Source organism: Puma concolor, chromosome B2, assembly GCF_028749965.1.
Source record: "Puma concolor isolate L17-30 chromosome B2, mPumCon1.1.hap2, whole genome shotgun sequence".
Lineage (NCBI taxonomy): Eukaryota > Metazoa > Chordata > Mammalia > Carnivora > Felidae > Puma > Puma concolor.
In genome coordinates, this window is record NC_141671.1 from 2,808,973 (window position 1) to 2,881,061 (window position 72,089).

The following is a 72,089-nucleotide window of genomic DNA, read 5'->3' on the forward strand; positions in this document are numbered from 1 at the left end:
ATGCTCTTTTACCTTAATCTCCCTCTTTTCTTCTGCTTCATTATTTTCTATAGTTTGTCCTCTATATGGCTGACTCTCTGTTCTGCCTCATCCATCCTTGCTGCCGCTGCATCCATCTGTAATTGCAGCTCACTCATAGCATTTTTAATTTCATTCTGGCTATATTTTACTCCTTTTTATCTCTGCAGAAAGGGATTCTATTTTTTTTCAATATATGAAGTTTATTGTCAAATTGGTTTCCATACAGCACCTAGTGCTCATTCCAAAAGGTGCCCTCCTCAATACCCATCACCCACCCTCCCCTCCCTCCAACCCCCGATCAACCCCCAGTTTGTGCAGAAAGGGATTCTAATCTATTTTTTACTCCAGCTAGTTTTCTTGTTATTGTGATTCTAAATTCTGGTTCAGACAACTTGCTTGTATCTGTGTTGGTTAAATCCCTGGCTGTCGTTACTTCGTGCTGTTTCTTTTGGGGTGTGTACCTTTATTTTGTCATTTTGAAGGGAGAACAGGAATTAATGAAGTAGAAAAATTAAAATTAAAAAACTAAAATTTAAAAACTATTAAAATTAAAAAATTAAAAACACACACAAATTGAATAAATGATGCTAGATCCTAGGTGTGTTTTGGTCTGGGTGTTGAAAGTGGTTTGACAGATTAGAGAGAAAAAAGGGGGGGGGAAGGAAATCGTTTGAGAATTTGTAAAAATGAATACACTGAAGTAGACTTAAATGAGATGATGGGCATAAAATAGAATTTGAAAAAATATACCCAAAGTAAATAATATAGTAGAAAAAAATAAAGAAAAATATTTTTATAAAAATTATAAATAAAAATGAATGTTTCTTTTTCTATATTCAAGAAAAAGAAACGAAATGAAAGAGAGAAAAAAGAAACAAGAAAAAAAGACATTGTTTGAAAATTTGAAGCAGTGAATACACTGTATTAGACTAAATAAAATGATGGAAGTAAAATAGAATTTGAAAAATTTACATAAAAGCACACATATGGTATAAAAATTAAAGAAAAATATTTTTAATAGAAATTGAAAGTAAAAATGAAGTTTTTCTCTTTCTGCATTCAAGAAAAAGAAACAAAAAAGGGAAAAAAGTGAAAAAAAAGGAGATCATTTGAAAATTGGAAAAGTTGAATACACTGAAGTAGACTAAAATAAAATGATGGATGTAAAGTAGAATTTGAAAAACTTTAGACAAAAGTAAAAAATATAGTAATAAAAATTCATGAAAAATATTTTTAATAATTGAAAATAAAAATGAATGTTTTCTCTTTCTGTAGTCAAGAAAAAGAAGTGTAAAAGAGGATAAAAAGAAAGAAAGAAAATTGAATAGATGGACCTGCTAAGAGATTGAAGTAGGACTGAAACTACTTCGTTTTCCCTTAGAGGTCAGTCCCTGTAGCTCTTTATAGTCCTTAAATTAATCTGGTGGTGAGGTTTTGTTCTTGAAGAGCAAAGTTCGCCCAGTTGTGCAGGGCTTTGTGTAACAGCTCTGCTCTCCACTAGATGGCGCTGCTAGACTACTGGGGTGGATTGTTGCTTCGCTCATAGGTGCATATGCGCATGGGCAGGAATGGTGAAAATGGCGCCACCCAGCTACCCAGTCTGTTCTCCCAGAGCAGCAATCACACACCAGTCCTCTGTCTTCAGCTCTGTCCACTCCCTGCTTTCTCACTCTCCGTGACCAGGCCCCAGGCAGCACCTCTCTCCCGAGTTTTGTCTCAGATGCAGCTGTTTTCCCTGGCCCCTTACTTCCGAAGGACTGTGGCCTTGACCCATTCAGCCCCTCTGCGAGAGGGTCTCACTGAGAAATGGCTGAATGAGCAATGGCCGAATGTCAGCTGCACCCGGAACGCCCACTGGACTCTGCTGTCGCTGGTGCCCCGAGACTGTGGCCAGGTGCCAGCCCACCCCTAAGAAAGAGCGCGAGACAGTGTAGCCTCAGTGTTTCAGGGACCATGGAGAATCGCAACACACATCTGGCACCAGGCTTTGCCTTCAACAAGCTTGCCCCAGAATCAGTGAACATGGCTGCCTTCCGGGGTCTGCTGGGACCAGGTGGCTTCAACAGTCTCTACCAAATATCCTTCCAGCAGTGGAACCGCATTTCCCCGTGTGGCCTGGGAATCTCCCAGACCCCACTCTCTTCCTGGGGATTCACCTTTCCCACCAGAGCACTGCCAGGTATGGAGCTGCGGAATTGCAGCCTTTGCGCTTCCTTTGTTTACAGTCTTAGTGGAATTTAAGCCCTCTCCTTTCTCCCTTTTTAGTTTAGTCCCTGCAGCCATTCCCAATTTTCCACTTTCCTCCAGCTGCTTTTGTGGAGGGGTGCTTTTTGTGTATTCTCCACCCCCACCCCCCGCAGTCTCCATCCTCTCTCTGCTCGCAAAAGCACCTCCCTTCCTGCGCCTTCTCGTTCCCCAAGTTCACTTCTCCATGCCACGTACCTGCTGAATTCTGTGCTTCAGGTTGTGCACATTGTTGTGTTAATCCTCCAGTCAGTTTTCTAGGAGTGTAGGATGGTTTAGTGTTAGTCTGGCTGTATTTCATGGATATGAGACACACAAAAAACTTCCATGCTGTTTCGCCATTTTGACTACTCTCCTCATTAGTGATTGACTTTTTATGGTAATGTGGAACGAAAGTGGAACTAATTGATCAATTTAATGAGTACACCATTTATTCAAATAGTTACTTATAAAATGCCATGACCAGTCTTATAACATGATAATTCCACCTCCTGCCAACTTTTGATTTTTTTTGAAGATTTCTCTTAAAAATTGCTAAATGCTTGATCTTGACAGGAATCAGGTGGTACAAAAGGATGGACCCGAAAAATGGAAGTTCTCTCACTGGCTTTATCCTGCTGGGTTTCTCTGACCGGCCTCAGCTGGAGAGAGTCCTCTTTGTGGTTCTTCTCATCTTCTATCTTCTCACCCTGCTGGGAAACACAAGCATCATTGCATTGTCCCGCCTGGACCCACACCTGCAGACTCCCATGTACTTTTTCCTCTCCAACCTAAGCTTTCTGGACCTGTGTTACACGACCAGCACTGTTCCTCAGCTGCTGGTTCATCTCAGGGGAGCAGACAAGTCTATCTCCTTTGCTGCTTGTGTAGCTCAGCTCTTCGTCTCTCTATGGTTGGGATCCACAGAATGCATTCTCTTGGGGGTGATGGCAATTGACCGCTATGCAGCCATATGCAGACCCCTGCACTACACAGTGATCATGCACCCCCGTCTCTGTGCCCTGATGGCTTCTGCATCGTGGTTCATTGGTTTTGCCAACTCCTCATTGCAGACGGTGCTCACCTTCCTTGTACCACTTTGTGGGAGAAATAAAATAGACCACTTCCTTTGTGAGGTTCCCCCACTGCTCAAGCTTGCCTGTGTTGACACCACTGTGAATGAGTCTGAGCTCTTCTTTGTCGGTGTGATCATTCTCCTCATACCTGTGGCATTAATCACGTTCTCCTATGGTCGAATCGTCAGGGCAGTGTTAAGAATAAAGTCAGCCGCAGGACAGAGGAAAGCGTTTGGGACATGTGGGTCCCACCTCACGGTGGTTTCCCTGTTCTACGGCACGGCCATCTATGCTTACCTCCAGCCCAGCAACAACTACTCCCAGGATCAGGGCAAGTTCATTTCTCTCTTCTACACCATCGTCACCCCCATGGTCAACCCCTTCATATATACCCTGCGGAACAAGGATGTGACGGGAGCAATGAGGAAGGTATTCTGTGGGGGCTATGACTCCAGATGACTGGGGGGCAAGACCCTCTGATGGAAGAATTTGAGTTCAGAGTCTTTATGCTTTTGTGTCCTGCATGTGTCATCCAACATTTTTTCTGACAACTCTCAAAGGGATTTTCTTATCTCCTTCTTTTGTACAAGTGAGTGTTCAAACTCTGAGTTCATGGATTCATTGCAGCCTCCAGAGATTCTGATTTAGAGCATCTGCATCATATTATTATTTCAAAAACCTCCACAAGATTTTGTTATTTCACTCCCTTTTGGGAGCACTATTTCTTTCATAATTGCAAACAGACATCTACACACATATGATAAAACCACAGCCAATCAGAATATGTTCCACCGATACAGTGTCAGAAACATTAATATATTAAATTTGTTTTAATGCTTGTATATTTATTTTGAGAGAGAGAGAGACAGAGACAGAGACAGAGAACAGAAGTGAACGAGAGGCAGAGAGAGCCAAAGAGAGGGACAATCCCAAGGTGGATCTGCGTGGCCGGCACAGAGTCCCATTAAGGGTTGGAACTCACAAACTATGAGATCATGACCCCAGCCAAAATCAAGATTTGGATGCCTAACTGACTGAGCCACCCAAGCACACCAGAAATATTAATATTTTAGTTTTTTCTAGCAATTGCTGGAGGCATATCCCTTTTTCTTGTATTTTGATCATGGCCTTGATTGAAGGTCCATAAATTGACTGTATCACAGCTCTTTCACACAAGTAGGTGGGGCAACAGTGCAAAACAACTTTTAGGTCAAAGAAAAACCTACTAACATCAATCCTGATAAAGCCATTCAGATGTCAGGCCCTCGTGTGACCTCACAGGAATGACAATGGTTTTATGTGGCCTTCATGTCTCAGAGGGGGAGGGTGGGATGCATACCTGCCAGTAACACTGAGAACTTGAGATGGTAACATGCCAGGTGGTGCTCACGTGTCATTATGTGCAGAGTCAGAGAAGCACCAATGTACGGTGTGCACGTTGGTGAGATTCAGTTCGTGAGCCAACCTGTTCATTACAAATGACTTTTGGGGACATTATCATGGAGGAACAATACATGACCCAAGTCCTAGTACATATTCTACATATTTTACCTATAGTAACACAGGAAACGTTTTAAAGGGTAAAATATATTTAGATCCTCTTTTCATACCATTTTCAAATTCTTTTATCCAGGCTTCAAGTGATCAAGGCTTTTATATCTCACATCCCACGGGCCCCATATATTTGAATGCAGCGACATACTATGAAAATATGGGAAATGAATACTATTTCCAGGAAATCCCATGTCATGTGCAGATTGCTCAGATTCCCCAGGAGGAAATTTAAACAAAATAAAATTGTATGTTAATTGTTAAAAAATCTCCATATGTCTTATCTTTACAAGTAGCCATCTCATTATGAAATAAGTGTTATCCAATTCTGAGTGATGAGTAAGAAATAGAAACATCCCATAACAAGTGAATGTGACATTGTAGTCTTTCTTTTATTTTTCAATGTATTAATTTTTTTTTATTGCATCCAAGTTACTTAACGTATGGTGCTATAATCATTTCGGGAGTAGATTCCAGTGATTCATCCCACAGATGGGACACCCAATGCTCATGCCGACAAGTGTCCTCCATAAAGACCCTTGCCCAATTAGCATATTCCCCTACCCAAAACCCCTGCAACAACCTCAGTTTGTTCTATGTATTTAACAGTCTCTTATGTTATGTCCTCGTACCCATTTTCATATTATTTTCCTTCCCTACCTTATGGTCACCTGTTTTCTGTCTTAAATTGAACATATGAGTGAAGTCATATGATATTTGTTTTTCTTTGACTAATTTCGCCTAGCATAATGGGCACTTCTGTATCCTTGGGATAAATACCTGGTAGCACTACTGCTGGGTCATAGGGTATTTCTGTTTTTAATTTTTTCAGGAACCTACATACCGTTTTCCAGGTGGCCGCACCAGTTGGCATTCGCACCAGCAGTGCAGGAAGGTTCCTCTTTGTACTCTCACCAATATCAGTTCTCTCATTCTTGGATCATGCTCTTTTGCCTGTTTCCTTCTTTTTTCTTTTTAAAAGGTTTTTTTAATACTTATTTATTAAAGAGGGAGACAAGGCAGAGAGAGAGAGTATGATATACCCTGAAACAGGCTGCAGGAGCTGAGCTGTCAGCAAAGATCCTGACACAGGGCTCGGACTCATGGACCTTGAAATAAAGACCTGAGCCATCTCTGGGGGCAAGGGAAATAGAAGCAAAAATGAACTATTGATTCATAATGAACTCCAGATAAAAAGCTTCTGCACAGTGAAGGAAACAATCAGCAAAACTAAAAGGCAACCAATGGAATGGGAGAATACTTTTGCAAATGACCTATCAGATAATGGGATAGTATCCAAAACCTATAAAGAACTTATCAAACGTAACACCCAAAAAAACAAATAACCAAGTGAAGAAATGGGAAAAACACATGAATAGACACTTTTCCAAAGAAGACATCCAAATGGCCCACAGACACATGAAAAAATGCTCCATATCACCCATCATCAAGGAAACAGAAAGTAAAACCACAATGAGATATCCCCTCATGACTGCGAGAATGGCTAAACTCAACACCTCAGGCAACAACAGATGTTGGCAAGGATTTGGAGAAAGAGGATCTCTTTTGCACTGCTGGTGGGAATGCAAACTGGTGCAGCCTCTCTGGAAAACAGTATGGAGAGTCCACAAAAAGTTAAAAATAGAACTGCCCTAAAATACAGCAATTGCACTACTAGGTATTTATCCAAGGGATACAGGTGTAGTGTGTCGAAGGGGCACATGCACCCCAATGTTTATTGCAGCACCATCAACAATAGCCAAATTATAGAAAGAGCCCAAATATCCATCAACAGATGAACGGATAAAGAAGATATATGCAATGGAGTATTACTCAACAATCAAAAAGAATGAAATCTTGCCATGTGCAGCAACGTGGATGAGGGTATTATGCTAAGTGAAATAAGTCAGAGAAAGACAAAATTCGTATGACTTCACTGATATGAGGAGTTTAAGATACAAAACAGATGAACATAAAGGAAGGGAAGCAAAAGTAATGTAAAAACAGGGAGGAGGGCAAAACATAAGAGACTGGTAAATACAGAGAACAAACTGAGGTTGCTGAAAGGTTGTAGGATGGGCTAAATGGGCAAGGGGCATTAAGGAAGACACTTGTGACGAGCACTGGGAGTCATGGGTAGGGGATCAATCACTGGGTTCAATTCCTGAAATCACTGTTGCACTATAGACTCACAATGTGGATGTAAATTAAAATATATATATTTATTTTAAAAAGATTTGGAATTTGATTGCAGAGACTAGCTGAGTTTCAAAAAACCCATGTACGTTGTATTTAAAAAATAGATACTGTAAAAATTTATTTCAGTTAATTGTTAAAACCCTCGGGTACAAACTGAACAGTGTTTGAGAGGATTTAAGACTTTTTCCCCATAACTATATTGGAAGTTTGGTAGAATTTGGTTGCCCTCCTTTATATTCATGCTAAAGATTAGAATGTGCTTCATTATTAGCTCTGTGATCCAATATAAGGTCATTATGAATGAGATTGAATGAAGAATTTATTCACATATTTAAATTTAAAATTAAGTAAGGGAATGGATTCTTCCTTACATATTTATATGTATATATTTTGGTCAGTTATGAGGAAAAAATCTTTAGTGTTGTATAAAACATGTAGGTCATTCACAGATGGGAGCTACGGTATCTGAGGAGGTCTAGGGAGTTACTTGTCCTCTAAGAGATACGTGAACTAATAGAAGAGACAGATTAGGTCTGTCTGGCATTGTCGTCCACAGTCATTGTCCCTGAGGATTGCCATGTCTGGGCAGCTCAGTGACAAGGGCTCATTAAGAGTGTGGGACATCCTTTCCCAGGAGACATCAGCGGAGGAAGGGACTTGGTTCTGTGTGCCAGCCCAGCCACATCTCAGAGTCACGGCACCCTCTCGCCTGCTCGTAAGGGTCTCAGAGTCACAGAGGCAGGTCATTGTATTCGGGAAACCATACTGAGAGTTTGGGACTGCCTTCACCTTCTACCTCCGAGAGGCAAAGTGCAGATCTCTGGTGTCACATGAGGACCTGTGAAGTCATCCTGAGAAAGTGTCCTTTTGCTTAAGAAAAACGTACGGATGCCCCAGTGCTGGTAGAGTCAACCTTTGCATTTCCTGCAGGCAGTGATTCTACATGTCTGCGTTCCTATCCCCAGAGCTGTATTTAGGCAGTAACTTGCAGTGGAGGTAGGGAAATAGCTTAGATCAAATAGAGAAGGTGAGAGAAGGTGAGTAAAATGGAACGAAGTCTCTGTGTTGCTCTAGAAATTGGCAAATTGGGTTATTTTCAGATGCAAAGGTTCTTGAAACAAAAATACTAAATGATTTGCATGTATGGTCAGTTGTCTAAAGGAACCGACTATGGAAAGTTGTCAAATAATATAACTAAATTTAATTGTTCATTAGAAATGCCACCAAGTCATTCCTAGACTTTTCATTCTATTTCAGTACATTCATTATACCTCCAGATGCACGTGTGGAAAATTATTAAATATTCACGTTTAGTGATAATAAAATGTGCCCTTTCTGCATAAGTGTACAATTATTAGATTACATGCTCCCATGCTTTCTCTTTGGTTCCTTACTACGTGTGAAATGGGATAATATTTGTTCCCTATGCAAAAACTCATTATGAGTATTTATATTTTCTAAATGCTCATTTACTCCCTTATGGGTTACCAAAATATCTAAAATATGCATGGAGATTTTAAATGGTATGTTGAAAATTACAACAGGGAAATTCCATATTGTGAATATTATCTCAATGCATCTTTATGTTGACTTTATTGTTAACAAGGTGTGATGATCACTCATGGGAATGCAAATACCAATATGAAAGAGACAAAGTTATGAAGATAGTTGAATGTTCATTCATTTATCATTGCCACTCGAGACCACATTGTCAAAAGACAACTTGTGTCCATGTGTGTGTGTGTGTGTGTGTGTGTGTGTGTGTGTGTGTGTTCCTGTGTGTGTGTGATTGCACTGAGGTGATGTGTAAAGTCCTTCTATCCTTGCACACGATCATGGGTGGACTCTTGTATGAACACTGTTGGTGACCTGCCCAGACGCTCTTTACCTACAGGGGCTCTAATCCAAACCCTACTTGGTATGAGTTTGGGCTCCAGAGTTCACGGCCATTCCTTTCATGAGAAAACTTCCCTCAGCTGAAAGGGAGCCACATTGCCAGGCGGTCTGGGGAACTGGTGGGGGCAGCTCACGGCCAGTGACAGACTATGGGATGGACAAAAGGTGCCAATGCCAAGACAGGACTGCAATTCATGCTCCAGAGCTGTGCTGTCCAATACTTTAGTAAGTAGCCACATAAGCTGCTTACATTTAAATTCATTAAATTAAATAAAATATAAAATTCAATGTCTCAGCTAGCACATTTAAATGCTCAACTATGACAGGTGGAGAGTGGGCATAGTATTGCACAGTGAAGATAGAGTATTTCTACCATCACAGATGGATTGTTCTACTGGAGAGTTCTGTCCAGCATCTCATGGGATCAGGCTCCTGCTCTGTTCCACTGGAGACCACATCCTTGCTTAGCAACATTCTCTGCTGTTTTCCTTCCCTCACCCCATTTATCCCGAGAGCATTCCCTGAATAAACAACACGCAATGGAAATCCTACTTCATCGTCTTCCATAGAACCTGCCTTACAGCCCTGTCAGTGTTCATCACATGTGTCATTTCCTATGTAGTGATGGCTGTATCCCCTCATTTTCTCATCCCCCATCATCATTGGGGGCCTGTTCTCGTATGTCTGAGGTCAGCTCATACCCATGAAACAGAAGCATCAAGAAATCAACAGTGATTCATTCGTAGCACTGAGGCTACAGAAATCTTGCCCCCACTTTTTCAGGATTCATTCAGGAACCGGATAGGGCAGCATGTGTATGCCAAATATATCAGTGAATGTTATATATTTGAAATGTCTTAAATAGAGACATTATCTTGAGATCTTTTCCTTTAAGACGTGTAGTGTGCATACACTAGTATCTAGTCTTGTGGACATATGTATTCTTCCACTAAAACTTAGAATTGTATGTCAGCATTGAGCTATTATGGTAATTGGAAATTCCTACTCCATCACCGTATGTGTGTCAGTACTAAGCATTTAACCTCTCACATTTGATGCATTTCTCTTAGTTATTACTGTAACATTGTGTTCTTCTGAGATGTCATTTGAATTATATACTTTTCTGATGTGAATTATTACATAGATTGGCAGTGTCTTTGTAGCTTCTGTTAATTTTTATTTTCACTAATAACATTTCTTTCCCTCCATGTATAATTTGTAGTTTTTTTCAAGTATTTATCTCTTATATGCAAAGTAATAATATAGGTGTAATCTATCACTGGGCTTTCCTGTACCGTGTCATATCATGGTAGTTGCTAGGGACATGTACTTTGCTCCTGTGCCCAGGAAGGACATGTTCACTATTTCCAGCCAGTTTTATTTATATAGTTTGTCTCAGATGAATCAATGCATCTTACTGCATTTATTTGTTTCATGCTACCAAACAAAATGATGGTTCTTTGTCTAATTACACCATTCTTCAAATTTTAAAAATGTTTATTTGGTTTTGAGAGATAGAAAGACTCAGTGCGAGCAGGGGAGAGGCAGAGAGAGAAGGAGACACCGAATCTGAAGCAGGCTTCAGGCTCCAAGCTGTCATCATGGAGCCCAAAATGGGGTTTGAACCCACGAACTGAAAGATCATGACTTGAGTTGACGTGGGCGCTTAACCGACTTAGCCACCTGGGTGTCCCCAATTACAACATCTTTTTAAACGTGGTGAGAAGGAAATGAAATGAAATTTCCCATTAACCTCAGTGGACACATGTCCTTTCTCTTGGAAGATTGCCTCTGTGTGTTGTACAAGGTTTAAGAGGTGTGGATGTGAAGAAGGGGACGAGGAAGGAACAGAGTGACCCAGATCAGCAGAACATACTCGTGAGACTCGATGGAAGAACGCATTTTGCAGCCTGATCTTTCCTATGTCTGGTGTCACTAAAGGATAATAATTTTCCTGAATTGTGATGAGAAAAACAATAGCATAATATGGTAGACTATGATGTGAGTGCTGTAGTTCCCTCCCCACGTGCTCTCCAGCAACACACTGGGGGCAATTGTTCCATATAGGGACGATGACATTCTTGTGTCTGCTTCAGTGCACATCTCATTTGTCTGGTATTTTATTTTTCAGCTGAAAATCATAATCATTTTTGTACCTGTCACGTAATCATTACATAATTTTTTATACACACATACACACACACACACACACACACACACACACACACACACACACGATCCTGGAAAGCAGCAAATCATATGTACATGTTCATCTCACCAGGATTTTATCTTTTCTCAACTGTCTTCTTTGTCCTGATTGACATAATATTGTTAACATATATATCGTGATTTTATTCTCAAGGTGCAGTAGCATATCGGTGTTTTCTTGGGATGAATTTACATTTTAGTTTTGCCTTTCTTCACCTTGGTAGTGCTTTCTTAATTAGGCACATTAAAAAGTTTGTGGGCAATTTATTTCAGGTAAATATATCGATATGTGTGCGTTTGTGCGTGAGACCGAAGCAGGATTTGTTTTTATTTGTTCTTCTGAGCAGGTGTTAGAGAACACAATCTGTTGTTGCACACTTAGCCTGTCACAAATAACTGTATAATTATTTCTATGAAAAAAATTTTTCTGCACAGATTTTTTGTGTGGAGACCACTGATCATATGTTTATGTGAAATCAAAGGAGGTATAAAATAGTGTGAAATACCGTGTCGTCTCTTCAAATATTATGAATATTCATGCCCGTTTTGTACCTGTTTCTATTTTTTTTTTAATTTTTTAACGTTTTATTTATTTTTGAGACAGGGAGAGACAGAGCATGAACAGGGGAGGGTCAGAGAGAGGGAGACACAGAATCCGAAACAGGCTCCAGGCTCTGCGCTGTCAGCACAGAGCCTGACGCGGGGCTCGAACTCACAGACCTCGAGATCATGACCTGAGCCGAAGTCGGCCGCTTAACCGACTGAACCACCCAGACGCCCCTGTACCTGTTTCTTTCACACACCAATGGGTCCTCCCCATTGAACCTGATTCAGATTTTAAAGTCTTAGAAGAATTAAAAATGCACGGTATGCCCAACCATTTGAATATGATACAACTGAAGGACTCACTTTCTGGTGCCTCTTTGGTCAGTGTATAACTATTCATCTTCTTCAGTAGTAAGCACGGGTAGAAAATGGTCATCACCCAGCCTCGAACCTGGCAATGTGTTTGGTCCAGTGTCACTAACTCTGCAAGGTAGCTCCCAGAAAGGTGATCATTGACGTAATGTGGACGGATGTCTGAGATTTTGTATAATACCAAAATATTGGTTTCTTTATATCTTTCCTTATACTGCTATAAGTTTTGCATTATAGTTCTATGACCCATCATTGCTTTGAGAATGTATCTGTCTTTATCTCTGTGTGTTTATCTCTTTATTTATTTTATCATGGGAGTGATGTAAAACATTACAGGTTGTACATACTTACATGGTTGGGTAAATTTTTAAAATGTTTATTCTGATTAGGATGTCGATAAGGAATAATCCTACCTCTTTCAGGATTTTTATGAAATTTAATGGGTAACGTGTGAGATGGAAATCTGCAGAAGGAAGAGTAAGTGTTGGTCAATGGATTTTAGAGTTCAGATTCCAGCTGGCTCTGCATGGCCAATGAATTTTCAGAGTTCCTGTTAAATTGGTATAATTTGAAGCACGTTTCAGGCCAAAGTTAAGCAATGTAGTTGAATGGTACTGTTCTTGGGTTCTCTCAGATTGAGTGTTTGTTTTACTAAGTACAAAAAAAAATCCTATGTGAATTTCCCAAATATGATACATTAATTAGAGAGGCAATACTGCCAAAATGGTTATGCAGAAATAGTAGTGACATTTTGAATGTAATTGAATTCTTCATATAAGTACATCTTAGGTCATAAGTTCCTATATCGGCATGTTTTTTCCACAGTAAGTGGTCATATATATGCATGTATTTTTAAATGTGTATTTATGTATTTTGAGAGAGAGACAATGAGGGAGCAGGGGAGGTGCAGAGTGAGAGGGAGAGACACGGAATCCCATGAAGGCTCAGTGCTGTCAGTGAAGAGTCCAACACAGGGCTTGAACCCACGACGCATGAGGCCATGGCCCCAGCTGAAACCAAGAGTCAGGTGCTTACCCACTGAGCCACTCAGGTGTCACCATATTATATTTTAATGCATGTGTGGTGTGTGCGAATCTAGTTGTGTAGAAACATGAGACACATGTTTATAATAACATCTCTCCTTCTCCCTTATACATTTTTACATAACTTAAATCTGCAACATACATATATTTTTATAGTACTTTAAGTTCTAGTAAGTGCAGACTGATACACCTTATATTCCTATGACTGATGCAAACAAAAGGTCCATTATTTCACTTATCTGTAATTAAATATTAATAATTAACTTTTGGCGATAATGTGAAACTATATTGGTATAAGCTATGTCAATTTCAGGGAGTACATCATTTATTCACGTTATTGCTAATAAATTCCATGCCCTTGTCTTTTCATAAGATCATTTCAACCCCCTACCAAGTTGTTTTCTTTTTTAAGATTTCTTTTAAAAATTACTAAATACTTGATCTTGACAGGAAACATGTGGTAAGAAAAGATGGACCAGAAAAATGGAAGTTCTTTCACGGGCTTTATCCTGCTGGGTTTCTCTGACCGGCCTTGGCTGGAGCGAGTCCTCTTTGTGGTTCTTCTGATCTTCTATCTGCTCACCCTGCTGGGAAACACAACCATCATTGCGTTGTCCCGCCTGGACCCACACCTGCAGACTCCCATGTACTTTTTCCTCTCCAACCTAAGCCTTCTGGACCTGTGTTACACGACCAGCACTGTTCCTCAGCTGCTGGTTCATCTCAGGGGAGCAGACAAGTCTATCTCCTTTACTGGCTGTGTAGCTCAGCTGTTCATCTCTCTAGGGTTGGGATGCACAGAATGCATTCTGTTGGGGGTGATGGCATTTGACCGCTATGCAGCCATCTGCAGGCCCCTGCACTACACAGTGATCATGCACCCCCGTCTCTGTGCCCTGATGGCTTCTGCGTCGTGGTTCATTGGTTTTGCCAACTCCTCATTGCAGACGGTGCTCACCTTCCTTGTGCCACTTTGTGGGAGAAATAAAATAGACCATTTCCTTTGTGAGGTCCCCCCACTGCTCAAGCTTGCCTGTGTTGACACCACTGTGAATGAGTCTGAGCTCTTCTTTGTCAGTGTGATCATTCTCCTCATACCTGTGGCATTAATCACGTTCTCCTATGGTCGAATCGTCAGGGCAGTGTTAAGAATAAAGTCAGCCGCAGGACAGAGGAAAGCATTTGGGACATGTGGGTCCCACCTCATGGTGGTCTCCCTGTTCTATGGCACGGCCATCTATGCTTACCTCCAGCCCAGCAACAACTACTCCCAGGATCAGGGCAAGTTCATTTCTCTGTTCTACACCATCGTCACCCCCATGGCCAACCCCTTCATATATACCCTGCGGAACAAGGATGTGACGGGAGCAATGAGGAAGGTATTCTGTGGGGGCAATGACTCCAGATGACTGGGCAAGACCCTCTGATGGAAGAATTTGAGTTCAGAGTCTTTATGCTTTTGTGTCCTGCACGTGTCATACAACATTTCCCCTGACAACTCTCAAGGGGATTTTGTTATCTCCTTCTTTCATGCAAGTGAGTGTTCAAACTCTGAGTTCATGGATTCATTGCAGCCTCCAGAGATTCTGATTTAGAGCATCTGCATCATATTCTCATTTCAAAAACCTCCACAAGATTTTGTTATTTCACTCCCTTTTGGGAGCACTATTTCTTTTGTAATTGCAAATAGACATCTACACGCATATGATAAAACCACAGCCAATAATAATATGTACCACAGATACAGTGTCAGAAACATTAATATATTAAAGTTGTTTTAATGTTTATTTATTTTGAGAGAGAGAGACAGACAGAGAGCAGAGTGAACGAGAGACAGAGAGCCAAAGAGAGAGACAGTCCCAAGGAGGATCTGAGCGGCCAGCACAGAGTCTGATTAGGGGCTGGAACTCACAAACTGTGACAACATGACCCAAGGCAAAATCAAGATTTGGATGCCTAACCTACTGAGCCACCCAAGCACACCAGAAATATTAATATTTTAGTTTTTTCTAGAAATTGCTGGAGGCATATCCCTTTTCTTGAATTTTGATCATGGCTCTGATAGACGGTCCATAAGTTGACTGTATCACAGCTCTTTCACACAAGTACGTGGGGCAACAGTGTAAAAAACTTTTAGGTCAAAGAAAAACCTAGTAACATCAATCCTGATAAAGCCATTCAGATATCAGGCCCTTGTGTGACCTCACAGGTATGACAATGGTTTTATATAAACTTCATGTCACAGAGGGTGAGGGCATGATGCATACCTGCCAGTGACACTGGGACCTTGATCTAGTAACATGCCAGGTGGTGCTCACGTGTCATTATGTGCACAGTCAGAGAAGCACCAATGTACAGTGTGCACATTGGTGAGATTCAGTTCGTGATCCAACCCGTTCATTACAAATGACTTTTGGGGACATTATCATGGAGGAACAATACATGACCCAAGTCCTATTTCATATGCTACATGTTTTACCTATAGTAATGCAGGAAAAGTTTTAAAGGGTAAAGTATATTTAGATCCTCTTTTCATACCATTTTCAAATACTTTTATCCAGACTTCAAGTGATCAAGGCTTTTATATCTCACACCCCCAAGGGCCCCATATATTTCAATGCGGCGACATACTATGAAAATATGGGAAATGAATACTATTTCCCAGGAAATCCCATGTTCTGTGCAGATTGCTCAGATTCCCCAGGAGGAAACTTAAACAAAATAGGATTGTATGTTAATTGTAAAATAATCTCCATATGTCTTATCTTTACAAGTAGCCATCTTATTATGAAATAACTGTTATACAATTCTGAGTGATGAGTAAGAAATAGAAACATCCCATAACAAGTGAATGTGACATTGTAGTCTTCCTTTTAGTTTTTACTTTATTAATTTTTTAAATTGCATCCAAGTTAATTAAGGTATGGTGCAGTAATGATTTCGGGAGTAGATTCCAGTGATTCATCCCACAGATGGGACACCCAATGCTCATGCCGGCACGTGTCCTCCTTAAAGACCCTTGCCCAATTAGCATATTCCCCTACCCAACACCCCTGCAGCAACCTCAGTTTGTTCTGTGTATTTAAGAGTCTCTTATGTTTCATCGCCCTCCCCATTTTCATATTATTTTTGCTTCCCTACCTTATAGTCACCTGTTTTCTGTCTTAAATTGAACATATGAGTGAGGTCATATGATATTTGTATTTCTTTGACTAATTTTGCTTAGCATGACATACTCTAGTTCAATCCACGTTGTTGCAAATGGCAAGATTTCATTTTCTGAATGCCGAGTAATATTCCATCGTATATATATCCCATATCTTCTTTATCCATTCGTCTCTCAGTGGACATCTATACTCGTCACATACTTTGGCTTTGTCGATGGTGCTGCTATCCAAATTGGGGTGCATGTGGCCCTTTGAATCAGCACTTCTGTATCCTTGGGATAAATACCTAGTAGCACTATTGCTGGGTCATAGGGTATTTCTGTTTTTAATTTTTTCAGGAACCTACATACCGTTTTCCAGAGTGGCCGCACCAGTTTGCATTCGCACCAGCAGTGCAAGAAGGTTCCTCTTTCTCTGTACTCTCGCCAATATTATTTCTCTCATTCTTGGATCATGCTCTTTTGCCTTATTTTCCCTCTTTTTTCTTTTCAAAAAGTTTTTTAATACTTATTTATTTATTAAAGACAGAGAAGAGGCAGAGAGAGAGAGAGTGTGACATGACTCTGAAACAGGCTGCAGGAGCTGAGCTGTCACCACAGAGCCTGACATGGGGCTCGGACTCACGGACCTTGAGATCAAGACCCGAGCCATCACAGAGGCAAGGGAAACAGAAGCAAAAATCAACTATTGATTCATAATGAATTCAAGATAAAAAGCTTCTGCACAGTGAAGGAAACAATCAGCAAAACTAAAAGGCAACCAATGGAATGGGAGAATATTTTTGCAAATGACCTATCAGATAATGGGATAGTATCCAAAACCTATAAAGAACTTATCAAACGTAACACCCAAAAAAACAAATAACCAAGTGAAGAAATGGGAAAAACACATGAATAGACACTTTTCCAAAGAAGACATCCAAATGGCCCACAGACACATGAAAAAATGCTCCATATCACCCATCATCAAGGAAACAGAAAGTAAAACCACAATGAGATATCCCCTCATGACTGCGAGAATGGCTAAACTCAACACCTCAGGCAACAACAGATGTTGGCAAGGATTTGGAGAAAGAGGATCTCTTTTGCACTGCTGGTGGGAATGCAAACTGGTGCAGCCTCTCTGGAAAACAGTATGGAGAGTCCACAAAAAGTTAAAAATAGAACTGCCCTAAAATACAGCAATTGCACTACTAGGTATTTATCCAAGGGATACAGGTGTAGTGTGTCGAAGGGGCACATGCACCCCAATGTTTATTGCAGCACCATCAACAATAGCCAAATTATAGAAAGAGCCCAAATATCCATCAACAGATGAACGGATAAAGAAGATATATGCAATGGAGTATTACTCAACAATCAAAAAGAATGAAATCTTGCCATGTGCAGCAACGTGGATGAGGGTATTATGCTAAGTGAAATAAGTCAGAGAAAGACAAAATGACTTCACACATACGAGGAATTTAAGATGCAAAACAGATGAACATAAAGGAAGGGAAGCAAAAGTAATGTAAAAACAGGGAGGAGGGCAAAACATAAGAGACTGGTAAATACAGAGAACAAACTGAGGTTGCTGAAAGGTTGTGGGAGGGGGGATGGGCTAAATGGGCAAGGGGCATTAAGGAAGACACTTGTGACAAGCACTGGGAGTCATGGGTAGGGGATCAATCACTGGCTTCTATTCCTGAAATCACTGTTGCACTATAGACTCACAATGTGGATGTAAATTAAAATATATATATTTATTTTAAAAAGATTTGGAATTTGATTGCAGAGACTAGCTGAGTTTCAAAAAAACCCATGTACATTGTATTTAAAAAATAGATACTGTAAAAATTTATTTCAGTTAATCGTTAGAACCCTCGGGTACAAACTGAACAGTGTTTTAGAGGATTTAAGACTTTTTCCCCATAACTATATTGGAAGTTTGGTAGAATTTGGTTGCCCTCCTTTATATTCATGCTAAAGATTAGAATGTGCTTCATTATTAGCTCTGTGATCCAATATAAGGTCATTATGAATGAGATTGAATGAAGAATTTATTCACATATTTAAATTTAAAATTAAGTAAGGGAATGGATTCTTCCTTACATATTTATATGTATATATTTTGGTCAGTTATGAGGAAAAAATCTTTAGTGTTCTATAAAACATGTAGGTCATTCACAGATGGGAGCTACGGTATCTGAGGAGGTCTAGGGAGTTACTTGTCCTCTAAGAGATACGTGAACTAATAGAAGAGACAGATTAGGTCTGTCTGGCATTGTCGTCCACAGTCATTGTCCCTGAGGATTGCCATGTCTGGGCAGCTCAGTGACAAGGGCTCATTAAGAGCGTGGGGCATCCGTTCCCCCAGAGTCGTCAGCAGGGGAAAGGACTTGGTTCTGTGTGCCAGCCCAGCCACAGCTCAGAGTCATACCTCCCTCTCGCCTGGTTGCAAGGGTCTCACAGACACACAGGGAGGTCACCGTTCTCAGGAAACCATACTTAGAGTCTGTGACTGCCTTCATCTTCTACCTCCGAGAGCCAGAGTGCAGATCTCTGGTGTCACATGAGGACCTGTGAAGTCACCTGAGAAAGTGTCCTTTTGCTTCAGAAAAATGTACAGATGCCCCAGTGCTGGTAGAGTCAACCTTTGCGTTTCCTGCAGGCTCTGATTCTACATGTCTGCGTTCCTATCCTCAGAGCTGTATTTAGGCAGTAACTTGCAGTGGAGGTAGGGAATAGCTTTGAATCCACAGGGAAGGCGAATAAAGGTGAGTGAAATATAACTTGGTCTCTGTGTTGCTGTAGGAATTGGCAAGTTAGTTCATTTCCATTTGGAATAATTCTTGAAAGAAACAAATCTGTATTGATTGCATATATGGTTTATTGTCTACAATTACAGACTGTGGATATTCACCAGATAGAAGAACTAAATTTACTTGTCAGTATAGATGTCAACAGGTCGTTCCTAGACATCCATTCTATTGTAGTACATTCATATTCCTCTGTATGCACAAGTGGAAAATAAATATTCATATTGAGTGGTAATAAAATATGCCCTTCAGTATTAGAACAGTAGACTATGCATATGTGTAAAAATATTAGAATATCTGCTTCAAGTCCCTCCTTTGGTTCCTTATTATCTTTGAAATTAGATTGTATTTGTGCTCTCTGCTTAGAACACAGTGTCTATATTTACACTACTTGCTCATTTTGTCTCATGGGACTTAACAAAAGCTCTAAAATAGGTATGGCGTTTTACAAACACTGTGGTGAAAATTACAAGGGGGAAGACACATGTAATGCATATTGTGTCAGTGCACCTTTATTTGAATTTATTGTTAGTAAGAAATGATGATCCTTCAAGTGGTACAAATAGCAATAAGATGATGAGAAAAGCAGTACGAAAGCTGAGTGTTTACTTAATTGATGGATTAGGGAAATGACATGATGTTTGTATATCTGTATGTGTGTGCATGTGCATGTGTGCATGTGCATGTGCATGTGTGTTGTGTGTGTGATTGCACTGAGGTGTTGTGTAAGGTACACTAGGGCCCGTCCTTCTATCCTTGCACACGATCACGAATGGACTCTTGTATGAACACTGTTCGTGACCTGCCCACGCGCTCTTTACCTGCTGGGGCTCCAATCCAAACCCTAGTTGGTACGAGTTTGGGTTCCAAGGTTCACAGCCATTCCCTTCGTGACAGAATTGCCGTCATCTGAAAGGAAGCCACATTGCCAGGTGGTCTGGGGAACCCAGTGGGGGCAGTTCACAGCCAGTGACAGTCTGTGGGATGTACAAAAGGTGCCAAGGACAAAGCAGGCCTGAGTCGGATGCAATTCATGTTCCAAAGCAGTGGTGTCCAAGAGAGTAGAAAGTGCCCACAGGAAGCTTTGTCAATTTAAACTCATCAAAATTAGATAAACTCTAAACCCAGCTTTCTGCTGCCTGAGCGGAAAGGGGGCATCAGCAGAGGCCGCTGATCCAGGCGGGAGCATCTGTCCGGCTGAGCCATGGCCTGGGCCCAGGAAGGGCGCCTCCCGGCAGCTGCAATCCAAAGGCCCAAAGATTCCCAGGATTCTAGGAGGCGCCAGCACGGTGAGGACTGAGATGTGAGGGTGTATGCACCTGTCCCTGGGGAGCCCAGCCTCCTGTAGGAAGTCCTATGGGCCCAGCCCGGCAGGACCCCAGGCAGAAGCCAAGTGCCCCATGTGCTGGACGAGCGGGGACCCCGGCAGCCCGCGTGTGCGCTCAGCCTGCATGGCGGCTGCAGCCGGCCATCCTGGTCTCACCTACACGACAGTCCCGTCGCCCCTCTGCCGTCACCCCTGTCCAGGGGCACCCGAGAAGGGTAAGGGACACTGCCCAGCTCCTTCCCATCCACCAGGAGCAAGGGGAAGGGGCGGGCAGAGCCCTTTGTGTGAGAAGCACAACCAGGTCCTGACCCTGCTCCATGAGGAGGACCCGGAGGTGACCCACGTGCGTGCTGGCGAGGCCCCGGGGCAGGCTGCCCCTCGCCGCAGGCCAAGGCTCTCGGGTCCCTGAAAAGCAGGTGGCTGATATGTCAGAGTTTAATAAGCATTCAAAGCAAAACACCCTCAGAGCGGAGAAGGAAGGTGCAAAGGAAGGCTGGAATTACCCTCTGAATTTGAGGGCCGGAAGCAACTTCTAGAACGTGGCCAAGAAGCAGTTCTTCCGAGGTTAGCCCAGGAAGAGAAGGACATTCAGTGGAAACGCGGTGCAAACCTACCAGCATTTTCAAAGGACATCTGCACATCCACTGGTCTGCTGAGTAAAGTAGCAGAGGACAGTGTGCTGTCTGAACGGGACCGGCTGTCACCCATTCAACACTAATGACGTCTGTTTTGAATGAAGAGGAGGAGGCTACAGGTTTCCTCCCCCGAATCCTGCTTGGCAGAAAAGTGTCTAAAAATTTCGAGTAGACACTCTCTGAACCCTGAGACCGCACACCCTCTGTTGATTGTCTCTGAGGACAAGAACCAGGTGAGCTTTCTTTCAGAGAGAAAATAAAATGTTTCTTTTTTTCCAAAAATATTTGCAGCCAACACTCTTGTCCTGGGTTTTCCATGGTTCTATCACGGCATCTCTGGGAGGCAGAAGTGGGACACAAGTCTGAACGGGCTCCCAGGGATGGCCCAGACTCTCCTCCCACGAAGGCCAGGAGGTCTCGGTCAGCCTGGTGGGGTGCTGCACCCAGGAGGGTCCCAGTGCCAGCCTGGGACTGTCAGACGTGACACCCAGAGATGTTGGCATTTTCCTGGACTGTGAGCTGGGTGAACTCTCATTTCATAACATGACTCAGAAATCTCACACTTTTACTAGACCTCTTGAGACTTATTTCTGCATAGGACCCAATTCGAAGCCTCTCAGAATGTGTACAGGTCCAGGTTGTGAGTGAAAACTCCCTGAGCCATCTTCATTGTTTGTTTTAAAGAATGGGAAGGTGGGTAGGCTCCTGTATCATGTGCCAGGAAGGCGAACTCCTTCTCTCCCCCGAGTTTTTTTCCTTCATCGCAAAAGAAGGCTTTATTTCATTTCAACAACTATCTAGAAACCAGAGCTTCTCTCCAGGAGTGTCGCAGGGGGTTGCTCGGTGTGAGGGAGATTCCGTTGGCCCCAAAGCGCAGATGGAGTTTGCAGGGGATTCACCAAAACAGAACCGCTCAGCTTCGCCTCTGCTGGTTCAGAGCCGTGCTGTTAACATACGGTGCTGTTCCTGCCTCGTATGGGTTATGTAGCAGACAGCAGCAAGCTGTGACCTTAGTTTTACCGAAGGGCACAAATGAAAGGGATGCGGGGGACATCAGAGAAAGCCGTTAGCGTATCAGGGTTTGAGTATTTTTTCCCTCCCCCGAACGCAGCCCTCACCGCACCTGCCTTCTTAGAAACCCTCCACATAGAGTTCATCTCATCCCAAATTCTTTGTTATTCTGAACTGTATTTTATAGCATGTCACTTGTAGCGTTGTAGACAATTGGAAAGGCTTATTAATAACAGACATTGCAGTTAGACGCCGTGTCAGAAAACACAAGAGGAATCACCAGGTAGTAAAAATAATTAGGGCATGATGGCATATCTATTTGTGGTCAACATTTTCGTACCAGTGTAGCTGACATTTACTGAGTCCAAACTGTGTTCCAGGAGTTCTAGCATTTTCAAAGCAAATACTGGGTGGAAAGCACGAGACTGTTAATGAAAGAGGCTCAAAGAGTGCATGTCTAAACTCTGGGATGCTACGCTGACTTCACCAGAAGGACCCAGGTTCTGTTCATTTTCTATGGTGGACTTCAACTAATTTGCAAAATGTAGTAACACTTATTTTCATGAAGATGAAATTATATACGTGTGTGCCTATGCTCCAAAGTCACCTTTCATATCTTTTCCTATTTTGAATAGAACTTGACACCTTAGCCTCTCATTTCCACTGGTTATTGAGGTCCTTTCCGGTTGTTTTTTTGTCTTCCATCATAAATTTTTATATTTTTGAAGAAAATAGATATAGTCAACGTGGGGATCATTTTTTGGAGCCTGACTTGTTGAACAACTGAAAAAGACATTCCTGGCTCAGTACAGGAAATGTGAGTGCAGTAGGGTGGTAGGTGATATCAGGGACCTATTAATTTTTTTAAGTGCGATAAAATTATGATTCAGGAAATGTCCATATTTTACAGATTGCTAGTGAAACGTATTAGGATGCAAATTTGTTTTTACGATTTCCACTCAAGAACTCCAGCAAACAAAAGCGGGAGGACACGAGGCAATAAATGAAGCCAAGTGTGACAAAATGCTGATAAGTCTGGAATTCAGGTGATGGCGTACGGACATTCACTTTTGGTACTCTTTTCTGTAACTTAGTCTAAACAAAAAGAACAAGCAAAGGTGTTTCCCACTAAAAACATAAAAAAATAAAATAAAATTCACTTGCTTAGTTGGAATGTTTTAAATGCTCAGGTATGACAGATGGAGACTGGGCATAGTATTGGACAGTGAGGACAGAGTATTTCTACCATCACAGATGGATGCTTCTACTGGAGAGTCCTGTCCAGCATCTCATGGGATCAGGCTCCTGCTCTGTTCCACTGGAGACCACAACCTTGCTTAGCAACATCCTCTGCTGTTTTCTACCCTCACCCCGTTTATCCCGAGAGCATTCCCTGAATAAACTACACGCCCTGGAAATCCTACTTCATCGTCTTCTTCCATAGAACCTGCCCTACAGCCCTGTCCGTGTTCATCACATCTGTCATTTTCTATGTAGTGATGGCTATATCCCTCATTTTCTCGTCCTCCCTCATCATCGGGGGCCTGTTTCCATATGTCTGAGGTCAGCTTAGACCCGTGAGACAGAAGCATCAAGCAAGCAACAGCGATTCAGTCGTAGCACTGAGGCTGCAGAAATCTTGCCCACACTTTTTCAGGATTCATTCAGGAACCGGATAGGGCAGCGTGTGTATGTCAAACATATCATGAATGTTATACATTTGAAATGTCTTAAATACAGACAGCATCTTGTGATCTTTTGTCTTTAAAATGTGTAGTTTGCGTACTTAGCATCTCGTTGTGTGGACATATGTATTCTTCCACTAAAACTTTGAGAGTTCTGTGTCAGCATGGGCCTAATCTAGTAATTGGAAACTACTAGTCTATCACCTTAGGTGTGTCAGTACTAAGCATTTACCCTCTCACAGTGGAGGCAGTTCTCTTTATTATTGTAAAATTGTGTTTTGTGAGATGTCATTTCAATTATGTTCTTTTTGATGGTAATTAGTACGTACAATGACAATTTTTTTGTTTTGTATATTTTGTTTATTTTTATTTTACCTAATAACATTTTCTCTCTGTCTCTCTCTGTCTCTGTCTTTTTGTCTCTGTCTGTATCTCTCTGTCTCTTTCTCTCTCTCTCTCTCTCTCTCTCTCTATATATATATATATATATATATATATATAAATACATACTGTTTTCAGGTATGTATCTTTTTGTAATGTTTATGTATTTATTTTTGAGAGAGAGTGTGTGACTGGGGGAAGGGCAGAGAGAGAGGAAGACAGAATCCCAAGCAGGCTCCGCACTGTGTGCAGAACCCAATGAGGGGCTCAAAGTCACAAACTGTGAGATCATGACCTGAGCCCAAATCAAGAGTTGGACGCCTAACTGACTGAGCCACCCAGGCGCCCCTCATTATTTTATTCTTATGGGTGTTCATGAGATGGAAACATGGTTTGTTTCTATTCCCTCTTCTGACCAGGTGTGAGTTAGGGGATATTCAGGTTGTATAGAGAGAGAAAATGTTATTCAGTAAAACAAAAATAAACAGAATATACAAAACAAAAAATGCCATTCTGTATACTAATTACCATCAAAAAAGAACACAATTGAAGTGACATCTCACAAAATGCTATTTGACACTAACAAGTAACAGAACTGGCATCCAATGTGAGAGGTTGTTGCACATTGAGACTGTCTCAAATACCGTTTTAATCCACTGTATTAGGAATGCTTTTGTGCTAGACTTCAAAAGTCTTAGGGGCATTCAAAATGTCCCCATTAAACCGGTACTTTTAAGCATCTGTGGGTCAAAAGGGAAGCACTGTCACTCAACGGTGGTGTTTTCAGCGTGTCTCTGATTGAGTTTTTATTTGTTTTACTACCATAACAGCAACAGCAACAACAACAAGGAAGAAGAAGAAAGACCTGGTGTAGCTTTCACAAATACAGTCCTTTAGTTACAGAGGCAATGTTGCCGAAATGTTTATTTGCAGAACTAGTAGTGAGATTTTGAATGTAACTGAATTCTTCGAATAAGTGTACTCTAGGTCATAAACCCTTATATCTGAATGCATTTTGGAGATTCTGTTGTACTATATTTTAAAACACGTAAGATGTGTGCAAATCCAGTGGTGTGGAATCGTGAGGTACATATTTCTAAGAACGTCTCTCCCTCTCTGCTCCTCTTTCTGATGGCTCTAGCTCTTTTCCCTCATTCCCTGATTTCACGAATAGAATTTCATGATTCATCACCTGCTTATAACGTATAACCCAGTGCTCATCCCAACAAGTCCCCTCCTTTATGCCCATCACCCGTCTAGCCATCCCCTGCCCACCTCCCATTCCGGCAACCCTCAGTTTGCTCTCTGTATTTTAAGTCACGTATGGTTTGCCTCCCTCTCTGTTTTTATCTTAGTTTTCCTTCCCTTCCCCTATGTTCATCCGTTGTGTTCCTTAAATTCCACATATGAATGAAATCATAGTATTTTTCTTTGACCAACTTATTGTGCTTAGCATAACGCCTTCTATTTCTGTCCGTGTTCTTGCATATGGCAAGATTTCATTCTTGTTGATCTCCGAGTAATATTCCATTGTATATATATATTCCACATCTCCTTTATCCATTCATCAGTTGGTGGACATTTGGGCTCTCTCTACACCCTGGCTATTGTCGATAGTGCTGCTATACACATTGGGGTGCATGTGCCCTTTGGAATCAGCACTTTTGGAGAGGATTTGGATAAATGCCCTCATAAGGTAATTCTATTTTTAATTTTTTGAGGAATCTCCAATTGTTTTCCAGAGTGGCTGCAAACAGTTTGCATTTCCTCCAGCGGTGCAAAAGAGTTCCTCTTCCTCCACATCGTCGCCAACATCTGTTGTTGCCTGAGTTGTGTATTTTAACCATTCTCACAGTCGTGAGATGTATCTCGTTGTGGTTTCAATTTGTACTTCCCTGATGATGTGTGATGTTGAGCATCTTTTCATGTGTCTCTGAGCCATATGGATGTCTTCCTTGGAAAAGCGTCTATTCCTGTCTTCTGCCCGTTTCTTCACTGGATCATTTGATTTTGGAGTGTTGAATTTCCTACGTTCTTTATAGATTTTGGATACCAACCCTTTATCTGATCTGTCATTTGCAAATTCTTCTCCCATTCCTTCAGTTGCCTTTTAGTTTTGCTGATTGTTTCCTTTGTTGTGCAGGACCTTTCTGTCTTGATGAGGTCCCAATAGTTCACTTTTGCTTTGGTTTCCCTTGCCTCTGGAGACATGTCCAGAAAGAGGTTGCTGTGGCCAAGATCAGAGAGGTTTTGCCTGCTTTCTCCTCGAGGATTTTGATGGCTTCCTGTCTTCAGTGTAGGTCTTTCATCCATTTAGAGTTCATTTTTGTGTGTGGTGTAAGAAAGTGGTCCAGTTTCATTTTTCTGCATGTCGCTGTGTAGTTTTCCCAACACCATTTGCTGAAGAGACTGTCTTTATTCCATTGCACCTTCTTTCCCACTTTGTCAAAGATTAGGTGGCCATACCTAGTGGTTTGTGGGTCTCTTTCTGGGTTCTCTCTTCTGTTCCGTGGATATATGTGTTTGTATTCATGCCGGTGCCATACTGTCTTGTTGAATACAGTTTGGTAATACAGCTCAAGGTCCAGAATTGTGATGCTTCCGCTTTTGGGTTTTTTTTTTCAACATGACTTTGGCAATTCAGGGTGTTTGTGGTTCTATACAAATTTTGGAATTGTTTGTTCTAGCTCTGTGAGGAATGCTGCTGTTATTTTGGTAGGGTTTGCAAGAAATGCATAGATTGCGTTGGGTAGTATTGACATTTTCACGATATTTGTTCTTCCTATCCAGGAGCCTAGAATATTTTTCCATTTCTTTGTGTCTTCTTCAATTTTGTTCATAAGCTTCCTACAGTTTTCAGCATATAGATCTTTCACCGCTTCGGTTAGGTTTATTCCTAGGTATTGTAAGGGGTTTGGTGCAATTGCAATGGCATCTACTTCTTTATTTCTCTTTCTGCTCCTTCATTATTGGTGTATAGAAATGCGACCAATTTCTGTACATTGATTTTATATCCTGTGACTTTGCTGAACTCATGTATCAGTTGTAGCAGGTTTTTGGTGGAATCTGTTGGGTTTTCCATGTACACTGTCATGTCGTCTGTGCAGAGTAAACGCTTGACTTCTTCCTTGCCTATTTGAATGGCCTTTATTCTTTTTGTTGTCTGATTGCTGAGCCTAGGACTTCCAACACTATGCTGAATAAGAGTGGAGAGAGTGGACATCCCCATCATGTTCCTGACCTTAGGGGGAAAGCCCTCAGTGTTTCCCCATTGGAGATGATATTAACTGTGGGGTTTTTGGATATGGCCTCTATGATCTTGAGGTCTATTCCTTCTATCCTTACTTTCTTGAAGGTTTTTACAAGAAAGGATGCTCTACATTGTCAAATGCTTTTTCTGCATCTATTGAGAGGATCATGGGGTTCTTATCCTTTCTTGTATTAATGTATGTATCACACTGATTGATTTGTGGACATTGAACCAGCCCTGCATCCCAGGTATAAATCCCACGTGATCGTGGTGCAGAATACTTTTAATGTAATGTTGGATCCAGTTTGCTAGTATCTTTTTGAGAATTTTTGCATCCATGTTCATTAGGGAAATTGGTCTGTAATTCCCCTTTTTAGTGGGGCCTTTGTCTGGTTTTGGAATCAAGGTACTGCTGACCTCACAGAATGAGTTTGGAAGTTTTCCTTCCATTTCTATTTTTTGGAGCAGCTTCAAACGAATAGGTGTTAGCTCTTCCTTAAATGTTTGCTACAATTCCCCAGGAAAGCCATCCAGCCCTGGACTCTTGTTTGGGGAGATTTTTGATTACTGATTCAATTGTTTTACAGATTATAGGTGTGTTCACATTTTCTCTTTCCTCCTGGTTCAGTTTTGGTAGTTGATAGGTTTCTAGGAATTTGTCCATGTCTTCCAGATTGCCCATTTTATTGGGGGTATAATTACTTATAATTTTCTCTTATTACTGTTTGTATTTATGCTGTGTTGGCTGTGACCTCTCCTCTTTCATTCATGATTTAGTTGAGTCCTTTCCTTTTTCTTTTCCTCAGTCTGTCTAGGGACTTATTGATTTCATTAATTCTTTCACAAAGCAAGTTCCTGGCCTCATTGATCTGTTCTACTGGTTTTCTTATTTTGATATCATTGATTTCTGCCCTCATCTTTATTATTTCCTGTCATCTGCTGGTTTGGGGCTTTATTTTCTGTTCTTCTTCCAATTCACTTCGGTGTAAGGTTAGGTTGTGTATTTGAGGCCTTTCTTCCTTCTTTAGGAAGGCCTAGATTGCTAAATACCTCCCTCTTATGACCACCCTTGCTGCATCCCAGAGTTTTGGACAGTCATGCTTTCACTTTCATTGACTTCCATATACTTTTTAATTTCCTCCTTAATTTCTTGGTTACCCCTTTCATTCTTTAGTAGGATGTTCTTTAAACCCAAGTATTCATGGTCTTTCAAATGTTTCCTTCTGGTTGGTTTCAAGTTTCATAACATTGTACTTTGAAAATATGTATGGTATGACCTTGTTATTTTTGTGCTTGTTGAGGGCTAATGTGACCCAGTATGTGATCCATTCTAGGGAATGATTCATGTGCACTGGAGAAGAATGCATATTCAGCTGCTTTAGGATGAAATGTTCTGAACATATCTGTTAACTCCATCTGGTCCAGTGTGTCATTCAAAGCCATTGTTTCCTTGTTGATGTTATGCTTAGATGATCTGTCTCTGGTTGTAATTGCGGTGTTAAAGTCCCCTAGTATTATGGCATTGTTATCAATGAGTTTCTTTGTGTTTGTGATTAAGTGATTCATATATTTGGGTGTCTCATGTTGGGGGCATAAATATTCACAATCATTATGTCTTCGTAATTATGATATAATGCCCTTCTTTCATCCCTTGTGACAGTCTTTCTTTTAAAATCTAGTTTGTCTGATACAAGTATGGCTACTCCAGCTTTCTTTTGACATCCACTAGTATGATAGATGGTGCTCCATCCCCTTGCTTCCAATGCGTAGGTGTCTTTGGGTGTAAAGTGAGTCTTTGTAAGCAGCATATTGATGGGACATGTTTTCTTATCCATTCTGATACCCTATGTCTTTTCATTGGAGAATTCACTCCATTTACATTTAGTGAGATGTATGTACATTTTACAGTACTAGTAAGCACAGACTGAAAGGCCGTATTGCCTATGACTGAGGCAAAAACAGGTCCATTATTTAATTTTTTTTATCTAAAAAACTAATGATTCACTTTTTGTGACAATGTGGAACTAAATTCATAAAACTATGGCAATTTCATGGGTGCATCATTTGTTCAAATAGTTTTCATAAAATCCCATGGCTATATCTTTTCATATGATCATTCCACCAACCACAAACTGTATTTGGTGGGTTTTTTTGAGATTTATTGTATAAATTGCTAAATGCTTGGTCTTGACAGGAAACACATAGTAAGAAAAGATGGACCCGAAAAATGGAAGTTCTTTCACTGGCTTTATCCTGCTGGGTTTCTCTGACCGGCCTCAGCTGGAGCGAGTCCTCTTTGTGGTTCTTCTCATCTTCTATCTTCTCACCCTGCTGGGAAACACAACCATCATTGCGTTGTCCCTCCTGGACCCACACCTGCAGACTCCCATGTACTTTTTCCTCTCCAACCTAAGCTTTCTGGACCTGTGTTACACGACCAGCACTGTTCCTCAGCTGCTGGTTCATCTCAGGGGAGCAGACAAGTCTATCTCCTTCTCTGGCTGTGTAGCTCAGCTGTTCATCGCTCTAGGGTTGGGAGGCACAGAATGCATTCTGTTGGGGGTGATGGCATTTGACCGCTACGCAGCCGTCTGCAGGCCCCTGCACTACACAGTGATCATGCACCCCCGTCTCTGTGCCCTGATGGCTTCTGCATCGTGGTTCATTGGTTTTGCCAACTCCTCATTGCAGACGGTGCTCATCTTTCTTGTACCACTTTGTGGGAGAAATAAAATACACCACTTCTTTTGTGAGGTCACCCCACTGCTCAAGCTTGCCTGTGTTGACACCACTGGGAATGAGAATGAGATCTTCTTTGCCAGTGTGATCATTCTCCTCATACCTGTGGCATTAATCACGTTCTCCTATGGTCAGATAGTCAGGGCAGTGTTAAGAATAAAGTCAGCCACAGGGCAGAGGAAAGCGTTTGGGACATGTGGGTCCCACCTCACGGTGGTCTCCCTGTTCTATGGCTCGGCCATCTATGCTTACGTCCAGCCCAGCAACAACTACTCCCAGGATCAGGGCAAGTTCATTTCTCTCTTCTACACCATCGTCACCCCCATGGCCAACCCCTTCATATATACCCTGCGGAACAAGGATGTGATGGGGGCAATGAGGAAGGTGTTGTGTAGGGGCTATGACTCCAGATGACTGGGGAAAGACCCTTTCATGGAAGTCTTCGAATGCCAGAATCTTTAAGATTTCTGTGTCCTCAACATTTCCCCTGACAACTCTGAAGGGAGCTTCTTTAATTCATTCTTTCATGCAAGTGAGTGTTCAAACTCTAAGTTCATGGATGCATGGCAGCCTCCAGAGATGCTGAGTTAGTGTTCCTAAACCATCTGCATCATATTAATATTGTAAAAAGTTTCACAGGATTTTCTCATTTCACCCCCTTTTAGAGAACACTATTCCATTGTTAATTGCAAAGGACGGTTACAAGACACCATAATACATAGCAAAATTAGAATAAAAACCACTAGAACACTGTAATAAATATTAATACTGTAACATTTTCTTATAAAAGCTGGCTGCTATTGCTGATTCTCTCAAGTAGCTCACGGCTCTATGACAATGGCTGTAGCCTGACTGGATCACAACTTTTTCCCAGAAGTAGGAGGGCAAGTGTAGGAAAAACAGACTTTAGCTCGGACAAGAGTTGCTAACATCCATCCTGGTAAAGCTGTTCAGATATCAGGCCATGGTATCATGTTGCCATTGTGATACTGTTTTCATTTTGAAACACACTTCTTTGTTTTTCAAAACATTTTTTCTTTAGAATTCACTTTTATTAGTTTAGTGTTTAATTCAATTTTTATGGTCATTCCATTAGAGTTAACCTACAGTTTTATATTCTTTCCGGTGTACAATACAGTGATTCCACATTTCCATCATCATATGTACTCTGTTTAATCTCCGTCACCTTTTTTTTTTTTAATTTTTTTTTTCAACGTTTATTTATTTTTGGGACAGAGAGAGACAGAGCATGAATGGGGAAGGGGCAGAGAGAGAGGGAGACACAGAATCGGAAACAGGCTCCAGGCTCCGAGCCATCAGCCCAGAGCCCGACGTGGGGCTCGAACTCCCGGACCGCGAGATCGTGACCTGGCTGAAGTCGGACGCTCAACCGACTGCGCCACCCAGGCGCCCCTCTCCGTCACCTTTTTAACCCATCCCCCAGGCCCTCCCCTGCGGCAGCAGTGAGCCCAGAGAAGGGAAGGGAGATTCTCAGTTTCATGTGTCCCTACCTTCGTAGCCCTGTCCTGGCCTTCGGGCTGTCACACGTTAGCATAACGGCAGGGTGTGCAGTGTAGGGTGACTGCACTCTGAACACGCCCTCTGCATCCTGCTAAACTCACTCCTGGATCAGCCATCAGAGCGCAGTCACTGTAAGTGACTCCTGTAAGTCCCTCCTGTACCTCCTAGTCTGCACATTTCGCAGCTACTGTTTGCCAGAGTCCTGCTCTGACCAGGCTCACGGAGGAGGCAGGAACAGGTCACAGACCCCTGCCAACTCCACCCTTCACAGGTGACTGCTTTTTGGATGCTTGTTTTCTGATACGGGTGAGAGCCTTCTTTCACCGCAGTGGTGTTGTGGCATGTTTGAGCCCTGATGGTGCAGACTGGGAACCACTGTGTGTGGACTCGTGGTTTGCAGGGGAAAGGGGGGCTGTGTGTAGATGCAGAAAGGAGAGGATGGATGACTGGAGATCAGTGGCATCCAGGGAAGGGCTCCCCTAGGTGGCCTTAGACACAGGACACTGGCTTCTGGAAGGAGACATTTCCTTCTTTCCCCGCTGTTTTGGAATTAAGTTGACATGAGACAGAGTAACTGGAGAAAACACCCAAAGTTTTATTATCTGCACACGGAGGCCCAATCTGGACATTGAGACCCAAAGAAATGAGCAAAGTAGGTGGTTTTTACCCCATTTGTAGAGAAACAACAGATGAGCGTGGAATTGACAGGAGAAAGAAAACTGGGGTTTGGAGCTGCAGTTAGCAGGGAATGCGAAGTGGAATGTGGGCTGAGGTAGAGGGTTAGTAAAGAAGTAGCAGGTTTATTTCTACAGCCTTCTCAGCTCTAAGGTCCCTATCTGTGGTGATAAGTGGTCATTTGTACTTCACAGTCATTTCATTCGGGAGATATTTCCTGCTTCCAGGGGGACAGAGGAGGGTGTGATGTCCTCACACCTGCTCTTTCCCCAGTGCCTTCTATTCAAAGTGATCAATATGCTGTTGAGGTCCACGTTGGGGGGCCTCCCTGGGTTCCCACACTTGCTCCGTTTAAAAAATTTTATTCTATTGATTTACATTGTTGGGTGGATTTATTTTAACCACTGGAGTGAATGAAATCTACTAGGTCTCTAGGAAGTGTATGTTCTTCTGATTTGTAAACCATTTCTGAGAATGGTTTCAACCTCTTTTCAGGATGAGGCTGTTCAGTTGTTGTACCTGTGTGTTGAGTCTCAGAGAAGCATCGTGAATGTTTCTACTGACTGGGTTATTTGGGATCTCCATGATCAATGGCCTGTCTTGATCAGTGGTCAAAGCCTTTGACAGGGCCCCGTCCCCCCGAATCTGTGGTAGCAGGTCACACGTAACGCTTTCTCACATTTGTAAGTCCCCATTTCAAGCACTTGGAAACGTGAAACAGTTTTGCAAGATTCTCTTTGGAGAGCTTCTTTAGTAACTTATCTCAAGCGAGAACTCAGTTTTAATGTATTTAAAGGAAACATGTTGGCTAACAATGTGTTCTTTCTAGCTTGAAATCAATCTCTCCCAGGTTTCAATGCCCCTCTTAGAAAAACCATCTCTATTCCCACAGAATGATTCTCCTCACGCCACAACGTGTTACATTTTCATTTGCATTTAGGTGGAAGCAGCATATATATTCATATATTATTAGACATACACACCCACAGACATGCTCGTGCACAAAATGTGCTCTATGTCCAATCTCCTGTAGACCAATCTCTGAACCCTCTTGTGAAGATGATTACTACAAGAAAATATGTTTCCCTTAGCTTATCCTACTTAGAAGTGCCAGGCTCATACATGATGTATTTCCAATATGTTCTGAAATACAAATACATCCTAGTGTATGTGGTAACAGTTTATCCCTGCAGGTCACATTGAATGGAGAAAAAAAAAACTCTTTCCAGGAGGTGGGGGGAGCAATGGCTGTTGGTAGAATCTGGTACCATTCAAGAGCTCCATGGAACAAACTATACCCCTATAGACACAATGAGCTAAAAAATTTAGAAGTCACAGTCTTTCAGTCTTTACATTGAAATTTGGATCATAAAGAGTAGCTGTGTTAGTGGATAGGACAACACTAGAACAGCCTCATTTGGTAACTGTCAATGTGTCCAATGTCAAGAATTGTTTTCTCTACGTTTGTCTTCTAGGAGCTTTACAATTTCAGGTCTTAGTTTACATGTTAATCCATTTCAAGTTATTTTTGAGCGTTGTGCTATAGGGCTCCAATTTCATTTCTCAGAATGTATTTACCCACCTTCTCGTGACGATTTATTAAAGAGACGTCATGTTTCCTCGTGTTTCCTCATGAATATTCCTGACTCCTTTTTCAAATATTAGTAGTCCGTACGTGGATGGGTTTATTTCTGTGCTCTTAATTGGTGTATGTGTCCACTTCTTGAGCTAGTAACATGCTGTTTGATTCCTAGATATTTATAATATGGTTTGAATCAGGAAGTCGGCTGCCTCCAGCTTTGTTCTTATTTGTTGGAGTGGCTTTGCCAATTGGGATTTTGTGGTTCCATACAGATTTCAGGATTGGTTTTTACTCTATCTGTGAAATATGCTGCTCAAATTTTGATAGGGATTGCAATGAATCTAGAGATGATTTTGAATACTGTGAAAATTGTTCAGTATTAGTATTTTAAAATATAATTTATTTTCAAGTTGGCTAACATACAGTGTATACAGTGTGCTCTTGGTTTCAGGGGTAGATTCCCATGATTCATCGCTTACACGCAACACCTAGTGCTCATCCCAACAAGGACCCTTCTCAATGCCCAATTCATGAATACAGGGATATCTTAATTCTCTTCTATTTGTTTCATCAACTTATGTAGTTTTAAGTGTAGAGTTATTTTGCCTCCTTGGTTAAATTTAATCCTACGTATTTTATCATTTTTGATGCTATTGTGAATGTGGGATGAAAAAAATCTTTTCACGTTTTTGGAAATGGCAAGACTTAATTCTTTTTATTGCTGAGTACTGTTCCATTGTGTGTGTGTGTGTGTGTGTGTGTGTGTGTGTGTATCACAGTTGCTTTTTTTTTTTAAATTTAATTTAACTTTTTTTTTTTTTATATATGAAATTTATTGTCAAATTGGTTTCCATACAACACCCAGTGCTCATCCCAAAAGGTGCCCTCCTCAGTACCCATCACCCACCCTCTCCTCCCTCCCACCCCCCATCAACCCTTAGTTTGTTCTCAGTTCTCAACAGTCTCTTATGCTTTGGCTCTCTCCCACTCTAACCTCTTTTTTTTTTTTTTTTTTTTTGTGTGTGTTCCCCTCCCCCATGGGTTTCTCTTAAGTTTCTCAGGATCCACATAAGAGTGAAACCATATGGTATCTGTCTTTCTCTGTATGGCTTATTTCACTTAGCATCACACTCTCCAGTTCCATCCACGTTGCTACAAAAGGCCATATTTCATTTTTTCTCATTGCCACGTAGTATTCCATAGTGTATATAAACCACAATTTCTTTATCCATTCATCAGTTGATGGACATTTAGGCTCTTTCCATAATTTGGCTATTGTTGAGAGTGCTGCTATGAACATTGGGGTACAAGTGCCCCTATGCATCAGTACTCCTGTGTCCCTTGGATAAATTCCTAGCAGTGCTATTGCTGGGTCATAGGGTAGGTCTATTTTTAATTTTCTGAGGAACCTCCACACTGCTTTCCAGAGCGGCTGCACCAATTTGCATTCCCACCAACAGTGCAAGAGGGTTCCCGTTTCTCCACATCCTCTCCAGCATCTATAGTCTCCTGATTTGTTCATTTTGGCCACTCTGACTGGCGTGAGGTGATACCTGAGTGTGGTTTTGATTTGTATTTCCCTGATAAGGAGCGACGCTGAACATCTTTTCATGTGCCTGTTGGCCATCCGGATGTCTTCTTTAGAGAAGTGTCTATTCATGTTTTCTGCCCATTTCTTCACTGGGTTATTTGCTTTTCGGGTGTGGAGTTTGGTGAGCTCTTTATAGATTTTGGATACTAGCCCTTTGTCCGATATGTCATTTGCAAATATCTTTTCCCATTCCGTTGGTTGCCTTTTAGTTTTGTTGGTTGTTTCCTTTGCTGTGCAGAAGCTTTTTATCTTCATAAGGTCCCAGTAATTCACTTTTGCTTTTAATTCCCTTGCCTTTGGGGATGTGTCGAGTAAGAGATTGCTACGGCTGAGGTCAGAGAGGTCTTTTCCTGCTTTCTCCTCTAAGGTTTTGATGGTTTCCTGTCTCACATTCAGGTCCTTTATCCATTTTGAGTTTATTTTTGTGAATGGTGTGAGAAAGTGGTCTAGTTTCAACCTTCTGCATGTTGCTGTCCAGTTCTCCCAGCACCATTTGTTAAAGAGACTGTCTTTTTTCCATTGGATGTTCTTTCCTGCTTTGTCAAAGATGAGTTGGCCATACGTTTGTGGGTCTAGTTCTGGGGTTTCTATTCTATTCCATTGGTCTATGTGTCTGTTTTTCTGCCAATACCATGCTGTCTTGATGATGACAGCTTTGTAGTAGAGGCTAAAGTCTGGGATTGTGATGCCTCCTGCTTTGGTCTTCTTCTTCAAAATTACTTTGGCTATTCGGGGCCTTTTGTGGTTCCATATGAATTTTAGGATTGCTTGTTCTAGTTTCGAGAAGAATGCTGGTGCAATTTTGATTGGGATTGCATTGAATGTGTAGATAGCTTTGGGTAGTATTGACATTTTGATAATATTTATTCTTCCAATCCATGAGCAGGGAATGTCTTTCCATTTCTTTAAATCTTCTTCAATTACCTTCATAAGCTTTCTATAGTTTTCAGCATACAGATCCTTTACATCTTTGGTTAGATTTATTCCTAGGTATTTTATGCTTCTTGGTGCAATTGTGAATGGGATCAGTTTCTTTATTCGTCTTTCTGTTGCTTCATTGTTAGTGTATAAGAATGCAACTGATTTCTGTACATTGATTTTGTATCCTGCAACTTTGCTGAATTCATGTATCAGTTCTAGCAGACTTTTGGTGGAGTCTATCGGATTTTCCATGTATAATATCATGTCATCTGCAAAGAGCGAAAGCTTGACTTCATCTTTGCCAATTTTGACGCCTTTGATTTCCTTTTGTTGTCTGATTGCTGATGCTAGAACTTCCAGCACTATGTTAAACAACAGCGGTGAGAGTGGGCATCCCTGTCGTGTTCCTGATCTCAGGGAAAAAGCTCTCAGTTTTTCCCCGTTGAGGATGATGTTAGCTGTGGGCTTTTCATAAATGGCTTTTATGATCTTTAAGTATGTTCCTTCTATCCCGACTTTCTCAAGAGTTTTTATTAAGAAAGGGTGCTGGATTTTTTCAAAGGCCTTTTCTGCATCGATTGACAGGATCATATGGTTCTTCTCTTTTTTTTTGTTAATGTGATGTATCACGTTGATTGATTTGCGAATGTTGAACCAGCCCTGCATCCCAGGAATGAATCCCACTTGATCATGGTGAATAATTCTTTTTATATGCCGTTGAATTCGATTTGCTAGTATCTTATTGAGAATTTTTGCATCCATATTCATCAGGGATATTGGCCTGTAGTTCTCTTTTTTTACTGGGTCTCTGTCTGGTTTAGGAATCAAAGTAATACTGGCTTCATAGAATGAGTCTGGAAGTTTTCCTTCCCTTTCTATTTCTTGGAATAGCTTGAGAAGGATAGGTATTATCTCTGCTTTAAACGTCTGGTAGAACTCCCCTGGGAAGCCATCTGGTCCTGGACTCTTATTTGTTGGGAGATTTTTGATAACCGATTCAATTTCTTCGCTGGTTATGGGTCTGTTCAAGCTTTCTATTTCCTCCTGATTGAGTTTTGGAAGAGTGTGGGTGTTCAGGAATTTGTCCATTTCTTCCAGGTTGTCCAATTTGTTGGCATATAATTTTTCATAGTATTCCCTGATAATTGTTTGTATCTCTGAGGGATTGGTTGTAATAATTCCATTTTCATTCATGATTTTATCTATTTGGGTCATCTCCCTTTTCTTTTTGAGAAGTCTGGCTAGAGGTTTGTCAATTTTGTTTATTTTTTCAAAAAACCAACTCTTGGTTTCACTGATCTGCTCTACAGTTTTTTTAGATTCTATATTGTTTATTTCTGCTCTGATCTTTATGATTTCTCTTCTTCTGCTGAGAAGCAGAGGAGAGAATAGGTGAACTAGAAGATAAAGTTATGGAAAAAGAGGAAGCTGAGAAAAAGAGGCATAAAAAAATCCAGGAATATGAGGGGAAAATTAGAGAACTAAGTGATACACTAAAAAGAAATAATATACGCATCATTGGTATCCCAGAAGAGGAAGAGAGAGGGAAAGGTGCTGAAGGGGTACTTGAAGAAATAATAGCTGAGAACTTCCCTGAAGTGGGGAAGGAAAAAGGCATTGAAATCCAAGAGGCACAGAGAACTCCCTTCAGACGTAACTTGAATCGATCTTCTGCACGACATATCATAGTGAAACTGGCAAAATACAAGGATAAAGAGAAAATTCTGAAAGCAGCAAGGGGTAAACGTGCCCTCACATATAAAGGGAGACCTATAAGACTTGTGACTGATCTCTCTTTTGAAACTTGGCAGGCCAGAAAGAATTGGCACGAGATTTTCAGTGTGCTAGACAGAAAAAATATGCAGCCGAGAATCCTTTATCCAGCAAGTCTGTCATTTAGAATAGAAGGAGAGATAAAGGTCTTCCCAAACAAACAAAAACTGAAGGAATTTGTCACCACTAAACCAGCCCTCCAAGAGATCCTAAGGGGGACCCTGTGAGACAAAGTACCAGAGACATCACTACAAGCATAAAACATACAGACATCACAATGACTCTAAACCCATATCTTTCTATAATAACACTGAATGTAAATGGATTAAATGCGCCAACCAAAAGACATAGGGTATCAGAATGGATAAAAAAACAAGACCCATCTATTTGCTGTCTACAAGAGACTCATTTTAGACCTGAGGACACCTTTAGATTGAGAGTGAGGGGATGGAGAACTATTTATCATGCTACTGGAAGCCAAAAGAAAGCTGGAGTAGCCATACTTATATCAGACAAACTAGACTTTAAATTAAAGGCTGTAACAAGAGATGAAGAAGGACATTATATAATAGTGACAGGGTCTATCCATCAGGAAGAGCTAACAATTATAAATGTCTATGCGCCGAATACCGGAGCGCCCAAATATATAAAACAATTACTCATAAACACAAGCAACCTTATTGATAAGAATGTGGTAATTGCAGGGGACTTTAACACCCCACTTACAGAAATGGATAGATCATCTAGACACACGATCAATAAAGAAACAAGGGCCCTGAATGAGACATTGGATCAGATGGACTTGACAGATATATTTAGAACTCTGCATCCCAAAGCAACAGAATATACTTTCTTCTCGAGTGCACATGGAACATTCTCCAAGATAGATCATATACTGGGTCACAAAACAGCCCTTCATAAGTTTACAAGAATTGAAATCATACCATGCATACTTTCAGACCACAACGCTATGAAGCTTGAAATCAACCACAGAAAAAAGTCTGGAAAACCTCCAAAAGCATGGAGGTTAAAGAACACCCTACTAACGAATGAGTGGGTCAACCAGGCAATTAGAGAAGAAATTAAAAAATATATGGAAACAAACGAAAATGAAAATACAACAATCCAAACGCTTTGGGACGCAGCAAAGGCAGTCCTGAGAGGAAAATACATTGCAATCCAGGCCTATCTCAAGAAACAAGAAAAATCCCAAATACAAAATCTAACAGCACACCTAAAGGAAATAGAAGCAGAACAGCAAAGGCAGCCTAAACCCAGTAATTTAACTTTTTTTAACTTTACATCCAAACTGGGTAGCATATAGTGAAACAATGATTTCAGTGGATTCCTTAATACCCCTTACCCATTTAGCCCATTCCCCCACCAACAACCCCTCTAGCAACTCTCAGTTTGTTCTCCATATTTATGAGTCTCTTCTGTTTTCTCCCCCTCCCTGCTTTTATACTATTTTTGTTTCCTTTCCCTTATGTTCATCTGTTTTGTCTCTTAAATTCCTAATATGAGTGAAGTCATATGATTTTTGTCTTTCTCTGCCTGATTAATTTCACTTAGCACAATACCCTCCAGTTCCATTCACGTAGTTACAAATGGCAAGATTTCATTCCTTTTGATTGTGAAGGAATACTCCATTGTATATATATACCACATCTTCTTTATCCATTCATCCATCAATGGACATTAGGGATCTTTCCATACTTTGGCTATTGTAGATAGTGCTGCTATTAACATGGGGGTGCATGTGTCCCTTCAAAACAGCACACCTGTATCCCGTGCATAAATGCCTAGTAGCTCAATTGCTGGGTTGTAGGGTAGTTCTATTTTTAGTTTTTTGAGGAACCTCCTTACTATTTTCCAGAGTGGCTGCACCAGCTTGCATTGCCACCAACAATGCAAAAGAGATCTTCTTTCTCCGCATCCTGGCCAACATCTGTTGTTGCCTGAGTTGTTAATGTTAGCCATTCTGACAGGTGTAAGCACCACAGTCTTTATCCATTCATTCATCTCCTTTATTCATGCAAATGTTTATGGCCATTTGGGCTGTTTCCATAATTTGGCTATTGTTGATAGCACTGCTATAAACATTGGGGTACATATGCCCCCAAAATTAACACTCTTGCATCCTGTGGATAAATTCCTACTAGTGCTATTACTGGGTCATAGGGTAATTCTATTTCTAATTTTTTGACAAATCTCCACAGTATTTTCCAGAGTAGCTACACCAGTTTGCATTCCCACCAGCAGTACTAGAGATTCCCTTTTCTCCACATCCTTGCCAACATCTGTTGTTTCCTGTCTTGTTAATTTTAGCCACTCTGACAGGTGTGAGGTGGTATCTCATTGTGGTTTTCATTTGTATTTCCCTGATGATGAGAAATGATGAGCATCTTACATGTGTCTTTTAGCCATCTGGATGTCTGTTTTTGAGAAGTGTCTGTTCATGTCTTTTGCCCATTTCTTAACTGGATGACTTGATTTTAGGTGTTGAGTTTGATAATTTTTTTATAGATTTTGGATATTAGCCCTTTATCTGGTATGTTGTTTGCAAATACCTCCACCCATTCTGTTTGTTGTCTTTTAGATTTGTTGATTTTTTTTTCCTTCGCTGTGCAGAGGCTTTTTATCTTGATGAGGTCCCAATAGTTCATGTTTACTTTTGTTTCCCTTGTTTCTGGAGACATGGCTAGTAAGAAGTTGCTGCAGCCTAGGTTAAAGAGGTTGTTGTCTGCTTTCTCCTCTAGTATTGTGATGGTTTCCTTTCTCACATTTACGTCTTTCATCCATTTTGAGTTTATTTTTGTGTATGGTGTAAGAAAGTGGTCCAGGTTCATTCTTCTGCATGTCACTGTCCAGTTCTCCCAACACCATGTGCTGAAGAGACTGTCTTTTTTTCCACTGGATATTCTTTCCTGCTTTATTGAATCCACTGAAACTTATGGAAAGCTTAGGAAAGAAATTAAAGAAGACGCAAAGAAATGGAAAAGCATTCAATACTTGTGGATTGCAAGAGCAAATATTGTTAAACTGTAGATACTACCCAAAGCAATCTACACACTCAATGCTATCCCTATCAAAATTATACCAGCATTCTTCACAGAGTGAGAACAAACAATTCCAAAATGTGTGAAACCAGAAAAGATGCCAAATAGCCAAAGTAATGTTGGAAGAGATACCTATGGCTGGAGGCAGCATGATTCCAAACTTCAAGCTGTATTACAACGCTGTTATCATTAAGACAGTATGGTACTGGCACCAACACAGACGTACAGATCAATGCACCAGACTAGAGAATGCAGAAATGGACCCACAAATCAATGGTCTATTAATCTTCAACCTACCAGGAAACATATCCAGTTGAGAAAAGAGAGTCTCTTCAGCAAATGACTGGACTTTCCATACTATGTTCTGTAAGAGTAATGAGGGTGGGCATCCTTGTCTTGTTCTGATCTTAGAGGAAAAGCTTTCAAACTTTTGCCACTGAGTATGTTACCACGAGTTTGTCATATATGGCCTTTCTTATATTGAAGCACATTCCATCTACAACTAATTTGTTGAGAGTGTTTACCATGAAAATATATCATGTTTTCTCAAAGCCCTACTGCTTCTATTGAGAAAAACATACGTTTTTTATTCCACTCTACTCATGTGATGTATTGCATTGACTGATTTGTGTATGTTTCTTTGTCCTGTATCCCTACTACATCCCTCTGATCATGGTGTTTGAAACTTTAAATGTGCTGCTGAATTCGATTTATCAATATTTTGTTGAAAAATTTTGCATCTGTATTTTGCAGAGATACTGGTCTATAGGTTTCCTTCTTTTTTTCTTTCTATGATTTATCTGTGTTTTACATAAGGTTAATGCTAATCTTGTGAAATGTGTTTGGAAGTGTTTTGTCTCTTCAATTTCATTGAAGAGTTTGAGAAGGATTGGTGCTAGTTGTTTTATAAATGTTTATGAGGGAAGAGGTAACTATATTTGTATCAGACAAAATAGACTTTAAGCTAAAAATGAAAACAAGTGATAAAAACCTCAGTATACAAGGGGGTCAATTCATCAAGAAGATATAACAAGGGTAAATATATGGGAAGCAACATGGGAGCACCCAAATAAAATACGCAAATGCTAACAGTTATGAAGAGAGAAATAGACAATATAATAACAGTAGGGACTTCAATATTCTAATATTAACAATGGACAAATCATTCTGATTGAAAGTCAACAAGGAAATATTGGACTTGAGCCATAATTAAAAGCATTTAGGGGCGCCTGGGTGGCGCAGTCGGTTAAGCGTCCGACTTCAGCCAGGTCATGATCTCGCGGTCCGTGAGTTCGAGCCCCGCATCGGGCTCTGGGCTGATGGCTCAGAGCCTGGAGCATGTTTCCGATTCTGTGTCTCCCACTCTCTCTGCCCCTCCCCCGTTCATGCCTCTGTCCCAAAAATAAAAATAAACGTTGAAAAAAAAAAGCATTTAATACACATATATGGAACTTTCATCCAAAAGCAAAATGCGAAATGCAAAAATGCATATTCTTACCAAGCACACCAGGAACATTCTCCAGGATAGACCATAAGATAATGTATATAACAAGTCTTTGCAAATTGGGGGAAATTGCCCTCATGCAAGTGTCTTTTTTGATCATATCTCTATGAAAATGAAAATCAACAATGAAGAAAAGCCAAAAAAAAAAAAAAAGGAAAGCTCAATTTTGCAAATATGTAAAAATTAAATAACATACCTCCCCCAAACCAATGTGTCAAAGACATCAAAGGGAAATCAAGCAACATCTTGAAAAAACGAAAAGAAAACACTATTTACCAAATTTATGTGATGCTACTAAAGCAATGCTAAAGGAAAGTTTACAGCATTTAAAGGACTACAGTAAGAAAAACATTCTTAAACAAATAACCTGGCTTTACTCCTCCAAGAACTAGGAAAAGACCAAAATAAGCTCCAAGTTAGCAGAAGGAAAGAAATAACCAAGATTGAGCTGAAATAAATGAAATGGACACCATAAAACAATTGCAAATCAACTTAGAAGGAAGAAGAGAACCAGAACTCACTGTACAAATGATCTTCTTTTGAGGTCTTCGAAGGAAAGTTAGGTAAGGTTCATTCTACTAGACTAAATATTATTTAGATCATAAGCACTATATAGTCTACTAGTTCAGTACACCGGAAAGAAGTAACATAGCTCCTTTTCAATACAAAGCCAATCACGTGTGAATGGAACACAAATCTTTATGTGATTATTTAGTATCATACTATTCTGATCATATCAGGCTTGCTTCAAACCCATTAAAATTAAGTGATTGGAAGTACATCATGCACACGAGAGTGGAAGCAGCTTCAGGGTAAAGTCTGATGACATTTCCCATGTTGTACACCTTCTATCAACCGTGCTCAGATCCATCATCAGAATATAAGCAGAACCCCGAATTCTCCTCCCCCACTTCTGCTTCCAGTCGTGACTCTTCTGGGCAACCACCATTCTGGCTTCCAATACCACAGATTCATTGTGCCTGCTTCTGAATTTCACATGAATTAAAAGTAAATTTTATACCAATCAGTTCTAACAGTATGAACTGTTTTGCAGCTGGCTTCCTTCACTCAGCAGTGTGCTTGCAAGAGGCATTCATGCTGATGTATGTAGCTATTATTTGTTGATTCTCATTATTGTATACATTCCAATAGAGGATACATCATAGTTATTTTTAGATTCTTTTATTGAACCCATATTCTCCCCACTAGAATATTGAGCTCCATGGAGACAGGGCTGAGTGTTGTGACTGCTGATCACAGTCGAAGTCAGTGGAACAATGCCCTAGACAGAGGAGGTGCTTTATAAGGATTTGTTGACTTCAGTGACAACCGGGTTGTAGTCACCCAGAATCTGCAAACCCTGTATTAGCTCCCTCTGGAGTCTGTGGTTCCTCTCACCAGTCTCCTCAGTGCCCCCTTGACCTCCTTGTTCCTCAGAGTGTAAATGAGGGGATTCAGTAGGGGAGTCACCAGAGTGTAGAAGAGCGCAATGCTTTTGTTGACATCCTGCGAGTAGCTGGAGGGAGGCTGGAGGTACATGGAGATGAGTGTGCCAAAGAAGATGACCACCACCATCAGGTGGGAACCGCAGGTTCCGAAGGCCTTCCGCCTGCCCCGGGCCAACTTGATCTTCAGGACGGCCCTGGTGATGTGGCCATAGGACACTAAGATGAGCGACAGAGGCACCACGAGGAAGAAGACACTGACCGCGAAGACTTCAGCTTCGATGATGGAGGTGTCGGCGCAGGCCAGCTTGAGCATCACCGGCACTTCACAGAAGAAATGGTCCACCTGGTTTCTCCCGCACAGGGGCAGGGTCATGGTCAGGGCCGTCTGTAGCACCGAGTTGCCGAACCCTGTGAGCCAAGCAGTTAGCACCAGGTGCAGGCAGAGCTGCGGGTGCATGATGACCAGGTAGTGCAGTGGGCGGCACACGGCGGCGTAGCGGTCATAGGCCATGACCGACAAGAGCACACACTCCACGCCCCCGAGCCCCAGGGCCATGAGGAGTTGGGTCACGCAGCCACCAGAGGTGATGGTCTTGTCCCGCCCCTTGAGGTTGGCCAGAGTCTGAGGGACGGTGCAGGTGGTCAGACACAGGTCCATGAAAGAGAGGTTGGAGAGGAAGCAATACATGGGGGTGTGCAGGCGAGGGTCCCGCAGCGACAGGAGTATAATGGTGCCATTGCCTAGACAGCTCAGGACGTAGCCCATCAGGATGACCACAAAGAGAGGCGTCTCCAGCTGAGGCCTGTCGGAGAAGCCCAGGAGGAGGAATCCTGAGGAGGTGCTGCCATTCGCTCTTTCCATGGCACTCAGTCTGCACAGTTAGCAGGAGTTTTCTCTTGCAGCTTCAATCCAGCCCTGTTTTCCCAGAGTGGGCGCGGGAATCTGGGTGGAGGCCTGAGAGTTTGCACACACCCTTCCTTGTTGGGGAGCGATGGGGTGATAAACAGCCCCTGAACGGGAGCATCTTCTGTGTTTCGGGGACTGCCCTAGATGTGGGTGCACTTTCTCCCAATGACTTCTGAGTTTGGCACGTTCCTGATCTGTGTTGACCAGATGAGCAAAGTGAGTGTGAAGGAGGTTCAGTAAGTTGCCCAGGGGCACTCACCAGGCTTCAGACTGACTCCACAACCTGGGCTTTTGACCAGCAGGGACACTGTCTTTTTGTGAATGCATGAACACTGAAGGTAACTGTAGTTTCTCAAAAAAATTAATCTAGTCATTCTGAGTAAGGTGCAAATTTGCACTGTCCCTTCCCTCTATGTTTGTTTGCCATCAAGAATTGAAATACGTGCGTCGCGCTCCCCTACTTCTAATTTGTGGGGAGAAAAAATGTGTTTTCTGAAAGTGCATAGATAGAGAAATTTACCATTACCAATTTTATACAAGGGGAACAATACATTTTGATGCATAAACTAATGAACGCTGGGGATGGAGCCTGAAATCGTGGTTATTGATTGGGAAGCATCTTGGAAATGACTGAAGAATTCATCACGCCCAGTGTTCACTTTGCAGGATGACTAATCCTGACTAATTATCACTGACAGCAATTTCAGTAACATAGCAGGAAATCATCAATCCAATGTTTCATTTTCTTTTGTCTCACATTACAGCTCCCTTTCAAATTTTTTAGTGTAGTGGGGAAATATTTTTTTACAGCATCTCAGTCTGTACTTCCTATAAATGCCAACGTCATGTGAATCATTCTGTTTCCAGCAAAATTACTGGGCTTGCTCTTAGAAATAACCTCCCTTCCCCCTATGCCATGTGAGGCAAGTTTAATAGTAAATACAACCTGGACAAGAGTAATGTCTCATGAAGAGATTGAAAAGAATCTGGCATGTACTAGAGTCCCAAACAGTCTTTGTTGAATGAATCACAATAGGGAAGAAGATTATGAACTTGAACAGGCTATTGAATGTGAGTCTAGGGTTTATAGACACTCAGAGACAATAGCAAAGCAAAGGAAATCCGTAACAACAAGTAGATAGCCTTGATTATTCAAATTCTAGGATTTTTTCCCCCAAAGCTAGGTTGTATGGAACCTTGCAGAGCTCTATATTTTTAAAAGTAACTTTTCTAGTAGCAAAATCAATGACGAGCCAAGAGGAGCTTCGGTCACCTCTCTATTATGCTTCCTTTAGGATTCTTGGTCCATTTATCCTTTTATTCCTAAATCCTTTCACTGTTTGTTTGGCTGTTGTTGCTGTGTTGCTGAAGGGTAGAATGAATTTGAGAAAATAAGTTTAAAAATGAGTAAAGTAAGAAACAGAATACCAGGATCATAAGTATAAGTCTACCACTAATAAGCTTTGAGATTCTCAAGACTACTCTCCCACCCCAACTGTCCCCTTCAAATAAACGACATGGTGTTTCTAGCTTTCAATAAGAAATAGGAGATATGATGATTTTAGCTCTTTGTTGAACCCTGGGAGGTTTATGTTCCAAAAGATCCACTGTCCCATATTGAAGAAGCCTCCTCAGTCCTTGCTTGTCTGTAGCAACAGCATGGTTCTTATCGTCTATGATCAGGCCTTGGTCCACAATATGCAGAATCATACAAAGGGCATTAGTACCATTTGTCACATGTTATTGGGACTTACCTCTGCTTCTTCCCTCTATCCATGTGCTGTAAGGGTGAGAGAAGGGGCCTCTGCAGTCCATCGCGGTGCCCAGAAGAAGGCTCCCACAGGGTTTACAATAGGCTGTTATTTCTGGGAGGCCAACAAAACAGCTCATCACTCAGCCAAGAACTTGATTCTCAATAATTTTGTTCTTCTCAGTGCAGAGAAAGTGATTGGAACCAAGAAACCATATATTCTGCTAAGAAGCATGTAAAATGCATTGTGCCTAGAAGGGAAGAATTAAGTTGACATAGACATTTTCACATGAATTTCCATATGCTGTATTATTTTCCTAGTCTTGATAACCAAGGTCCACTAACCAGGTCCGTCCTCAGGACAGCAGGAATGCACTGTCTCATATGTCAGGAGGACAGAAGTCCAACATGAAGATACTGGCAGGGCTTCTGAAACCTGTCAGGGAGAATATACATCTTTGGACCTTTCTAGTCTCTGGTGGCTCTTTTGCTGGCAGTTTGGGGGTTTCGTTGAGTTGTGGCTGCAGGATTTCAACTACTGCCTCTGTAGGCAGATGGAATTCTCCCTCACCTGTCTACTCTGTCCTTCTTATAGAAATACCAGTCACTTGAGGGAGAAGGAAGATGGCGGCGTAGGAGGACGCTGGGCTCATCGCGCGTCCTGCTGATCACTTAGATTCCACCTACACCTGCCTAAATAACCCAGAAAACCGCCAGAGGATTAGCAGAACGGAGTCGCCGGAGCCAAGCGCAGACGAGAGGCCCACGGAAGAGGGTAGGAAGGGCGGCGAGGCGGTGCGCGCTCCACGGACTGGCGGGAGGGAGCCGGGGCGGAGGGGCGGCTCGCCGGCCAAGCAGAGCCCCCGAGTCTGGCTTGCAAAAAGCGGAGGGGCCTGACGGACTGTGTTCCGACAGCAAGCGCGACTTAGCGTCTGGGAGGTCATAAGCTAACAGCTCTGCTCAGAAAGCGGGAAGGCTGGAGGATAAAGGGAAGGAGAGCTGCTGAGCCCCCTGACGACAGAGCTCAGTTTGGTGGGGAACAAAGGCGCTCGCCAGCGCCATCTCCCCCGCCCATCCCCCAGCCAAAATCCCAAAGAGAACCAGTTCCTGCCAGGGAACTTGCTCCGCGCAAACACCCAACTCTGCGCTTCTGCGGAGCCAAACCCCCGGCAGCAGATCTGACTCACTCCTGCTGCCACAGGGCCCCTCCTGAAGTGGATCACCTAAGGAGAAGCAAGCTAAGCCTGCCCCTCCTGCCCCTGTGCACCTTGCCTACCCACCCCAGCTAAGACGCCAGATCCCCAGCATCACAAGCCTGGCAGTGTGCAAGTAGCCCAGACAGGCCACCCCACCCCACAGTGAATCCCACCCCTAGGAGAGGGGAAGAGAAGGCACGCACCAGTCTGACTGTGGCCCCAGCGGTGGGCTCGGGGCAGACATCAGGTCTGACTGCGGCTCCGCCCACCAACTCCAGTTATACACCACAGCACAGGGGAAGTGCCCTGCAGGTCCTCACCACGCCAGGGACTATCCAAAATGACCAAGCGGAAGAATTCCCCTCAGAAGAATCTCCAGGAAATAACAACAGCTAATGAGCTGATCAAAAAGGATTTAAATAATATAACAGAGGGTGAATTTAGAATAATAGTCATAAAATTAATCGCTGGGCTTGAAAACAGTATAGCTGACAGCAGAGAATCTCTTGCTACAGAGATCAAGGGACTAAGGAACAGTCACGAGGAGCTGAAAAATGCTTTAAACGAAATGCATAACAAAATGGAAACCACCACGGCTCGGATTGAAGAGGCAGAGGAGAGAATAGGTGAACTAGAAGATAAAGTTATGGAAAAAGAGGAAGCTGAGAAAAAGAGAGATAAAAAAATCCAGGAGTATGAGCGGAAAATTAGAGAACTAAGTGATACACTAAAAAGAAATAATATACGCATAATAGGTATCCCAGAGGAGGAAGAGAGAGGGAAAGGTGCTGAAGGGGTACTTGAAGAAATAATAGCTGAGAACTTCCCTGAACTGGGGAAGGAAAAAGGCATTGAAATCCAAGAGGCACAGAGAACTCCCTTCAGACGTAACTTGAATCGATCTTCTGCACGACATATCATAGTGAAACTGGCAAAATACAAGGATAAAGAGAAAATTCTGAAAGCAGCAAGGGGTAAACGTGCCCTCACATATAAAGGGAGACCTATAAGACTCGTGACTGATCTCTCTTTTGAAACTTGGCAGGCCAGAAAGAATTGGCACGAGATTTTCAGTGTGCTAGACAGAAAAAATATGCAGCCGAGAATCCTTTATCCAGCAAGTCTGTCATTTAGAATAGAAGGAGAGATAAAGGTCTTCCCAAACAAACAAAAACTGAAGGAATTTGTCACCACTAAACCAGCCCTCCAAGAGATCCTAAGGGGGACCCTGTGAGACAAAGTACCAGAGACATCACTACAAGCATAAAACATACAGACATCACAATGACTCTAAACCCATATCTTTGTATAATAACACTGAATGTAAATGGACTAAATGCGCCAACCAAAAGACATAGGGTATCAGAATGGATAAAAAAACAAGACCCATCTATTTGCTGTCTACAAGAGACTCATTTTAGACCTGAGGACACCTTTAGATTGAGAGTGAAGGGATGGAGAACTATTTATCATGCTACTGGAAGCCAAAAGAAAGCTGGAGTAGCCATACTTATATCAGACAAACTAGACTTTAAATTAAAGGCTGTAACAAGAGATGAAGAAGGACATTATATAATAGTGACAGGGTCTATCCATCAGGAAGAGCTAACAATTATAAATGTCTATGCACCGAATACCGGAGCGCCCAAATATATAAAACAATTACTCATAAACATAAGCAACCTTATTGAGAAGAATGTGGTAATTGCAGGGGACTTTAACACCCCACTTACAGAAATGGATAGATCATCTAGACACACGGTCAATAAAGAAACAAGGGCCCTGAATGAGACATTGGATCAGATGGACTTGACAGATATATTTAGAACTCTGCATCCCAAAGCAACAGAATATACTTTCTTCTCAAGTGCACATGGAACATTCTCCAAGATAGATCATATACTGGGTCACAAAACAGCCCTTCATAAGTTTACAAGAATTGAAATCATACCATGCATACTTGCAGACCACAATGCTATGAAGCTTGAAATCAACCACAGAAAAAAGTCTGGAAAACCTCCAAAAGCATGGAGGTTAAAGAACACCCTACTAACGAATGAGTGGGTCAACCAGGCAATTAGAGAAGAAATTAAAAAATATATGGAAACAAACGAAAATGAAAATACAACAATCCAAACGCTTTGGGACGCAGCGAAGGCAGTCCTGAGAGGAAAATACATTGCAATCCAGGCCTATCTCAAGAAACAAGAAAAATCCCAAATACAAAATCTAACAGCACACCTAAAGGAACTAGAAGCAGAACAGCAAAGGCAGCCTAAACCCAGCAGAAGAAGAGAAATAATAAAGGTCAGAGCAGAAATAAACAATATAGAATCTAAAAAAACTGTAGAGCAGATCAACGAAACCAAGAGTTGGTTTTTTGAAAAAATAAACAAAATTGACAAACCTCTAGCCAGGCTTCTCAAAAAGAAAAGGGAGATGACCCAAATAGATAAAATCATGAATGAAAATGGAATTATTACAACCAATCCCTCAGAGATACAAACAATTATCAGGGAATACTATGAAAAATTATATGCCAACAAATTGGACAACCTGGAAGAAATGGACAAATTCCTGAACACCCACACTCTTCCAAAACTCAATCAGGAGGAAATAGAAAGCTTGAACAGACCCATAACCAGCGAAGAAATTGAATCGGTTATCAAAAATCTCCCAACAAATAAGAGTCCAGGACCAGACGGCTTCCCAGGGGAGTTCTACCAGACGTTTAAAGCAGAGATAATACCTATCCTTCTCAAGCTATTCCAAGAAATAGAAAGGGAAGGAAAACTTCCAGACTCATTCTATGAAGCCAGTATTACTTTGATTCCTAAACCAGACAGAGACCCAGTAAAAAAAGAGAACTACAGGCCAATATCCCTGATGAATATGGATGCAAAAATTCTCAATAAGATACTAGCAAATCGAATTCAACGGCATATAAAAGGAATTATTCACCATGATCAAGTGGGATTCATTCCTGGGATGCAGGGCTGGTTCAACATTCGCAAATCAATCAACGTGATACATCACATTAACAAAAAAAAAGAGAAAAACCATATGATCCTGTCAATCAATGCAGAAAAGGCCTTTGACAAAATCCAGCACCCTTTCTTAATAAAAACCCTTGAGAAAGTCGGGATAGAAGGAACATACTTAAAGATCATAAAAGCCATTTATGAAAAGCCCACAGCTAACATCATCCTCAACGGGGAAAAACTGAGAGCTTTTTCCCTGAGATCAGGAACACGACAGGGATGCCCACTCTCACCGCTGTTGTTTAACATAGTGCTGGAAGTTCTAGCATCAGCAATCAGAGAACAAAAGGAAATCAAAGGCATCAAAATTGGCAAAGATGAAGTCAAGCTTTCACTTTTTGCAGATGACATGATATTATACATGGAAAATCCGATAGACTCCACCAAAAGTCTACTAGAACTGATACATGAATTCAGCAAAGTTGCAGGATACAAAATCAATGTACAGAAATCAGTTGCATTCTTATACACTAACAATGAAGCAACAGAAAGACAAGTAAAGAAACTGATCCCATTCACAATTGCACCAAGAAGCATAAAATACCTAGGAATAAATCTAACCAAAGATGTAAAGGATCTGTATGCTGAAAACTATAGAAAGCTTATGAAGGTAATTGAAGAAGATTTAAAGAAATGGAAAGACATTCCCTGCTCATGGATTGGAAGAATAAATATTGTCAAAATGTCAATACTACCCAAAGCTATCTACACATTCAATGCAATCCCAATCAAAATTGCACCAGCATTCTTCTCGAAACTAGAACAAGCAATCCTAAAATTCATATGGAACCACAAAAGGCCCCGAATAGCCAAAGTAATTTTGAAAAAGAAGACCAAAGCAGGAGGCATCACAATCCCAGACTTTAGCCTCTACTACAAAGCTGTCATCATCAAGACAGCATGGTATTGGCACAAAAACAGACACATAGACCAATGGAATAGAATAGAAACCCCAGAACTAGACCCACAAACGTATGGCCAACTCATCTTTGACAAAGCAGGAAAGAACATCCAATGGAAAAAAGACAGTCTCTTTAACAAATGGTGCTGGGAGAACTGGACAGCAACATGCAGAAGGTTGAAACTAGACCACTTTCTCACACCATTCACAAAAATAAACTCCAAATGGATAAAGGACCTGAATGTGAGACAGGAAACCATCAAAACCTTAGAGGAGAAAGCAGGAAAAGACCTCTCTGACCTCAGCCGTAGCAATCTCTTACTCGACACATCCCCAAAGGCAAGGGAATTAAAAGCAAAAGTGAATTACTGGGACCTTATGAAGATAAAAAGCTTCTGCACAGCAAAGGAAACAACCAACAAAACTAAAAGGCAACCAACGGAATGGGAAAATATATTTGCAAATGACATATCGGATAAAGGGCTAGTATCCAAAATCTATAAAGAGCTCACCAAACTCCACACCCGAAAAGCAAATAACCCAGTGAAGAAATGGGCAGAAAACATGAATAGACACTTCTCTAAAGAAGACATCCGGATGGCCAACAGGCACATGAAAAGATGTTCAGCGTCGCTCCTTATCAGGGAAATACAAATCAAAACCACACTCAGGTATCACCTCACGCCAGTCAGAGTGGCCAAAATGAACAAATCAGGAGACTATAGATGCTGGAGAGGATGTGGAGAAACGGGAACCCTCTTGCACTGTTGGTGGGAATGCAAATTGGTGCAGCCGCTCTGGAAAGCAGTGTGGAGGTTCCTCAGAAAATTAAAAATAGACCTACCCTATGACCCAGCAATAGCACTGTTAGGAATTTATCCAAGGGACACAGGAGTACTGATGCATAGGGGCACTTGTACCCCAATGTTCATAGCAGCACTCTCAACAATAGCCAAATTATGGAAAGAGCCTAAATGTCCATCAACTGATGAATGGATAAAGAAATTGTGGTTTATATACACTATGGAATACTACGTGGCAATGAGAAAAAATGAAATATGGCCTTTTGTAGCAACGTGGATGGAACTGGAGAGTGTGATGCTAAGTGAAATAAGCCATACAGAGAAAGACAGATACCATATGGTTTCACTCTTATGTGGATCCTGAGAAACTTGACAGGAACCCATGGGGGAGGGGAAGGAAAAAAAAAAGAGGTTAGAGTGGGAGAGAGCCAAAGCATAAGAGACTGTTGAGAACTGAGAGCAAACTGAGGGTTGAGGGGGGTGGGAGGGAAGAGAGGGTGGGTGATGGGTATTGAGGAGGGCACGTTTTGGGATGAGCACTGGGTGTTGTATGGAAACCAATTTGACAATAAATTTCATATATAAAAAAAAAAAAAAAAAAAAAAGAAATACCAGTCACTTTGTGTTAGAGCACGCCCTGATGAGTGTAACCTCATCTGAACTTGAATATATTTGCAGAAAATTATTTTCATATAAAGTCCCATATTAATCTGAACTGAAGTTTAGGGTTTCAACCACTTTTCTGGTGGGAGAGGTTTGCAGGGGTCATAATTCAACCCAATAGCAATAGTAGAATGCACATATGCCTGTGAAATGATAACAGTTCCTTATTATAAATAAATACCTGCATGCAAGGCTAAGACAAGATGCAGGTATGACTTCTATCTGATTTCAAGTTCTCGTATTCTCTTATTCCTGGAGCAGAAGCCTACAGTGGTAGGAAACACTGACTCCCCGTATCTGGCATGAATATCCAATGAAGGCAATTGTCCTATAGACCTGTCTGTTACACTCACAGATCTGAAACATAAACACAGATTCCATGCTTGTGGGATCTGCCACCGAGCATTTGGTTTGAGCTGGAAGAGAAAACACTTACAGTCTTTCACTCTCCAGTGAAGTGGTAATCAGCTAACCTGGAGGTCACATTGCTCCTCCATCTAGAAGTTACTGTCAGGAAAGAGCAACTCACCCACAGACACCAGTTCTGCAGGCAGCACCATCAACCTCCCGGGTGTAAGGAATCAGCAGCAAAGGAAAGAATCTCACATCTTCTTAGTAACATTTGAATGAGTGTTAGAGTAAGAGCATGACCTCTCTTTCCAAGGAAGAATAACAAAGATTACAGACATCCACCTAACTTTTGGAAGCAGCCACTGGTCTTTGAAGAACCACTACAGTTGTATGAAGTGAAGAGATTGGCATATGGATGGGAAAGTGAAGGTCCTGCAGATGAAAGTACATGACTGCTGTCCCCGTGAAAGCTAGGATCCAATAGATAGAACAAAGCCCTTAGAATAAAGACAGATTCGTGTATTTACAATATGGCGACCTTTCAACAGGATATACCTTGAAAATGGTGACTCTGAGAGGCAAGGGCAGACACAATTACTCACTGCTCAGGCTCTGTTCAAGGTAGTAATGCTTCTCTCCATCATTACTGTTAGCATAGGTTCTGTCATCCCCAGGGTTTACCTGGAAGATTGTCCACTCATTGCAGAGTGTTTTGGCACATGCGAGGAGGTGTAGTTTAGCGTGGACGGTGGGGTCTGCAGCTAAACACACTTTGGAATCTGTGAACTCTATGGAATCTGCCCATGAATGAAAGGGCTAGTATTATATCTGGGGGATATTTTTTGGTAAGCCACCAAAGTCAAAGTACAAGCTCTAGGGACTGAGGATGTGTGTATTTTTAGTGGCCCCAGGAGGGTCCTGCCCAATGTAACTCATTAGCCTCAGTCGAAGTATACAGAGTTTGGCTCCCCAGAGGCAGCCAAAGAGGAAGGAAGGCTCTGGAGATGAGCAGGTCGTCAATCTTTTCCCACCAAATTGACTAGGAGTGAAACGACTGTCTCTTCTTAATTTCCATTTACCAATACTATTTAATACTATTGGTTAGACTACTTTTTGTTAGGTACAATTTTGAGGTACAAGTTGAGGTACAAGGTACAAGTTGAGGTACAATTTTCATACAACGTACTTTTAGTTTGAGGCATACAACGTAATGATTCGATCCTGGTATATATTGTGGAATGATCACAACAAGAAGTCTGGGTAACATCTGTTCCTGCACATAGTGGCCTTTTTTTCTTGTGAGGAGAACTTCTAAGGTCTCTTCCCTTAGCAATTTCCAAGTATACAAGATAGTGTTATTTACTGTAGCTCCCATACTGTAAATTATATCCCCAGGGCCAGTCTTTAGAGTCCCCCCTTGTTTTCAGAACTGTCATCTTTTCCTACTTAGAAGAGGAAATTCCTGAGCCTTTCCCCCTCATGTTAGTCATATCCTTTCTTTGTTACTGAGTCACTGAAGAAAATTATTTTCCAATGGTGTAATCAACTCTATTACCTTCCAACTTTATGAGAACTTTTTACCCTGTTATCTCTCTTTGTTCTTCAACTTCTTATATCCCACTATCTGTTTGTTCATCATCTAAACATATGCTCCTCTATCCTATAAGAAAAATAAAATTGGACTTAAAACCCTCTCTCTGCCCCATTTTCTTCTAGCTGTTGTCTTCCATTAATTTCATCTTTTTATGACCGGACACAAAGTATTCATGCTTTTTCTCCTTCTGTCATCACTTTCAAATGTTCTTTGTTCCTTCTCCCCCTACCATTCTGTTGAAGCGGTTTTCTGTGAAACCTTTACTGTTCTTCCATTGCACAAAGCAGATGAGCTCACCGTTGTCTTACTTGGTGTAGTATGGCGTTAAGCACATCCCATCCTTCATGAAACTGTGCTGTCCATTGGCTTCTCTCTCTTTTCCTATTATTTCTTGGGATCTTGATTCTCAGTTCTTTCTCCCTGGGCACAAACTTCACTGTTTTGCTTTCCTAACGTTCTATCCTTGCTTCTCTTCTCTCTCTACGTTGTTCCTGAGATATTTTGTCATTTCTATGGCTTGAACTACCATCTATCTAGAAATCTCTGTTGATAAATCTGCAATCCACATCCACATTTTACACCCCCTCTTGAGTTCCATCCTAAAGCAAATGGAATATTGGCTATATACATATGGATTATTTGTGAACTCTAAAATTTCTGATGTTTCATGTTCTGAAAACAATTGCTATTCTACAGGTTAGAATTTCAGAATCTCAATACCAAACCGACAGCAACCTTAGTGAGAACACCCTGAACTATTTTTTGAAATTAATTTATTTAATTTGAGAGAAAGAGATAAAGCATTAGCTAGGAAGGGGCAGAGATAGAGGGGGGGAGAGAGAGAATTCCAAACAGGCTCCATTCCATCAGCACGGAACCCAATGCAGGGCTCGATCGTGAACCATGGGATCATGACCTGATCTGAAACAAAGAGTCTGACACTTAACCATCTGAGCCATCCAGGTGCCCTCCCCTTAATTATTCTTGATTCTTCCCTCCGTTTTCATCCTAACACGAAACCTAAGCCTTGTTCATTTTCTCTGACATATTTTTAGAATACATTCACTCTCCAGAACACATTTTCCATTTGTTATCAATGTGTCCATAAGATCTTTTTCTCTTTGCCAAACCATTTATCTCTTAAGAGATCTTGTAACCAAACCAACTCTAAGCTTCTACAGCATTATCTGAATTATTTTTCCTCAAAGCAACACAACCACATCATTCCGTGCTTAAAAATACTTTTGGCAACCATTGTCTGCAATATTAAATGAAAGGCACACCTTTAACATATGAAGGTGTATTTGTTCTATGGACCCTCTAAGTTGTGGGAACAAACCCACAATATATTAATCACTGGATACACCGTATCAGCTTGGGGCCAGCATTCTATTATGCATTTATTTTTCTATTACTTTGCTTCATTTGAAAGGTACTCTCTTGTCCTATTTTCCCATACACCATGTTCCATTACTAATTCAAGACGTTGCTCAAGGATCATGTCCTTTTTCTGTGTTATTTTTAATAAGTGGTTTTTATTATGCAAAAATTTCACATCCCCCATATATAAACTTTGCTATAATGGTTCTTTTTTTTAATAGGAAATTTCTTGTCAAACTGGTTTCCATACAACACCCAGTGCTCCTCCCAACAGGTGCCCTCCTCAATGCCCATCACCCACCCTCCCCTCCCTCACACTCCCCATCAACCCTCAGTTTATTCTCAGTTTTTAAGAGTCTCTTATGGTTTGCTTCTCCCTCTCTTAAATTTTTTTTTCCTTTCCCCTCCCCCATGGTCTTCTGTTAAGTTTCTCAGGATCCACATAGGAGTGAAAACATATGGTGTCTGTCTTTCTCTGTATGGCTTATTTCACTTAGCATAACACTCTCAGTTCCATCCACGTTGCCAGAAAAGGCCATATTTCATTCTTTCTCATGGCCAAGTAGTATTCCATCGTGTATATAAACCACAATTTCTTTATCCATTCATCAGTTGATGGACATTTAGGCTCTTTCCATAATTTGGGTATTGTTGAAAGTGCTGCTATAAACATTGGGGTACAAGTGCCCCTGTGCATCTGCACTCCTGTATCCCTTGGGTAAATTCCTAGCAGTGCTATTGCTGAGTCATAGGGTAGATCTATTTTTAATTTTTGAGAAATCTCCACACTGTCTTCCAGAGTGGCTGCACCAGCTTGCATTCCCACGAATAGTGCAAGAGGGTTCCCATTTCTCCACAACCTCTCCAGCCTCTATAGTCTCCTGATTTGTTCATTTTAGCCACTCTGACTGGCATGAGGTGATATCTTAGTGTGGTTTTGAATTGTATTTCCCTGATGATGAATGATGTTGAACATTTTTTTATGTGTCTCTTGGCCATCTGGGTGTCTTCTTTGGAAAAGTGTCTGTTCACGTGTTTTGCCCCTGTCTTCACTGGATTATTTGTTTCTGAGGTGTTGATTGTGTTAAGTTCTTTATAGGTTTTGGATACTAACCGTTAATCCGATATGTCATTTCCTAATATCTTCTCCAATTCCATTGCTTGTCTTTTAGTTTTGTTGATTGTTTCCTTTGCAGTGCAGAAGTTTTTTATCTTGATGAGGTCCCAATAGTTCATTTTTGCTTTTAATTCCCTTGCTTTTAGAGACAAGTTGAGCAAGAAATTGCTGCAGCTTAGGTCAAAGAGGTTGCCTGTTTTCTTCTCTAGGATTTTGATGGCTTCCTATCTTATGTTTAGGACTTTCATCCATTTTGAGTTTATTTTTTGTATGGTATAAGAAAGTGTTCCAGGTCCATTCTTCTGCGTGTTGCTGTCGGGTTCTCCCAGCACCATTTGCTAAAGAGACTGTCTTTTTTCCATAGGATGCTCTATCCTGCTTTGTCAAAATTAGTTGGCCATAGATTTGTGAGTCCAATTCTGGGTTCTCTATTCTGTTCCATTGGTCTATGTGTCTGTTTTTGTGCCAGTACCCTACTGTCTTGATGACTATAGCTTTGTAGTAGAGGCTAAAGTCAGGAATCATGATGCCTCCCCCTTTGGTTTTCCTTTTCAACATAACTTTGGCTATTCAGGGTCTTTCGTGTGTCCATACAAATTTTAGGATTGTTTGTTCCTGTTCTGAGAAGAATGCTGGTGCAATTTTGATTGGGATTGCATCGAATGTGTAGATTGCTTTGGGTGGAGTTGACATTTTAACAATATTTGTTGTTCCAATCCATGAGCATGGAATATTGTTCCATTCCTTCAAGTATCCTTCAGATTCTTTCATAAGTTTTCTATAGTTTTCAGCATACAGGCATTTTACATCTTTGGTTAAGTTTATTCCTAGGTATTTTATGGTTCCTGATGCAGTTGTAAATGGGACTGATTTCTTGATTTCTCTTTTTGCTGCCTCACTATTGGTGTATAGAAATGCAACTGATTTCTGTACATTGATTTTATATCCTGCAACTTTGCTGAATTCATGGATCAGCTCCAGCAGGTTTTCCATGAGGAGTATCATGTCCACTGTGAAAAGTAAAAGTTTGACATCTTCGTTGCTAATTTGGATGCCTTTTATTTCATTTTGTTGTCTGATTCCTGAGGCTAGGACTTGCAACACTATGTTAAACAGCAGCGATGAGAGTGGACATCCCTGTCGTGTTCCTGATCTTAGGGGGAAAGTTCTCAGTTTTTCCCCTATTAGCTGTGGGCTTTTCATAGATGGCTTTTATGATGTTTAGGTATGTTCCTTCTATCCCGACTTTCTTGAGGGTTTTTATTTTTATTTTTTTTTAATTTTTTTTTTTTTTACATTTATTTTTGAGACAGAGAGAGACAGAGCATGAACGGGGGAGGGGCAGACAGAGAGGGAGACACAGAACCGGAAGCAGGCTCCAGACTCTGAGCCATCAGCCCAGAGCCCGACGTGGGGCTCGAACTCACGGTCTGTGAGATCGTGACCTGAGCTGAAGTCGGACGCTTAACCGACTGAGCCACCCAGGCACCCCTTGAGGGTTTTAATTAAGAAAGGATGCTGTATTTTATCAAGTGGTTTTTCTGCATCGATTGTCAGGATCATATGGTTCTTATTCTTTCTTCTACTGATCTGATGTATCACACCGATTGACTGGCAAGTATTGAACCTGTCCTGCAGCCCAGGATTGAATCCCACTTGATCATGGTGAATAATTCTTTTAATATACTGTTGAACTCAATTTGCTAGCATCTTGTTGAAAATTTTTGCATCCGTGTTCATCAGCCATATTGACCTGTAATTCTCCTTTTTAGTGGGGTCTCTGTCTGGTTTGGGAATCAAGGTCATGCTGGTTTCATAGAATCAGTCTGAGAGCTTTCCTTCTATTTCTATATTTTGGAACCACCTGAGAAGGATAGTTATTAACTCTGTTTTAAATGTCTGGTAGAATTCCCCAGGAAAGCCATCTGGCCCAGGACTCTTATTTGTTGGGAGATTTTTGATAACTGATTCAATTTCCTTACTGATTATGGGTCTGTTCAAATTTTCTATTTCTTCCCGTTTGAGTTTTGGTAGTGTGTTGGTGTCTAGGAATTTGTCCATTTTTTCCAGGTTGTCCAATTTGTTGGCATATACTTTTTCATGGTATTCTCTAATAATTGTCTGTATTTGTGTGGTGTTAGTTGTGATCTCTCCTCTTTCAATCATGATTTTATCCCTTCGGGCTCTCTCTCTTTTCTGTTGGAGAAGTCCAGCTAGGGGTTTATCAATTTTGTTTATTTCTTCCAAAATAACTCTTAGACTCATTGATTTGTTCTAGTGGCTTTATTTGGATTCCATATTGTTATTATTTCTGCTCTAATCTTTATTATTTCTCTTCTTCTGAATGCTTTGGGATTTCTTTGCTCTTCTGCTCCTAGTTCCTTTAGGTGTACAGTTAGGTTTTATATTTGGGATTTTTCTTGATTCCTGAAATAGGCCTGGATTGCAATGTATTTTCCTCCAGTACTGCCTTTGCTGCATTCCAAAGGGTTTGGACGGTCGTGTTTTCATTTTCATTTGCTTCTATATATTTTTAAATTTCTTATTTAATTCCCGGTTGACCCATTCATTCTTTAGTAGGATGTTCTTTAACCTCCATACATTTGGAGTCTTTCCACATTTTTTTCTTGTGGTTGATTTCAAGTTTCCTAGCCTTGAGATTATGATATGATCTCAATTATTTTATATTCATTGAGGGCTGTTTTGTGACCCAGTATGTGACCTATCTAGGAGAATGTTTCATGTGCACTCAAGAAGAATGTGTGTTCTGCTGCCTTTGGATGAAGAGTTCTGAATATATCTGTCCAGTCCATCTGGTCCAGTGTATCAATCAAGGCCATTGTTTCTTTATTGATTTTCTGCCTACATGATCTGTCCATTGTTGTAAGTAGAGTATTAAAGTCCCCTGCAATTACCATATTCTTACCAATAAGATTGCTATGTTTATGATTAACTGATATATATATTTGGGAGTTTCAAGTTGGGGGCATAAACATTTAAAATTTTTAACTCTTCTTGATAGACAGACCCCATAATTATGATATAATGCCTGTCTTCACCTCTTGTTACAGTCTTTATTTAGAAATCTAGTTTGTCTGCTATAAGGATGGCTACTCCAGCATTCTTTTGACTTCCAGTAGCATGATAGATGGTTCTCCATCCCCTCACTTCCAAGCTGAAGGTGTCCTCAGGTCTAAAATTGACCTCTTGTAGACAGCATATAGATGGATTTTGTTTTCTATCCATTCTGATACCCTATGTATTTTGATTGGGCCATTTTAACTGTGTACATTTAGAGCTATTATTGAAAGCTATGGATTTAGTGTCATTGTGTTATCTGTGGGTTTCAGGCTTCTGGTGATGTCTCTAGTCCTTTGTGGTCTTTGCAGTGTTCCACTCACAGAATCCCCTATAGGATCTCCTTCAGGGTTTGTTTAGTGGTCATGAACTCCTTCAGTTCTTGTTTGCCTGGGAAAGCCTTTATCTCTCCTTCCATTTTGAGTGACAGAATCCCGTGCTGGATAAAGGATTCTTGGCTGCATGTTTTTCCTATTCAGCACATTGAATATTTCCTTCCACTCCCTTCTGGCCTGCCAAGTTTCAGTGGACAGGTCTGCTACTACCCTTATATGTCTACCCTTGTGGGTTAAGGCCCGTTTGTCCCTAGCTGCTTTCAGAAGTCTCTCTTTATCTTTCTATTTTGCCGTTTTCACTATTATATGCCATGGAGAAGGCCTATTCTTGTTGAATCTGAAGGGAGTTCTCTGTGCCTCCTGGATGTGGATGTCTGTCCTTCCCAGATTAGGGAGGTTCTCAGCTATAATTTGTTCAGGTAAACCTTCTGCCCCTTTCTGAATCTCTTCCTCTTCCTCTGGAACTCTGATGACATGGAATATTACCACGATTCATTGAATCACCTAGTTGTCTAATTCTCCCCTCCTGGTCTCGTATTTCTTATCGATGGTTTTCACGGCTTCATCTTTTTCCATAACTTTACCTTCTGTTTCACTTAGTTTCCCCTCTGCTTCCTCCTTCCTTGCTGTCACTGCCTCTAGTTTATTTTACATGTCATTTACAGGATTTCTTAATTCATCATAACTCTTTCTTAGTTCCTTGATGTCTGCAGCAATAGATTCTCTGCTGTCTCCTATGCTTTTTTCAAGCCCAGCAACTAATCTTATGGCTACTATTCTAAATTCTTGATCAGATATATTGTTTTACATCTGTTGTTAGCAATTCTCTAGGTGTCATTTCTTCCCGGAATTTCTTTTGAGGAGAATTCTTACATTTCATATTGGCTAGTTTTCTGTCTTTTACTTGTTTTAATGGCTTGTTATGTGTCCTGCTCCTGTGAGCACTGCTATATTAAAAAGGGGTCATAATGCTCTCTAGGGCCTGGCCCTTCAGGAGGTGTTTTTGGAGTGTATTGTGTGCTCTGTTGTTGTGACTCTGGTTGCTTTATGTCCCTACTTGTAGTGGCGTTTTGAACCTTCCACCAAGTGTGATTTGTTCATTAAAGTAACCCTGGAAAAAATTTAAAAGGTGGGGGCGGTGGGGGGGGGGTGGAAGAAACCTTATCCCATACAAAGAGAGAAATGACAGGGGTGGGGAAAAAGAAAAGTAAAAAAAGAAAAAAAAAAATTGACCCGGCAGAGAATCAGGGAAACTATATAGCTTAATCCAGGGAGAGAGGAAAATGAAGAAGGTAATACAGAAGAGGTGTAAACAGAACAGATTAAAAATGTCTGCTTAAACAAACCAACAGCTAGAATTGAGAAAGGAAGAAATAAGAGCAAGAAAAGGAAGAAAACAATAATGTATATATAATAAGAATTGATCAAGAATCAAATCAGAAAATGCAAAAGTGCTGGACAGATATCTGATGGCGCCATGGAGCCGGCGACAGCGCTGACCTGGGGGAGGGGCCATCAAGTTCGGTCAGTGTCAGTGCCGCTCCTGTGGATCTGCAGTTAGCAGGTGGGGTGTGGTCAGGGTTTGGTGCACGGGGTCCCACCTCCTCTGTGGCCCTGCTGCCCCATCCCTGAAGGCCCGGCGTGTGGTGATGGGGAGAAGAATGGTGCCACCCCAGTCTCTGTTCCCCAGACCTGTGGTTTTTCTCTCCTCCAGACCCAGTCCTACACTTCCACCGCCGCTCTTTCTCTTCCCTGTGTCTCTCTGCAGAACAGGTCCCTCCCCTCCGTGCCTACACCGCCTGTTTTATCTCCCCTAGTTCGCAGTCGTGCCCCTAGGCCCACCAGGCTGTCCCCATGGGTCCCTGGAAACATCTCTGTCACTCTGTAGCCAAGATGCCTGGAATTCCGAGCTTTGTGGCCTCAACGTAGCTGTTTGAGGGACGAGAGAACTTCGGGTCCCCCTACTTCTCCTCCATGCTGACTCCCTCTCCTAACTGGAAGTGTGTCCAGGTGATTTTAATACAGCTGAGTGAAACAGTGTTCAGCTCAAATTATTTAAATGGTATAGGCTGTGTCGAGGCTAATGGCTCTACCTTCTCCAGGCAGTGAAATGTAAAGATATGAGAAAACAAAAGTATTGTATTTGGCACTCCGTCAGCTCAATTCCGTGATAAAAATGACAATTATACAAAATGCCAGTAAGCAAAAAATCATCAGATGATTTTATGTGTGCATAACTTCAGTCAGCCAATCCCCAGTACTGAAGCATTGATTCACAGTTTTGTTGGATTTTAATTAGATGTGACCAGTTTGGAAAGGAGAAGGAAGGATGATTTCAAAGGTAGACATAAGATATTATGCAAATTAAAATTTATGTCTAACCTAGTTTATCATCAGAATCTTACTGGGGCTTTATAATACTTATCCCCAAACTCCATTCCTGCGCATTTCTATTGGGTAGGTTGGAATGCTTAAATGAATCTTAAAATTACACTACAAGAATTATTTATTTCTGTTAACTAAGTAAAAGAAGCAGACAGGAAAAGACACCGTCACCTTACTTTCTGGACACAAGTCTCCCCAAGGCACCCTTTACATCCTTATTTCTCAGTGTGTAGATGACAGGGTTCAACATGGGGGTCACCAAGTTGTAGAAGAGGGTGAGGAATTTCCCTGGGTCCTGAGAAGAATTATTTCCCGGTTGCATGTACATATAGATAATATTCCCATAGAACAAGGAGACCACGGTGAGGTGCGAGCCACACGTGTTGAAAGCCTTCCTTCTTCCCGTGGCTGACTTCATGTGCAGCACGGCCATGGCAATACAGCTGTAGGACACGAGGGTGAGGGCCAGGGGCACCAGGACAATCATTACCGATAAGATGAAAACAGTGCTCTCCACAGCCACAGTGTCCACACAGGCAATTTTTATCAGAGCCGGCATCTCACACAGGAAATGCTTAACCTCACAGTTTCCGCATCGTGGCAGCCTCATGGTGACTGGGGACATAGCCAGGGAGTTGAGGAGTCCGACCCCCCAGGTCACGGATACCAGCTTCCAACAGAGCCGAGGGTGCATAATGATGGAGTAGTGGAGGGGCTTGCAGACGGCGGCGAAGCGGTCATAAGCCATGACTGCCAGGAGGACACATTCTGTGCCACCCAGCCCCAGGAACATGAAGAGCTGGATGGCACAACCTGTGTAACTGATGGTCTTGTCCGGACCACCCAAGTTGAAGAGCAGCTGGGGGACAGAACTGGTGGTGAAGCAGAGATCCAGGAAGGACAGGTTGGTTAGGAAGAAATACATGGGTGTGTGGAGGCAGGGGTCCAGGCGGGACACCAAGATAATGACGGTGTTGCCCACCAAGGTCACAAGGTAGAAGATGAGCACAAACACGAAGAGGGTCTGCTCTAGCTGGGGTCTGTCTGAGAAACCCAACAAGATGAACTGTTCCTGGCAGCTCTGGTTGGTCATGACCACGGACCATCAGTACAGGCCCGCAAGGAGGCAGGCAGGTGCACGCTGCTCTCTTAGTAAAGTAAGCTAAGGAACTGGTGGAGACCTGGGTCATAGCAAGTGCAAACAAGTATGTAAATTCCAACATTCTGTACAGACACTGACTGCATGTCTTAGGAAGGATATCTCTTTTTATTGGCTTCTTCCATTTCTTTTTGGATATCAAAAAAAAAAAAGTACAGATCATTGTAGAATTTTTGGAAAACACAGACATATATAAAATATAGGAAAAGATTACCCACACCCCAGAAACAACCACTATTGTAATATTGATTTATTTCCTTTCAGCCTTTTCTTGAATACAACCTAAATCTCAGTATGTTTATAAATATTATATTGTGGATTGCCTTTCACTCAATTTTATATTGGGAAAATTTGCCTCGGTTTTGCTTTTTTATTTACTTTTTCTATATTTAATTTATTTTTGCGAGCAGAGAGCAAGGGAGGGGCAGAAAGAGAGGGAGACACAGTATCCAAAGCAGGCTCTAGGCTCCGAGCTGTCAGCACAGAGCCCAACATAGGGCTGTAACTCAAGGACCACGAGATCATGACCTAAGCTGAAGTCGGATGTCCAACCAACTGAGCCACCCAGGCTCCCCTTACTTTTTTTTGTTTTTTAATGTTTATTTTTGAGAGAGAGAGAGAGAAAGAGAGAGAAAGAGGCAATGTGGGCAAGGGGCAGAGTGAGAGGGGGACAGAGGATCCTAAGTGGGCTCTGGGCTGACAGCAGAGAGTAGGATGCAGGGCTCAAACTCACCAACCATGAGATCATGACCTGAGCTGAAGTCAGATGCTCAACCAACTGAGCCACGCAGGTGCCCCGCCTAGATTTTAAAATTTTACAAAAACTAATCATGAATGTCTGCATAATATGCCTATAGCTGTGTCATCATTTTCCCCAAATATTTCCCTTTAGTCGTTAAGGATATTTCAATATTTTTAAGGTCTTGAGAGAGATTGTGGAAACATCTGTTTCTACTGCACCCTAACTGACATGTTTTTCCTTACGTCTTTGGCAATTGTTTGCTCAAAAACAAACAAACAAAAATCTCATATGTTTTTAAATTTGAAGCTATTAGCCATGGAATTGATTCATTTTTTTGATGCTCGTGAGCTTTTCACATTTGCAAAAACATTTCTTTGTCTATGAGCTACATTGTCCACATCATAGAAAAGATTTCCAACGGAATTAGAAAATGACCTTTTGCATTGAAACGAAAGCAGGAGTAAAGGCCGATCCTCTTTTAGTCATTGGAATTCGAGGCACAACCTTTCCATTTGTACCGGACAACTGAATCTATAACGACCTATAACATCCTTTGTGGATGACAACATCCTGCTTCTATTGTGTCCTCTCCAGGAAATTCTGGTTTTCCTAACCTACAAATATATCCACATAGTTCATAAACTTTCCTTGTATGAAGGGCCCAATTATGTAAAGTTTTCAATGTCAATGGCATTTTAACAATTTCTTCTTTGTATGAGTGATGTTCATAAGTATACTTTTTAACTGGATATAATTGAGACAGACTTATAGTTGTTAATCACATCAAATTCTAAAATGACATAAATTAGAAAATGATTAAAAATAATTTCATAAACATAAAACATTTATATAACACTAAAATGATGTGATAAAACTATGAATGACATAAACACAAAATGATTTAATTCTATTTATACAATTTAGAAATTTATATACATGCTTATGTATACAATTTAGAAATTTTAATACATTGACACAGAATGCTATCATGTTGTTTTAAAAATAAATCTGCTTTTTTTTAATAGCCAAGAAAGAGCTAAATGCCAACGAAGAAAAAGCTAAATGAAACAATTTCTCATATTTCAAACTGATCAATTCAAAAGTCATAAATGGGTTCTTTATAAAAACATTTCTATGCACAAGAAAATTCTCAAAATCCTTTCAATACTTCCTGGACCCAAAGATTCCCTTGATTATGTAATTAAAGAAGTAAAAGTTTTAGGTTCATTTTAATGTGTCAAAGGCACTGCCGAAATTACATACTTTAAAACATTCAAAGATGATTTTATGGCCTGTCACGTAAGGGACGTTTCTCAGCACCTTGAATTATTAGAGATGCTTCCGGTGCTCGATCTACAGAAAATGGAGTCAGAAGACCTTGACTTGGTGCTCTGTGGATCGTCCTGTGAGCCACCCTCTTGCTTAGGTGCATAAAGAGCTTTGTGACTCTGCCAGTTACTGCTTAGTTACACAGCTAGTTCCTACTATAGCCGGTGGTCCAGGGAGATCCAGGAGAGGCAGGGGAGAGTGAAGGAGCCACAACTCCGCCTCCACCTCTGCACCAGGAGCTCAGACATACTGATGTCTTGCACACCATCACATGTTTGTCAAGTGCCTTGCATTTAGTAAACCATGTGATAGATACTAGTTATTACTATTATAAACAGGAAAAACCAGGTCTGTGTTATATATTATCAAGACAAGAACTTCTCCCATGCTATTTGGAATATCTTAGCAGTATTATCAGCAAAGACTAAACAGTCTTAATTATAGCTGTATAGATGATTTGAGAAACAAACTTTTGACTGGACGTCATATTTTAAGTGATTTGAGGAGAGCTCTGCTGATCTGTATGTTGATACAACCTTAAGTCAGAGAAGTTAACATTATCATCTGTGAAATAAAAATTACTAAAGTAATTCTGCATTCAGTAAATATTCATGGAGCCCCTATTATATGCCACCCACTGGATTGTGTCCTAGAGATACACTGCTTGTGAAAGTAGATAGTGAGGTGCCTGAGTGGCTCAGTTGGTTAGGCGTCTGATTTCAGCTCAGATCATGATCTCGCGGTTTGTGAGTTCAAGCCCCGCATCAGGCTCCGTGCTGACAGCTCAGAGCCTGGAGTCTGCTTCCGATTCTGTGTCTCCCTCTCTCTCTGCCCCTCCCCTGTTCATGCTCTGTCTCTCTCTTTCTCTCAAAAATAAATAAACATTAAAAAAAAAAAAAGAAAAGCATTTAGATAGCAATTTACCTCACTGATTTATAGTGTAATGGGAGAAACAGACATTCATCAAAAACTCACAATGAAAGTACAATGACTAACAATATTATTAAGCATTGACTTAGTGCCAAGCACTGTGCTAAGCATTTCTGGGGGGGGGGGGGGGACTGTTTTATTTCATCCTCATACCTGAATTTGAGGATATAGGTACTAAATAACTTACCAAGGGTGCAGAGTTAGGAAGCTATGGATGTGGGATTCGGGTCCAGGCCTGTTTGACTGTCACGCCAAGTTTCTAAACACCATGGGACTGAAACAGAAACATAATGCATTAGCCCATGACCTCAGTAACCTTCCATTTGATGCAATTGACTAGTTTGGTCCTAACTGAAGGAGAATGTCAAAGAAGTCAATGTACGACAAATCAAGCTAAGGAAATGTCACCAAAACTCAGTTTTCTTAAACAAATAAAAAATACATATTTATTCATTAGTTCACAAGTTGCTGGATTTTAAATTAAAAATAAATGATAAATTCAAACATAACTGTATTATTGTCCAATATAAATAGTTAAAAATAACCTTTTTTGTAAACCAGATTTTGCAAATATAACCTAAAACAATTTTTAGAAAGGATTATGATTGAAATTATTACAAGGACAATGTGACAATTTATTTTCCCAAGATCACAGAGAAACAAGTTAAACATGCAAAAAAATTTAGATGCATTTTGCAAATATTTAAATCAATAATTATAGCCAGAATATATTATGTTACCTATCCATCTATCATCTATCTACATTATATATGTTATATTATATATATATTATATCTCTCTATATCTATACTTTTAGTTATTATTTTATGTCTATATTGACAGATACTCTATTTTTAATTATTTTATTTTATGTCGTTAAATATATGGTGCTTTATGTGTTTATTTTTTTCTTACTTATTGAGCATTAATTTTCTTTAGGTGTCAGGTGGGTGGAAACATGCCTGGACACCTGGGAAGATCTGTGATTTTCTGTCTGAGCTCAGTGATCTTGCTAATCTGATCCTCCTTCACCTATTACAGGCTTAGGTGTTAGAAAACTTAAGTCAAATTTGACAGGCAAGAGTTAGTTGCTGGAAAGAGCTGGGAGGCATAGGATAGAGGAGAGGTAGAAGGAAGGCGAGAGGAACGAGAAATAGTTGCAAATGTGGTGAAACAAAGTACAGAGGTCTGAGCTTTTCCTAAAAGTCACCCAATCAATGGAAGAATGACAATAATGATTCAAGAGAGCCAGTAATATCAGTTAAAGCACCATCAACAGATATGAAAATTGGTAGATCAAGGATTCAAGATAAAAGTATGTGTTCAGAATGATTAGAACAAACTGATATAGGAAGAGTTAAGAGCGCCATCTTGGACCATGCACTTTAGTGCTGGAAGATAGTATGTGAAACTATTTTCGCTCTTTATGAGAGACCTTTTTGTACTTTTTATCGCTTCAACTTTTGCGTATATTATTTCGATACAAATATATATTTTTAAAATGAAACTTACAATCTACTACTTAAAAAAATATAAATACCAAACATACAGCCCAAAGCAATATATTACAATTGTTCAAGTCCTGGCTTTACCCTTACCAGTCACATAACATTAGTCAAGATTTTTAACCACGCTGTTCTCAGTTTTCTTATCTGTGAAATAGGAATAGAGAAGCGTATGCCTCGTAGGAATATTGTAAGGATGAAGTCATGTATGTAATTATATTGAATAGCATATTGAACCATATCTTAACAATGTAATAGAGACTATTATTGTGTTGTTCTGATTATTAGTATGATTTTCATTCAATTGTTATCTTTCTTTCTTTATACTCCATTGTTAAGTCTTGTCTCTTCCACTGTGAAATGGAATCCAAGAATTTCAAGATTGATATGGACAAAAGCATCAAACGCTGCCAATATGTCACACAAAAGAAGTAACAACAACAGCATCAACAACGACTCATACTGCCCAACACAAGTGTCGGGTGGGTGTTAGTACTTCTTTTCATTTGGACCCCACTTATGTCAAACACTTATTCTGAGTGATATGTTCTTTACACTTGACTCACAAGCCATTCATATGTTGATGATTACTAAGTCACTAGCTCTTAAATTTTTATTCTGACATACAGATCTGTGCCTTCAACTTCTGAATATCTTGACTTCAGTGACCAACAGTTAGTTGAGAGTCAACATAGTGGCAAGGAGCCCAGGCTCGAGCATGGTTACATATCCTAGTAAACCCTAGTGAGTATAAGAGACTTTGTGCAAGTTATTTAAACACTCTGTGCCTCAACTTTATCATCTTTAAAATGGGCATAATAACTTTCCCACTTCAGGGAGCTGTTGGAAGGATCAAATGAGTTAATTTGTTTATATGTGGTTAAGAAGACAGACACCAAAGAAAATAAATGTGTACTTTTACTTTGCTGAATTATTTACCAGGACTTTTTTAGTTTATCAAGTAGACTGACTCTAGACATGCACAGACACATGCCAATTCCAGGGCCGATAAAGCTTCAGTTATCAAACAGATTGTTACGGCTGTGGGAAATTGTCAGGCTTAGAACTGGTGACAAATTTTCAAAATTTGGAGGCTAAATATGGTCTGAAATTTGGGAGCGTGGGTTGGACGATGCTGCTTGATGATGCTCTCCCACCGCTGATGTGCCTCCACGGTCCCAGTTCCTCGGAAGGCAGTGCAGAGTAATAGGCGAGCCCCCCTTGGTCAGAACTATGTGAGCTTGAAGGCTCAGCTTAGTGTGTAGGTCCGTGGCCCAAGCCGAGTCAGGTGCATATGAGGATCTTTATTTGTCCAGTGGGGTGACAATAGCAACACCATCCCTTATATGGGTGTCAAGGTAAAGACGCTAACTTGTGAAATGTTTATAATTCTGCCTAATAACATCATTCACTCAAAGATTTATTATTATCACAACGGTTGTATTCCTTGTAGGAGCTCCTGGCCACGTGTGGTTCAGGAACTGCTGGCCTTTAAAGGAGGTTTGCTTTGTTGTGTTTACTTGTGGTTTTTGTGGGGTTTATTTCTTTCATCCAGGCAGCATTCTGGAAGACAAGAGAGCTGTGAAGTCCACGGTGCCCTGTACCTAGAGTAAGTGACTTTGGGCCTACACATTTTGGGAGTAGAGACATGAAGAAAATGTCTACTTCAAAGTCCTTTCCCTATAATTGGCTGCCCCACTGCAGTAGGTAATACTGCTTGTCTTTTTTGATTTTTCATCAATAGCCTTGTCCCTCTTTATAATTCCTTCCTTTTTTCCAGTCTAGTCTTTATTCAAAAGCCTCTGGTAGGTTCGCCAACGGCTGGTGTCCTACTTGCACAGAATGAAAGTGTGAAGAATGGGTGCACGGCGGGAAATTCTGGGGGCAGTGTGACAGATGGGGTGCGGAAGGCCCTTGCTCTCACACCGCTTACGGTCCAGAGCTGGGTGTGGAGGGTCATCACCGGACACTGTACCGCAAGAGGGAACCCTCAGGTGATGGGAAGGCGTGTAGACACGGGCGGGGCGCTTCCCTGGGGCCCGCTCCCGAACTGCGAGCAGAAGATTGGCGGGGAGCGAGGGGCTCTGGGGGGGGGGGTGCGGGCGGGGGGTCGGAGATGCTGCAGGTGATGAAGCAGGTGGGACACCTGCTCTGGGGAGAGAGACAGCGGCCCAGCCTGAGAGATCCAGCCGGGAGACAGGAGGGCGGAGTCTGTGCCTGCCTGGGGGTGGGGGGGGTGGGGGGGGGGGGACGGAAGGAGAGGAAGCGCTTCTAGGACGTGGGGGAGGGGGAGATCTGGGTTTAATTAGGGGACTAAGAGAGCGCGAAGTTTCTCGGGGACCTCACAGTGAGCTGGTCCGTCAGGCGGATGGACATCTGCAACCTCCCCACCTTATCAAATCACTCACGTTCAGTTGCTGCCAAATATGATACATACATACATATGTACATAATGTATACAATTTACTGTATCTGGAAAAAAACTTCTAGGGAATTTTCAGAGTTTTTAGCATACATTAAAGGGACTAATCCATCCAGGCACAAATTAAGGCAATATGGCACAGAGAACGTGGTATAAAGACTTGGGAAAACATTTATTTTATTAACATTTCGTTTTGCATTTGTTTATACTTAGAGTCACTGATCACATGAGGCGCATGAATTATCAATCTATTTAAGAGGTTTAAGATAGTCAGCTTGTTCTCAAAACTGAGGCTGATAC

The 72,089-nt window shown here is 41.2% G+C and overlaps 5 protein-coding genes across 5 annotated transcripts; 3 read left to right on the forward strand and 2 right to left on the reverse strand.

Annotated features, from left to right (window-relative positions):
* The first annotated feature begins 2,840 nt into the window (after window positions 1-2,840).
* On the forward strand, window positions 2,841-3,779 carry LOC112853448 (olfactory receptor 2B8-like). Its single transcript, XM_025916984.1, has one exon. The coding sequence runs from the start codon at window positions 2,841-2,843 to the stop codon at window positions 3,777-3,779; it is 939 nt and encodes a 312-aa protein (XP_025772769.1).
* Window positions 3,780-13,584: 9,805 nt separating this feature from the next.
* Window positions 13,585-14,544, forward strand: LOC147580597 (olfactory receptor 2B8-like). The gene has a single exon (XM_086705928.1). It carries the CDS (start codon window positions 13,606-13,608, stop codon window positions 14,542-14,544), a length of 939 nt encoding a protein of 312 aa, XP_086562054.1. The 5' UTR covers window positions 13,585-13,605.
* Window positions 14,545-29,602: 15,058 nt separating this feature from the next.
* On the forward strand, window positions 29,603-30,541 carry LOC112853446 (olfactory receptor 2B8-like). The gene has a single exon (XM_025916982.1). It carries the CDS (start codon window positions 29,603-29,605, stop codon window positions 30,539-30,541), a length of 939 nt encoding a protein of 312 aa, XP_025772767.1.
* Window positions 30,542-44,118: 13,577 nt separating this feature from the next.
* On the reverse strand, window positions 44,119-45,063 carry LOC112853590 (olfactory receptor 2B8-like). Its single transcript, XM_086705930.1, has one exon. The coding sequence runs from the start codon at window positions 45,061-45,063 to the stop codon at window positions 44,119-44,121; it is 945 nt and encodes a 314-aa protein (XP_086562056.1).
* Window positions 45,064-63,874: 18,811 nt separating this feature from the next.
* Window positions 63,875-64,810, reverse strand: LOC112853487 (olfactory receptor 2W3-like). The gene has a single exon (XM_025917033.1). It carries the CDS (start codon window positions 64,793-64,795, stop codon window positions 63,875-63,877), a length of 921 nt encoding a protein of 306 aa, XP_025772818.1. The 5' UTR covers window positions 64,796-64,810.
* Window positions 64,811-72,089: the final 7,279 nt, after the last annotated feature.

Excerpts from the sequence above, each read along its gene's own strand:
- LOC112853448 (XM_025916984.1), top strand. The coding sequence starts at position 2,841 with ATGGACCCGAAAAATGGAAGTTCTCTCACTGGCTTTATCCTGCTGGGT.
- LOC147580597 (XM_086705928.1), top strand. The coding sequence starts at position 13,606 with ATGGACCAGAAAAATGGAAGTTCTTTCACGGGCTTTATCCTGCTGGGT.
- LOC112853446 (XM_025916982.1), top strand. The coding sequence starts at position 29,603 with ATGGACCCGAAAAATGGAAGTTCTTTCACTGGCTTTATCCTGCTGGGT.
- LOC112853590 (XM_086705930.1), bottom strand. The coding sequence starts at position 45,063 with ATGGAAAGAGCGAATGGCAGCACCTCCTCAGGATTCCTCCTCCTGGGC.
- LOC112853487 (XM_025917033.1), bottom strand. The coding sequence starts at position 64,795 with ATGACCAACCAGAGCTGCCAGGAACAGTTCATCTTGTTGGGTTTCTCA.